This window comes from Lycium barbarum, chromosome 3 (genome assembly GCF_019175385.1).
Source record: "Lycium barbarum isolate Lr01 chromosome 3, ASM1917538v2, whole genome shotgun sequence".
NCBI lineage: Eukaryota > Viridiplantae > Streptophyta > Magnoliopsida > Solanales > Solanaceae > Lycium > Lycium barbarum.
Window position 1 is genome coordinate 131,162,238 of NC_083339.1, and position 72,089 is coordinate 131,234,326.

Consider the following 72,089-nt stretch of genomic DNA (forward strand, 5'->3'; position numbering starts at 1 on the left):
CTCGTTTAATGAACTCACTTAGGGATAAGATGAGTTCTACTTGGCATATTTAATCGATCTTACTTGCAACTTTTCTACATTTGGGAAAATCATGAAAAGAAATACTTTCTAACTATTGAAAAATATTAGGAAGTGCATTAGAGATTAAGTGCATACACAATCCCGACCCATTAAAAATATATCTTATTGATACTCATAGCATAACATCTAATCACAGCGGGGACACAACTTTGGTTCTTTCAATAAAAAAAAATTCCAAATACTTCAAAATAGTTAATACAAACCAAACCTTTTTTTTTTTACTATTCGGAATAAAAGTAAAGTTTTTAGAGATTAGTTACATATATAATTAGTATTTTTTTCTCTCCATATTCCCTGTGGGATTCGACCCCAACCTTGTTTGGGTTACTATATTTGCCAACATCCGCTTTACGCCAATAATAGGTGTAAATTGAGCGTATCAAATTTTAGCGCCGCTGCCGGGGAATACTATTTTGAAATTACTGATTGTTGTGTACTTTTCGTTAAAACTTTTTCTATTCCATCACACATTGTTTGCTGTTTTGGTGAACCAGGTGAACATGGCAGGAAGACATAATCGAAATCAAGGAAACTAAGGTGGGTTCCAAGTGAACCCACCTGCACCAGAAGAGGATGAAGATGAGAATATATTTGCGGAATTCATCAATGAAGCTGAATATGCTTCTGCTGTGGTCCCTCCTATGACTGGAAATGCTACTTTCAAAATTGATAGTTCTACCTATCAGCTGCTGAAACTTGAAGGTTATTTTCGAATTTCTTCCGAGTACTGTCCACTCCGACATTTGAAGAACTTCCTGCACGTGTGTGCTCAACAATCCCAAGGTGCTGTTTCTGCTGATGCACTTCGGTCACGGGTCTTTAAATATTCCTTGGCTGGCCAAGTAAGGGAATGGTATAAAAAGCTTTTTAGCAATTCTATTCACACCTGGAGCAAGTTAGCCAATACATTTTTGAAGAAGTGGTTTCCACCGAGCAAAAAGGCTAAACTTCGAGATAAGATCTTTTAGTTCAAATAGTTTCCAGGGGAACAATTATATTCGGCATGGGAGCGTTTCAAGTACTAGCTAGATCAATCTCCAACGCATGGATTTTCGGATGCTATTCTCACTGAGAAATTCTACAAAGGATTAGATACAATGAATCATATTGCTGTCAATACTACCGCTGGGGGATGCTTCGTGGACAAGTCATTTGTTAACATCACCCGGTTGCTCGATAAGCTCACCACCGACAATCAAGCTTGACACTCAAATGATAGTGAAGTCTTGTCATATGGCAGTCCCTCTGTTGCCGCCGTGGCCAAAGAAAATCATGAGCGAGATCATGTTTTTGCTCAATTGCAAACCACCGTGGATTTGCTGTCAAAAAGGCTTGCGGAGAAAGAAGCTAAGAGTGTGAATGTTGTTGAAGAAATGCCATCTCATGCTTCCGAAATGTATCAAGTCTCGGATGAAACTTATCTAGAGGGACAGCCACAACGTGAGGATGCTAATTATATCGATAACTCTCAAGGGGGTTATCAAAAGCAATGGAGACCACAACAACAAAGTAATCAATATGGCCGAAATGAATATGGTGGTTCGGACAGGAGGGATTACAACAACAACAATTATGGTAATCGGAATTCCAATGCCTATGTTCCACCAAAGGGCCGTTCTTCTAACTCTCAAAATTGGCGAGAAGGTCCGTCTAATGATCAAGGGACCTCTCGAATGGAATATATGCTTGAAAAGATCTTGGACAACCAAAATAAGAGTGACAAGAAGATGGAAAATTTGACTGAAGTGGTAGGCTCTCACACCTCTTCGATTCAAAAACTTGAGTCACAAATGCGATATATTTCTCATGAGCAACATCCACCACAAAGAGGGGGCCTTCCTAGCGACACAATTTCGAACCCAAGGGGTAGTGGAGGTGATAAAATTGCCTCATGCAAAGCTATTTCTACTATAAGTGGGAAGATCCTTAATGCGGTGAATGAGAGGGTGGTTGAACCTATTATTGTCGAGCCGATTATTGATGAGGTTATTGAGGAAGAAATTGAAGAAGAACTAGAGGCACCAATCAAAGTGACAATTATTGTTGAGAAAGAGACAGAGGCACACCCTAATGTTCTCGAGGGTGATGAGGTGCCAAGTGTTGAAAAAACTACCGGGGGTAGCGCTCAAAAGAGCAAGGTCACGGGGGCAATTAAACCCTTGACTCAAACATATAAATCTCCTCCCCCATTCCCACAAATATTGATGAAAAGAACGGAGGATGCCAAGTGCCAATGCTTCTGCGACTAATTGAAAGGGTTGTCAATGAATATCCCATTTCTTTATATGTTCCAAGAAATGCCGGGATTTGCTAAATACTTGAAGGACTTGTTGACGAAGAAAATACCAATCAAGCATGATACGGTGGGAGTCACCCACCGTGTGAGCGCTATTATTTCGTCATCAAAGGTTGAGAGGAAGGGAGATCCCGAGGCTTTCACTATCCCTTGCACCATTGGTCACCATAATTTTTCTCGTGCTTTATGTGATAATAGGGCTAGTATTAATTTGATGCCACTTGCCATCTATAAAAAATACGGTTTGGGAACAGCTAGATCAACGAGTATGTGTCTCCAAATGGCTGATAGAACCATCAAAAGACCGGTAGGGGTTGTTGATGACGTCCTTGTTAGAGTGGGGGGATTCTTGTTGCCTGTAAATTTTGTCATCCTTGATTGTACGATTGACAAAAAAGTATCGATTATCTTGGGAAGGCCATTTCTTGCCACTAGGAGAGCTCTAATGGACTCGAAAAAGAATGAAATAAAATTTCGGGTTAATGATGAAGAGGTAACTTTCCAAGCTAGCAAGGGGTTAAAATTTCCTAGTGCTTATGAGAGCATTTCGGTCATTGATTCTTTCGATGTGGTAGATGAAGCGGTGGAGCATAGGTTAGAGGAGGAGCACTTTGACGAAACACTTTCGACTATTTTGGTTAATTTTGAGGCGGATGACATGGAGGGGTTTATTAAAATGGTTAATTCTCTTATTGGCCGGGGTTTGTATTCTTATGAGCCAAAGAAATTATCTCTTGATCTTAATAAAAGAACCACTCCTCTGGATAAGCCTTCGATTATTGAGCCTCCAAAACTTGAGCTCAAGCTACTTCCCTCTCATTTGAAGTATGATTTTCTTGGCCTAGATAATACTTTACCGGTTATTCTCTCATCTTTGTTAAATGAGGAACAAACTCAAAAGGTGCTTGAAGTGTTGCGGGCTTATCGAAGATCTATTGGGTGGACAATTGCAGATATTAGGGGGATTTCCTCCGGTATTTGTGAATATAGAATCGAACTTGAGGAGGATAGTTCACCAAGTGTAGAGCATCAAAGAAGGCTAAATCCTTCTATGCAAGAAGTGGTCAAGAAGGAGATAATCAAATGGTTGGATGCGGGTGTTGTATACCCAATTGCAAATAGTCCATGGGTTAGTCAGGTGCAATGTGTGCCAAAGAATGGGGGCTTCACTGTTGTCCTTAATTCCAAAAATGAGTTGATTCCTACAAGGACAGTTACTGGATGGAGAGTGTGTATGGACTATCGAAAGCTCAACACCGCGACTTATAAAGACCACTTCCCTATGCCTTTTATTGATCAAATAGTTGATCGGCTAGCCGGAAGATCTTATTATTGCTTTTTGGATGGCTATTCGGGGTATAACCAAATTAACATTGCATTAGAGGACCAAGAGAAAACCACTTTCACTTGTCCTTATGACACTTTTGCTTTTAGCCGAATGCCTTTTGGCTTATGCAATGCCCCGACTACTTTCCAACGGTGTATGATATCTATTTTTTCGGATATGGTGAAAGATTTCTTGGAAGTCTTCATGGCTGACTTTTCGATTGTTGGTGACTCTTTTGACGAATGTCTTGCTAATTTCGATAAGGTATTGAAGTGGTGTGAAGAAACCAACCTTGTACTTAATTGGGAGAAATGTCATTTCGTGGTGAAGGAAGGGATTGTCCTTGGCCATAGGATTTTCGAGAAGGGTATTGAGGTAGACCAAACAAAAATTAATGTTATAGCCAAGCTTCCTCCACCTGTCTCTGTCAAAGGTGTTCGTAGCTTTTTGGGACATGCCGGCTTCTATCGGCGGTTCATCAAAGATTTCTCCAAGATCGCCAATCCGATGTGTAAGCTTCTTGAAAAAGAATCTAAGTTTGCATTTGATGAGAAGTGCCTTAAGACATTTAATGAGTTGAAGGAAATGCTCACCTCTACTCAAATTATTGTATCTCCGGATTGGTCATTGCCATTTGAGCTCATATGTGAAGTGAACGGATTTGCTATTGGTGCGGTGCTTGGGCAAAGGCACAACAAAATCATGCACCCAATTTATTATGCTAGCAAGACCCTCAATAGAGCTCAAATGAATTATACCGTTACTGAGAAAGAACTTCTAGCCATTGTCTATGCATTTGAGAAGTTTCGGGCCTATCTACTTGGATCCAAAGTGGTTGTTCACACGGATCATGCGGCCTTGAGATATTTGATGACAAAAAAAGATACAAAGCCGCAGTTGATTCGGTGGGTATTATTGTTGCAAGAGTTTGACTTTGAGGTCAAAGATCGAAAAGGTTGTGAAAACCAAGTTGCGGATCATCTATCTTGACTTGAGAAAGCTGGGAGACCGAGTGGAGATCTTTAATTGAATGATGTTTTCCACGATGAGAGACTCTTGGCTGTATCTTGTGAGGTTGCTCCTTCGTATGCGGATATCGCCAACTTCTTGGTGACGGGTCTTATTCCCGACGACATCAAGGCTTATCAAAAGAAGAAATTTTTGAGAGATAGTCGTCAATACTATTGGGATGAGCCCTATTTGTTCCGTACTTGTGCTGAGAACATCATTCGGCGATGTGTAGCCGAATCCGAGGCCATGGAAATCTTGAAAGCTTGCCATGACTCTCCCATGGGGGGTCATCACAGTGGGAACCGCACCGCGGCAAAAGTGCTTGAATGTGGCTATTATTGGCCCACCCTTTATCATGATGCAAATTTGATGGTGAAATCTTGTAACCAATGTCAACGCCAAGGGTCAATTGGCAGGAAGCACGAAATGCTAATGAATTTTGTCATGGAGGTTGAGTTATTTGATGTGTGGGGCATCGACTTTATGGGCCCATTTGTGAGTTCTCGTAGTATGAGATACATACTTGTTGCGGTTGACTATGTGTCCAAGTGGGTCGAAGCTGTAGCATTGCCCAACAATGACGGCAAGAGTGTCACAAATTTTCTCAGAAGGAACATATTCACAAGGTTTGGCACTCCTTGGGCTATCATTAGTGACGGTGGCACTCACTTTTACAACAAGCAATTTGCTAATCTCATGGATAAATATGGAGTGAAGCATAAGGTGGCAACTCCTTACCATCCCCAAACTAGTGGGCAAGTCGAAGTCTCCAATCGGGAGATAAATAGCATCTTAGCCAAGACGATTAATGCAAATAGAACTGATTGGTCATCTAAGCTTGATGATGCTCTTTGAGTTTATAGAATGGCATTTAAGATACCCATTAGTACTTCTCCTTATCGGTTGGTGTTCGGCAAAGCTTGACATCTACCTGTTGAACTTGAACACAAAGCTTTGTGGGCATTAAAAAAATTGAACATGGATTGGGATGAAGCAGCCAAGTTGCGGTTGTTTCAAATGAATGAAATAGATGAGTTTTGGTATCATGCCTATGAGGGTGCGACTTCGTATAAAGAAAAGATGAAGTACTATCATGATGTCAAACTTCTGAAGAGATATTTTCAACCGGGTAATTAGGTGTTGCTATTCAATTCAAGGTTGAAGCTCTTTCCTGGCAAGTTGAAATCCAAGTGGTCTGGCCCTTTTACTTTGGTGAGTGTGTCACCCAATGGGTCGATAGAGTTAAAGTCCGATGACGGGACTCGTACTTTCAGGGTGAATGGCCATCGGGTAAAGCACTATCATTGGATGGTTAATGGGGACAACATTGTTGATGCTCACCGGTTGAAACATGACACCGGACCTTAACACCAAAAGTGGTATTACGTCGTGCCGCGACGTTAAATTGTGCGCTTCTTGGGAGTCAACCTATGTTCATTTTCGCAGTATGTTTTTCATTTCATAATTTTTGTTGTTGTGTTATTTTGATGTGTGTTGATGTGTCGAGGAACCTAAGTGTTGAATCCAGAAATTTCCAGGAAAGCAGATGAACGGGGCGCATTCGACGGACCGTCGATGTGTTCGACGAGACGTCGAATGCACTGTCGAAGTAGACCACTGAAAGATTCATCATTAGAAATAATGGCAGTTCGATGACAGGTTTGACGCTCCGTCGAATTGATCGACGTTCAGTTCGACGGGGCGTTATTTTTTTTTTTTCATATAGTATGTAAAAAAAATGACGTTTTCACTCGACGGAACGTCGAACCAATCGACGCTTCGTCCCTTTTACGCGTCGGTTCGGGGGAGTAGTAATATAACCCCGCGTCGTCTCTCTCTCTCCCATAACCGTTACCCACTTCCCCCTCCCTTCCATACACTCCTGAACCACCATTCCCCTCCTTCACCATCATTCCCTCCTTAGTTTCCTCTCTCTCTCTCTCTCTCTCTGTGGTGTGTAACTTAGTAGTGGAATATTGTGTATTCGTCATTCCTTAGGGCCTACAATCAAGTATCCTTTCAATTTTCAGGTATGATAGATCATGTATTGCTTATTCACTTGTTCATACTAGTTGTTTGCTTTCCTTTCATGTTTTCTATTTATTTTGCTTGCCTTCCAATTACTCCATGTTTTGCTCTTACTGCTCCATGTTTTTGCTGGGGGTGGGTTGTTTTTGGATGTTGATTCATTGGTGTTTCACCGAGTCGGAGGACATTACGACAAACACACCTCATTCATGAGATTGTTGTTGTTTTGCCTGCCACTTGTTTGATGAAATACCAAAGTGTGGTGTTGTGTGTAACGATGGCTTGGAGGGCATTATGACCGCAAAGTTGTTTTGCCCGCCAATTGTTTCCCCTATTCTAACCCAAGCCAACGTGGGGTGGAGTCTGAGTAACCCCAAACTACGTGAAGATTTGGACCACGTCCCATGGATTGTATTGCATTTATTAGCAGCAGCCTTCAGAATCATTCGACGCTCAGTTCGACGGTCTGTCATTTCATTCGATGGACCGTTCTTCTCAACGTCGAATGAGTTCTCTCAGAAATCTGAACCAAAACAAACTCGACGGTAGACTCGATGGCCCGTCGAATCAATCGACGGGGCATCCTTCCCACCGTCTTTAAGTTGAAATTTCCAGTGGCTGGCAAGAGATCGACGATGATATCGACGACTCGTCGATTGGTTTGACGAACACTTCGACGCTTCGTCGATCTGTTCGACGACTCCTCTAGCAAATCGACGGACCTCTGGCAGCTTTATCATTGTCACATGTTTTGCACTTTTTTCTGGTTTTGTTATATTTCTATGGTTGTCTCAACAACGATGGGTGTTCTTTTTGTAGATATGCCTCCAAAGAATCAAGTCAAGCGGGGTGGTGGTCCTAGAAAAGGCCGAGGTCGGGGACAAACAACCCTTACTCTTAGGGATGAACCCTCCGACTCTAAACGTAAAGCAGTGGTCCCAACGACTAGATTGAGGGCGCAGGCTACCACTCCCCGAGCAGCATCACCCGCCCCATATTCCCCCAGTCTGAAGAAGGGGATTAATCCTCCACAGCCGCTAGTGCTAGCGAGGCAGCAACAGAGCAACCTGTCGTTCTTGAGCGAAATTCAGATGAGGAACAAGAGAAGCTGCGGCTACAAAAGATAGAGGTAGCTGCAATCCGATTCTCCTATGAGGGGTGCCGAAAGTACTATACAAAGGGGGCGAGTACAGTCAGCGGGGGTAATCTGAGGATTAATATTCAAGAAGAAGAAAAAATCAGTATGAGCGGCTTAGAGAGTTACCCTCGGATTACTGATCTCATCCAACACTATCATCTTGAGGCATTCACACAGCCTCCAGGGGATTATTGCCCGACCATGGTTCGGGAATTCTATGCTACCTACCGAGTGATGCTAGAGCAGCGGCACAAGAGTAAGAAAGCTTTGAAAGTCGCCCCTCCATTAGACACAGTGTATGTTCGGGGTGTACATGTTGATATCTCAGCCCACACAATCAACAGGTTTTATTTTGGTGATGACTTTGTGGCACCGACCACAGTGGAATATAATGATAAGTTTAACTGAAGAGCTGAGCAATCTATGAGGGAATGGTTTGCGAAGGTAATGGCTAGAGGGCCGGCAGATAAGGCCCCATGTGTGAAATACTTGGCTGCCAATACGTAAGGCGGATATCAGCTTGGACGCTAAATTTTGGTGGAATTTCGCCATATATCGGGTTCTGCCCACGGGAGCAGATAACATAGTCACACCGGACAGAGCCGGTGTTATGGCTGCCATGCTATCCAGGTACCTAATGAACTTGGGTGAATTGATCAGTAGAGCCATTCGGGCACGCGTACCACAGGAGGCAACAACCTTGATATTCCCGTGCCTTATCACACAGTTGTGTAGGTTGGCCTAAGTGAGGCACATTGATACATTCGCAGCCACTCTCCCCGCAACAAAGGTGTGTGACATCACACGAAGTAAGGATGAGACCCTTCGTACATCGCAGGCCACCAGTACATCATTGCTAGATCTCATGGATGAGCAGACTGAGCATGTTATGGATTCAGTGCCACAGGGCACGGTTGATATGTGCATGGAGGGATTGTCCACAACAGAGACCCACACTATCTGTAGCTGATACTACCCCTTCTTTAGAGGAACCACCTAGGCCTGATGTCCCATCTTTATCTTCTATTCCTCCTTCAGCTGCAGCATCGGCCTCCAAGGATCTCTTTATCCTCAACAGAGCCAACTTCAGAGAGTTTGCCATCAAGGCAGAGCGTGCTGATCAGCAGGTGACCCGGATATTACAGCAGTTGGGTAGGTTTGTCCGAAAAGAGATTACACCAGAGTTGGAGCCCCTTCAGGAGGCTATGGAGAGGCATCACGCTAGGGTAAATGCGCGACTTGACAGTTTACAGATGCGGATACTTACTATTGAGAAGAAGAGTGAGAGTGGTACTTCGGGAGATTTAAAGACCGAGCTTGACCGGCTCAGAGCTGAGATTAAGGCCCTTCGTGCAAGAGAGCAGGTTATTGTGGATGACCCGACACCACATGCACCAGTCGCCAGCATTTCAGATTTGATCAGAGTAGTTGACTTAGTGACTGAGGATAAGCCTAGGGAAAGTCGCAAGAGAAAGAGGCCTGACACATTGGCTGTTGATGAGGATGAGGGGGAGGATAATAAGGATAAGGACCCCGAGCTTCAGGAGGGTATTCGGTGGTCGCGCCTGGACACGAGGTTCACCGGAGCATCTTCCAGTACTAGTGCTATCCCAACACCAGTCAGGCAGATTATGACAGCTCCTCAGGACTTGCAGCCACAGGGCCAGTCAGCTCCACCTCTTAAGTCCACTGGGCCAGTAGTAGAGAGGGTTTCCATTCGCACTGATGCGGAGGAAACACCTCAGCAACAACAGCAGGATTAGAGCATCTCAGGTTGGGCCCTCTACCATGGGGTGATGGTATGACTTTTAATGCATTGGGGACCATGCATCCTTTTTTTTGCTGGGGGTGGGATAACCTGATGTATCTTATAGTATATATATATATATATATATATATGTGTGTGTGTGTGTGTGTGTGTGTGTGTGTGTGTGTGTGTGTGTGTATGTGTGTGTGTTAAATCTTGTTAAAGTAATTGTGACTTTCATGGTTGTTGCATTTTGAACTTATGGCATGAATTTTGAATGAAAAGGATATTTATGAACTTGAAAATGGATTGACCCCTCCGAAAGTTTATTGTGTATCATAAATTGTAATGAATTGACATGTATGATTCTTTTTGTGACATTATAGATATTAGAGTGTGTATGAGTTGAGTATTCAAATCCTTATGGCACTATGCGTGTGAGAACTTCTTGTGTTCATTGTTAGCATATGTGGATCTAGAACTTGCCTGGTTGGTTGTGCTATATTGCTTAGGATAGTTGGTTGTGAAGTGATCATAGGCTTTCCTTGTAAATAGTCATTTTAACCTTAAAAAGCCTGAAACCCGTTCTATATGAATATCATTAGTTCCTATTTGAAGCCTTTGACTTGTTTTCTTGATTAGCCGTAACAAACCTTTGTCCCGCTTCATGAATTCATTCCATCTTTGCACCCGTTCCCTCCTTGACACTACTAGAGAAAAGAGGCAAATCGCCTAAGCTGTGAGTGGTATATGTGTGAAGTAGAGGCCAAGAGCCTAAAGCTGGGGGTGTATGAGTTACATAGTCGAGAACTGGATGTGATAGCGAATCGAATTTGAGAAAAGTGAATATATATATATATATATATATATATATATATATATATATATATATATATATATACTGTCTTATAAAAAGATTGTAAAGTCTAGCAAGAATAAAATCACATCTTAGTCATGAGTTGAAGAATGAATAGAATGGGCGTGAGGTGAGAATATGTAGTCTCAAGGAGGATGAGTCACTAATTCCCAAATGAACATCCTACCCGTCCCCGAGCCTACATTACAACCCGAGAACAAGTCCTATAGTGATCACAACTGAACCATCCCAAAGTGTTAGGCATCGAAATTAAGGGCAAGCATATGGTATCTGCACTTGTAAATCATGAATTTCTTTGTGAGCACGAGTGCTTTCTTTTCTCATCTATCCTTGTCCCGGTTCTTATCTTAAAATTGTGTGTGGGATATTCTCTGATCTAAGTAAGGGCATAATGGTGAATAATCGCACGCATAGATGTTTCTGATAATGTGATGTCATTAATTGAAGCGTCATAGTCAATTCTAATAAGTTTTTATAAAAGAAACTTGTTGGGGAATGAGGAAAATGGAGTTGATTTGGAAATGTGCATGCCGATAGTGATGAGCAAACACCATTTTAGTCATTTTTACTTTATTTTTAGTATAGTTGTAGTTTTATTTTGTAGTTGTTTTGTTTGACTTGCTTGAGGACAAGCAAAGATCCTAAGTTGGGGGTGTTGATGTGCCGCAGATTTGTGGCACATTCGATGCCTTTTTACTATGAATTTTGGTTGTTTTCAAGTAAGTTTGGTTCTTGTTAATATGTTTTTGTTGTCTTTTAGGAAGATGATGGCCCAAAAGCAAAAACAAAGAATAAAGGAAAAATTGGCCAGAGATGAATAATCGACGTCTCGTCGATTAGTCGACGGACTGTCCTTCGAAGCGTCGATAAGCTCGATTTTCCAGTGATGGCCTTAGTTGAAGGCAACAAAGGACGGATCCATCGACGAAACATCTAACTAATCGACTTTTAATCGTTTGTGTCGTCAATCAAGATATGTCAACAAGAAAAAAGAAAGAAGGAATACTCGATGGAGCGTCAAAATAGTTCACGGCACCGTCGAATGGATTACATCGCTGAAGAAATAAAGGACGGAGGAATCGACGGTCCGCCGATCTTGCTATCAGGGGCAATTTTTTCAGTCGCTGCTGTGCGTCTTTGGAGCCTATTTAAAGAACATTTTAGGTTATTTTTGGCAGCCAGATTTTATTGTGCACGTGAACAAAGTTCTATTGGTGGGTGAGCATTGATTACTCCACTTTTGGAGCTTAGAGAAGAAATTAAGGTTTCATTTTCCATCATCTTTATCACACTTTGTAAGCTTTCTGTCTCAATTATTGCTTACTCCTTTTGAGACCATTATGTATGAGTAGTTTCTTCAATCAAAGTTGTGGACCCAAATGATGGGTTTTATGTAATGGGTGTCTAACATATATATATATATATATATATATATATATAATGGGTTGTGATGTGTTTTATTATTTCTCATATTCATTGTTAGTTAGTGGTTGCAAACACTTGCTTATGCACAAACCCTAGTTTGTTTGGTAAGATGAACTAGGGTGTGAGTTGAAATAATATAACAAGGACTCGGGGCGCTAACCCTCGTTTAATGAACTCACTTAGGGATAAGATGAGTTCTATTTGGCATATTTAATCGATCTTACTTGCAACTTTTCTACATTTGGGAAAATCATGAAAAGAAATATTTTCTAACTATTGGAAAATATTAGGAAGTGCATTAGAGATTAAGTGCATACACAACCTCGACCCATTAGAAATATATCATATTGATACCCATAGCATAACATCTAATTATAGCGGGGACACAATTTTGGTTTTTTCAATCCAAACAAATTCCAAATACTTCAAAATAGCTAATATAAACCAAGCCTCTCTTCTATGCTATTCGGAATAAAATTAAAGTTTCTAGAGATTAGTTACATATATAATTAGTATCTTTTTCTCTCCATATTCCCTGTGGGATTCTACCCCAACCTTGTTTGAGTTACTATATTTGACAACGTCCGCTTTACGCCAATAATAAGTGTAAATTGAGCGTATCATAGGTAAAGCCACCGCTTCTACCCATTTTGACACATAGTCCACAACAACCAAGATATATTTCATGCCACCGGAACTCACAAAGGGTCCTATAAAGTCAATCCTTAGACATCGAACACTTCTACCTCCATCACAAAATTCATAGGCATCTCTTACCTTCTGCCTATATTCCCTTGCCTCTAACATTGATCACAAGACCGCACCAATAGATTGGCATCATGAAAGATAGTTGGCCAGTAATAACTGCATTCAAGTACCTTAGCCGCAGTCCGGTTACCACTATGATGACCCCTAACAGGAAAGTCATGGCACGCCTTTAGAATCGCCATCACTTCACTTTCGGGAACACAACGCCGAATGCTGTTGTCAGCGCATGTTCATAACAAATAAGGCTAGTCCCAATAGTATTGGCGAGAATCCCGCAAGAACATCTCTTCTGGTAAGCTTTGATCTCTTCTGGAACTATGCCTGTTACCAAATAATTGGCAATGTCAGCATACCACGGTGCTACCTCCATTATCACAGCCAACACCCTCTCATATAGAAATGTATCATCTATATCTAGCTCATCAGAAGGTCTCCCAGCTTCTTCAAGCCGAGAGAGATGGTCAGCAACCTGATTCTCAGTGTCCTTGCGGTCCTTCACCTCAAAATCAAACTCTTGCAGCAATAGTACCCATCGGATAAGTTGCGGCTTTGCTTTCTTCTTTACCGTAAGGTATCTCAATGCTGCATGATCAGTGTATGCCACTACTTTGGACCCTAACAAATAGGCCTGAAACTTCTAAAATGCAAATACTATTGCAAACAGCTCTTGCTCCGTTACTGTGTAATTCATCTGGGCAGCATTCAGTGTTCTACTTGTATAATAGATCGGGTGTATAATTTTATTCTGCCTCTGGCCAAGCACAACACCTATTGTGAAACCACTAGCATCACACATCATTTCAAAGGGCAAAGACCAATCAGGAGCAATAATAATAGGAGCAGTAGTGAGACACTCCTTTAACTCATCAAATGCCTTCCGACACTTGTCATCAAACACAAACTTAGCCTCTTTTTCAAGAAGTTTGCACATCGGGTTAGCAATCTTAGAGAAATCTTTGATGAAGTGCTTGTAGAACCCAGCATGTCCCAAGAAACTTCGGACACCTTTGACTGAGATAGGTGGAGGAAGTTTTGCAATCACATCTATTTTTGCTTGATCGACCTCAATTCCCTTTTTAGAGATTTTTTGTGACCGAGGACGATCCCTTCCTTGACCATAAAGTGGCACTTCTCCCAATTTAGCACGAGATTCGTTTCCTCACATCTCTTCAGCACTTGACCCAGATGACCAAGACAATCATCAAATAAATCACCCACAACAGAGAAGTCATCCATGAACACCTCCAAATAGTCCTCTACCATGTCAGAAAAGATCGACATCATGCACCTCTGAAAAGTGGCTGGAGAATTACACAACCCAAAGGGCATCCGGCTGAACGCAAACGCCCCATAAGGACAAGTAAACATCGTCTTTTCTTGATATTCCAACGCAATGTTTGTTGACATCCAATTTTGTCCCACCTTTCCTTCAAAATATCTATTTTTGGCAACTTAAGAAATAACTATCTATATTTTACTATAATTATTAGATTTCACCGACGTTTCATTATTCCATTGTAGTCGTTAGCTATTATTATTATTATTATTATTATTATTATTATTATTATTACTATTGTTATTATTATTTTATTACTGGTATTATTATAATCCGCATGATAATCGCCTCAGCATTTTTTTTACCATCCTATGCACACACATCGCATTTATTTTCGTATAATTAAATAATAGCATTTATTTACTGTTGACTTTCAAATATTATTGCACGGCTATCACGACATCATTTTTATCCGAGCGCCAATAGTTACATATTTTTATATTAGGTAATATTTTAGCACACGTTAGAATATAGTTAATTAAACTAGGTCTTTTATTTTTAGAAGTCCAATTGGTTTCTTTCATTCAGCCCATATTTTAATTCATCAAATCCAAACCCAAGTCCAATCAACTTATAAGCATTTTTCGGACCAGCCCATATTTTTTTAAAATCAGCCAAACCGACCCAGCCCCTACTCTAAATTCCCTAGCCCACTATTTTAACCCAATACCCGATCCATTAACCCGACGACCCGGACCAACTCTCCTTCTAACAAAAATGAAACCTCTAGGGTTTCATTTCTTCAATCCGCCGCACCCCCCCCCCCCCCCCCCCTTCCTCTTTCCATTCTCTCTCTCTCTCTCTCTCTCTCTCTCTCTTTCTCGACGAAAATGGCAACTCGCAGAGGCATTTTCGCTCCCACAGACTATGCATGCTCGTTTTGGGAAGGGGAAATTAATGCTCGTCCCTCCCCGTCAGATTTTAAACGTCGTAAAGCGATTTTCCCTTTTCTTTTTTCTGCTTTTAATTTGAAAGCCTTAATGAGGTTTTGTCCATTTGCAAGCCCAAACCCTTGTTTTTATTAGTACAAAGCTTTAAGAGATTTGTCGATTTCTTCTTTTTGATCGGATGGTGGACAGACCTGCAAAAATCCGAACGTTTTGATTTTTGAAGGAGGCATCTTTGAACAAAATTCCAATCTCAATTCCTGCCCAATGAAACCCTAGTTATTCGTACCCCTATAAATACTAGCTTCAAGTTCGCTTTTTGGGGAGGGTTTTTTAGCCACCGGAAGTTCCCTATAATTAAGGTTCTTTTAGCTGCCGGAAACCCCCCTAAAATATAGTTTGCTTTAGCCGCAAAAAATCCCCTATAAAAGAAGAGATTCTGAATCTGTAATCGTAACCGTGTTGAATATCGAGTCAAGAATACCCAGTCATTTTTGTTTTAGTTTGTGTTGGTTGGGCCTTGAATTCGAGCATTGCAAGCTCGGATTTAACGAGTTTTGAGGTTGAATCGGAGACTCCGCACTCTGTTCGCTGCACCCGAAGCAGGTAAAATTCCTACCTTTGATTTATTTTAGTGTTTGTTTGAGTGCCCTGAACTGTCTATGTGATTTTCCTACTTAGTTGTGCTTTAGTTTGTCTGCAGTTATTTTAGTTGTATAAAGCATGTTTGGTCCTGTTTAGGTTAGTTCTGTGATCATGTTGGCTTCATATGAAAGTTTAGATTAATCTTGCGCTTTAAATTTACATTTGTTTGCTTGAATGTCATTGGATTAATCATATGTTAGTTTAGATTGGGTGGCCTGTTAATCGTGTATCATGCCCAGGTTGCTAGCACATTTGATATTAACCTGCCCTCCAACATGTTTAGCTCACCGCTTGACTTAATCATCAGGTTAGTATTGTGTTACTTTCCAATTTAACTTCGGCCTTGCTTTAAGATTTGCTGTCGTGTGTTTAAATAATTTCACACTCTTGGCATGGTTTGGTTCAATTTAAACTTGTCCATGACTGCTTAGGTTGCTTGTTTTCAAGTTTGTGTTTAGCTTGTTGAATATGGTTGGATATGACTTAACCAATGAAGTATGAATCAGTAGGATAACTATGTGTTTGAGGCATAGGATAACTTGCCCATTAATCATGTGTGTTGGTTAACTTCAGAACCTAAAAGAGATAGATCTGCTCCTGCTATATATTTGAAAAGACTCTAGTATTAAAGGCTGTTCATAATGATTGATGTGTTTTTCTTAAAATGAGTCTATGCAACCTCTTAGTAAATAGGGTATGTTAATCAATGGAAATAAGATCAGCAATAGGTTTGATAGGAATTGAAATGTTGATTGTGAACCCTGAACTGGCCTAAATTTGTTCATGTTCACCAAGTGCCTATTCTAAGTGATCTCAATTAAAGCATGATTTCAGCCTGGCCTTAAATGCTTTTTTTCTCTCTGAAACTATGTATTCATATGTGAAGGTTTAAGCAGTTTTCTGGCATCCCTTTATGTTATCGAATAAGTAAATGAGATTGATATGGTCTGCCAAAGGCAATATGTGTGTTTGGATGAGCATGCATGCCTATTTCGGAATTCTGTGTTGGCCGCATAATACTGAATATCCATTCATATGTTAATATTTCCTGTTGCTGTGCATATGCCTCTTCTGAGACACTTGTATGTTGCCTCAAATGCATTATATGAGCCTATAAAGGCCTTGTATTCTTTGAAGTTAAACTTAACAAGCATGACACTTAGTTTTCCTGTTTAGCTCCTTGTATGTGACACATGTCTGCTTCATCTTCTTCCATGACTATGCCAAGACTATTATTTAGAATAAGTTACCTAGCTCATGTGTCCGTCTACTAAGAGAACTTCAGAAACTGTCTTCTTTCGCTTGTATGCATTCAGTGTCTACATCAAATGCTTATGATCTCATGATGGCATATCTGTTATGATGTTACTTCTCTATTATAGCTCGATTACTGTACTAGAGTATGTCCACCCTTCTTTGAGTATGATGGTTATTTAACTTGATTAAGTATACGACCGTGTGGATATATATTTGGTTCAAGAATTGAGATGTTTAAGATAATTGGGATAAGAATATAAGCAGCATGTGGTATTATAAGCAGTAGGTTATTTTTATCTGGGAAATAGGTATATGAGTCTGTATACATGAAGTATACTTAAAATATATACAATCTGCTGATTTGTTTTGAGTTTATATTGCATATGCTCAACATTATTCATTGATCGTATACTAATCCTTATCTTTCTTTCCATGCATGACTATCGCGTACGAGTCCGCGAGACTCATCTTCTTCCACATTCGGTGTTGGGCTAACAGCCCAACGTAAACTCTTCTCTCTCGAGTCAGCCCATCCACAGCAATCCATATATAAAAATTATTGGGCCAAAGCCCAACAGCAGTCCTGAATGCAGCAGTTTTAAAAATGGGCTGAGCCCATTCCCAACAGCAGCCCGATCTCAGCAGTCCCAAAATGGACTGAGCCCATTTAATATTATTTGCTCCTTTGTTTTTCATTTTTGTGCATCTAATTTGTATTATGTCACTAACCCTTTATTTTGTTTTGTTTTTTTCTTGACTTAGATGAATTCTAGTAAATTAGCGGTTTAGTTTTAGTGATGGGTAGTTAATTTAAGGAAAACCAACAATTAATGCCATAAGTTTCATTCTCTTCTATTTATGTTAAAATTATTTATAATATCTAGAATATTTATCGTTCTTAGAATAATTGATTTTCGAAAATAGTATGACTACATATTTTGAGCTAAAGGAATCATAATTTCATTCTTACTATCTTAAAATTTCAAAACGTCATTAACACACAAATATAAACTAAACTAAAGTATATTCTATACACATTTTCTTAAGCTTCATCCAATTGTACGTATTTTTTTAGCCGAATATAGTTAAATAAAAGTAATAAAAAGAGAAAGAAGTTCATGCCCTTTTTCATCACATTTAAAAAAAAAAAAAAGTCTAGGCATTTCTACATCACCATATTGATATAATATAAATTTCATCTAAAGTTCACATTTGCTAAAAACTATTATTTATAGGCAAGTTATTATATTTTCTGCAAGTCTCAGTTTCAATAGCATTATTATATTTTCATTCAAGGCTTTAGCAACATTTTTTTAGGTTTTATTCAGCGTTTAAAATCTTCTCTTACGCAAATTATTTTCTACAAGTATTATGTTTAATAGCATTATTATACTTTCATTTTCTCAACAACATTTATAAATCTTATTTTAAATAGCATTTAAAATCTTCTTTTATGCAAATTATTATATTTTCTCTAAATCTTATTTTTAAGCAACATTCTTATATTTTCATTAAAAATCTTAGCAACATTTCTTAGCCCTTTTCTTAAAATTTAAAGCACCTTATTTAGCATTAATTAATTAATCTAAGTTTGGTCGGATAACCATAGTTAACGGATTCTAAAGGATGCCTAACCCCTTCCCTTTAGGATGATATAGAACTCATACCTAGAATCACACTGATTAAGCAGACCATTAACAGAGGTTTAGTTAGGCTTTACCTTAGTTAATAAATTAGGTGTCCTAATTCACCTTAAAATCAATTAGGTGGCGACTCCTTAAAACCAAGCAAAATAGGAATCTCCAATATGTTGTACTCAATTTGGACCCGATTTAAATGGGGTATAACAATGTTAATCTGATTATAGCCCGAATAACCATCAAGGAAGCAGTAATAAGAACGCCCTGTTAGGCTATCAAGCATTTGATCAATAAAAGGCATAGGGAAGTGATCCTTGCATGTGCAGTGTTGAGCTTGCGATAGTCCATGCAAACTCTCCATCCGGTTACAGTTCTCGTCGGAATCAGCTCATTCTTTGCATTGGGCCCAATTGTGATGCTGCCCTTCTTAGGAACACATTGGACTGGGCTCACCCATTTATTGTCAGCAATCGGGTAAAACACTCCAGCATCTAACTATTTGATGATCTATTTCTTGACTACCTCTAGCATATTCTCGTTCAACCTCCTTTGATGCTCTACACTCAATTTGCTATCCTCCTCCAACTGGATTTTATGTTCACAGATCCCAGATGGAATTTCCCGAATGTCTACTATGGTCCAATAACACGCCTATATTCACGCAATACCTTCAAAAGCTGTAGAATCTTTCCTCAGTCAGTAGGGCTGAAACAATCACTGGCAATGTATTGTTCGAACCAAGGAACTTATACTTCATATGTGATGGGAGCTGCTTAAGCTCCAACTTAGGTGGCTCAATGATCGAAGGATTTGCTAGAGGAGTTGTTCTATTTTTCAGATCAAGATTTAGCTTCTTTGGGTGGTAAGAATATGAACCCAGCCCAACAAGTGAATTAATTGTCTCCACATAACCTTCCATGTCTTCACCTTCAAAATTCACAAGAATACCAGCTAGAGCTTCACCCAAACTTTCTTATTCCATCTTGAACTCCACCGCTTCATCAACAACATCAAACGAATCAATTACCGAAATGCTCTCGTAAGCACTTGGTAACTTCATCCCCTTGCTAGCCTAAAAAGTAACTTCTTCATCGTTGACTCGGAACTTAATGTCATTTTTCTCTGAATCCATCAGAGCTCTCCCTGTAGCAAGGAAGGGTCTCCCCAAAATAATAGAAATGTCCCGATCAACAGCACAGTCAAGAATCACAAAATCAGTGAGCAACATAAATTTACCAACTTGCACAAGCACATCATCAACCACAACAACAAGCCTTTTGATAGACCTATCAGCCATCTGCAACCTCATAGTAGTTGGGCTTGGCATCCCCAAACCTGATTGTTTGTATATAGCAAGGGGCATCAAATTAATACTCGCCCCATTATCACACAAAGCACGAGCAAAATCATGATGCCCAACAGAACAAGGAATGGTGAACGCCCTAGGATCGCCCTTTTTCTGAACAGTAGTAGTTGAGATGATGGAACTCACAGTGTGAGTCAAACTCACGGTTTCATATTGCACCGTTTTCTTTTTGGTCAGAAGGTCCTTCAAATATTTAGCAAAATTGGGCTTCTCCTTGACAGCTTCCAAGAAGGGAAAATTCAGAGATAACTGCTTCAACTGATCACAAAACTTCTCGAACTTAGCATCTTCCTTCTTCTTTACCAACCTCTGAGGAAAGGGAGGTTTGGACTTGAAAAGCTGAGTTAAAGGGCGGACAACCCCTTTCACAGTCTGCTTGCTAGTGTCATCAGCCTCCTTCACAATTTTTGAAATATCAGCAACCTTCTTGTCAGTAGGATTCTTATCAACAATAACTGGTGCTTCAGACTGCACCTCTTTCTCTTTATCTATCGGCTCAAGATCAACAACCTTCTTATAAGCCCCTTGGAGTATTTTACCACTCCTATTAGTGATGGCAAACACACGGTCTACACCACCTCCCCCATTCTTCGGATTCGAAATAGTGTCACTCGAAAGTCCTCTCTTTTTAGGAGGGTGCTGCTCTCTAGAAATATCCCTCATCTGTGACTCAAGCTTCTGAATACCCGTTGTATGGGAACCACTGTCTCTATCAGGCCAAATAAAGTCCTCTCAGACTTAGACTGATTTGCCAGAATCTTCTCAAGCATTGCTTCAACCTTCGAAATACTTTGCTCTGTTGACTGCCCTTTCGGTGGTATATAAGGATTGAAACTTTTGTTCCCAAAATTGTTACTGTTGTTATATCTCTCTTGGTTCGCACCACCATAAATATTTTTGTAGTTACCTGAGTTGTTATATACACCTTGACCTTGCTGAGGTCTCCATTGATTCTGATTCTGGTAACCACCTTGATAGTTCTATCTTTGATAACCCCCTTGAGAGTTATTCACATAGTTAGCATCTTCCATTTGCATGTGAGGTCCATCATGAAACAGACCCTCTTGAGTCTGGTACATTCCTTTTGGCATACCTATATCATCTGTACAGACATTCACCTTCTTAATATGGGTCTCATCAAACTTCTTGTTAGCAAGGAAATATTTGTTGCCAGCTCAGCCAATGTTTGTTAGGTATCTAGATTCTCCTTTACCATATTCTGGATCATAGCACTACTGTAAGGCACAACATCAGCATTGTTTGAGTGCCAAGCCTGATTGTGAGTAGTCAGCCTGTCAGCATGTTGGTCACTCATCGGTAAGATTTATTCATGAAAAACACTCTTTAGCCCTGGAGGATTCTCCAAGATTTCTAGAGTTAAACCCCGCTTCCTAACGCTGGGCCTGAGCAACTACTAACTGTGTGAGCATTGCAATAACACTCCTAATATCCACATTAGTTGTTCCAATATGAGGAGCCGGAATCTCTGTCGGAGCTGGAGCAGTAGGAGTGGTCTCTGGTGTAAGCGTCTGATCAGAGTTGGCTCGGATAGCCTCACGACGAGCAGCATTAGAAGTTGCCCTTAAACTGTTGGCAGTTTTTCTCTTTGGAGTCATAATCGTCTGAAATTACGTAAATGCAAGAATTAGAAAGACATCCTGAAGTTATAGCTCTAATTGCACGATCTAGAATACAAAGAAGTGAGACTTCCTTAATATGTCCTTGTGATCAGCTGTTTATATACATGCGGCCATCATACATACAAAGGAGACCCCACTGGACACGGTTTCATAGACTCCCTACAATACTGAACCTAAACCTGGCTGCTCTGATAACAAGCTTTGTCATGCCCCGAACTATGGCCTGGGCGTGATACGGCACTCGATGCCTGACTGTCTATGACCGATCGAACCCATGACTGCTGGGTCTAACAGTTGTATCATGAAAGCATGCAAGATATAAAATGAACCAAGAGAATATTCTAAGTCAAATATAATAGAGGATGCGGAAATAAATGTTGTGAGGCAAAACCAACATAACTGACTAAATACTATGTCTATGGAACCTCTATGATCAAAATACTGTAAGAATAACTAGGTCAGGACAAGACGCTGACATGCCTCAAATACTAATGAACAAACTAATACTCGAAAGCTGGAAATAGTCGGGAAACCTTGAATGAGAGGGGCTTACCAACTAGTTGATGTACTCAGAGTGTTGGAAGCTAAGCGACTGTTGTATCCTCCTGAAAGTCTGCATCGTGAAGTGCAGGCCCATGCATAAGGACGTTAGTACATTTGAATTGTACAAGTATGATAAGCAACTAAGCAATGATAAGGGATACATGAACAATAAAGTATAATGAAACTGAATACTCATACCATGAGTTGATCTGTATAGAAACCACCTGTGTAAATATCATGTAACTATGGCCGCAGGCCCAATAAATAATGAGATCTCAAAGCTACGGCCTCAAGCCTAAAATAATTACATATGCATATGAATCATAACTATGGCCTTGGGCCCAATCAACATGAAGCAACAAGGGTAAAACTGACTACTGACTTTTTATCATGACTGATGACTTAGACTACATTCTGAGACACGTAGATTGAATTACAAGTCTTTTAGATTAAGATATGGTCCATAGCATGCATAAACAAGTATGAACATAATCAGAAAACTGAACTCTAACCCTAAGTTATAAAAATCAAGAACTGGGGCAAAATCATAAACTTGCTGGATTACTGGGAATTATGATTATTGAGATATGAGGATGGTTAAACAATATTCCTCATGTAGATAGTATGCTTAACATACCTGGAATTGCTCCCAAACTTGAATAATAATCTGGTCTTGGAAAAGAGTTCCAATGTTTTGCTCTTTATGCTCTTTAATTGAGTTTTCTTGAAAACCCTATGTTAAGAACATGTTTTCATAATTAGATTAAGAGCATATATGATAGAATTGATTTGGAAGAGCTTTGAATGACTTACCTTGCTGTTTTGGTTGGCTAGGAGAAGAACACTTCGTTTCTAGGGCTTGGAATTATGAAAAACGAAATAAAATAACTGAAGGCTGATATTTATAGGTTCTGGTGTGGGTTGGGAAATACGGACCAAAATACGGTCCGTATACCGAATTACGGTCCGTAAACCTGGACCGCAATTCAACATATTTCAAAACAAAATCACTGCTTATGTTTCCTTCTGATAAGAGAAAAATACATACATAAATTAGTTGTTATTTAATATTAATATTTCTTTGTTTTATTTGCAGGATATACCACAATTTTAATAAATAAATTAAAATAGCAAAATCAAGAAGAAGAATGAAAAAAGAAGAAGAGTGGAACGGAAAGGTGCAGCAAAGATGGAAAACAAATTGTGCAAATTGCCTTTAGTGTTGGACCCACGAGAAAAAAGAAAAGCAAATTCAAATGAAGAAAGAGGAGTATAGTACCTGCAAGTCTCCATTTTGGAAATGTACCGTGCTCACTAATTGAAAAAGCAATTGGAATGTAAGCTTGCCAAGTTGAAGAAGTTCATATTAAAATAATAGTACTAATAATAAAGAAGGGAGTAAATGAATGGAGAGAAAATAATTGTGGGGCCCTAAGTTTGGACTTTGCAGATATCATTTGCAATTTCTCAAATTGCCAAGATCAAGAGTAGGGGTACAAAGCAAACTGCACCAAACCGATAATTCAAATTAAATCGAGAAAAAAACTCAACTAGTGATTTGGTTTGACTTGGTTTGGTTTTAAAAAGAAAAATCCGAACACTATTGGTTTGGTTTTAACTAAAAAAAAATCAAACCGATTCAAACCAACCCGACATTACATTTATAAAATTTCAAACACATTTTATACATAGAAATATTTATTTATAATGTAATTTATAAATGTTTCTTTAACTTTTTCATAATTTTTTGTCTTTTAACATATTATTTCAAGCTTGGAATTAGACTTTTGAATGGTTTAATAAGTTTTATAGCCCAATGATATCAGTAACTTAAATAAAACTCAACAAAAATCAAATCAATACTAATGCTAACAAAAGAAATTTGTTACACCCCATTTTAACCGGGTTGATTTAGGAGTACAACATATTGGTGATTCCTATTTATTTCGTTTTAAGGAGTCGCCACCTAATTAATTTAACGGTGAATTAGGACACCTAGAGGTTAACTAAGGCAAAGTTAAAACTAAACCTCAATTAATAGTCTGCTTAACCAATGTGATTCTAGGTAAGGGCTCTATATTATCCTAAAGGGAAGGGGTTAGGCATCCTTTAGAATCCGTTAACTACGGTTGTCCGGCCAAACTTAGGTTAATTAATTAAGGTGAGAATTTGTATAAAAGAGGACGTTAAATGCCATTTTAAATAAAACTTATAAATATTGCTAAGGATTTAAATAAGATGCTACTTAGAAATAAAACTTGTAAAAGATATTTTGCATAAAGAGGATTTTAGATGCTATTTAAATAAAACTCAAAATGTTGCTGAGACTTTATATGAAATATAGTAAATGCTATTTAAGATAAGACTTGTAGGAAATATAACGATTTTGCCCGTAAATAATAGCTTTTGAGAAGAGATTTAGCAATTTTGAACTTTATGTGAATGTAGCAATGTAGAAAATCTAAGCTTATAAATAGGATTCAAAAGGAAGTGAGTTTTCTTATTAATTATGCCTAGTTAAAAATATGCATGATTGATTCAAACTTGAAGAGTTATCTATAAAATATACTTGAGTTTATACTTGCATATTAGTGACGTTTTTGAAACGTTTATAATGAAAACATGATTCCCTTTACTTAAAATATATAGTCATGCCATTTTGCAAATCAATTATCCCAAATAAAAATGAAACATGAAAAAGAATAGTATTAACTTATAGAATTAATTGTTAGTCTTCCTTAAACTAAACTACCCATTACCAAAACTAAACCTATTAATTCATTAGGATTTATCTAAATTAAGAAAACAAAACAAGCAAAAAGTTAGTTGCATAATACAAATTAATATGCACAAAATAAAATAAAAGAGTTAATAAATATCGAATGGGGGCCAGCCCATTTTTTGACTACTGAGAACTGTCCACGCTATTGGGCCTTGGCCCAGAACTTCCATTTTTTTTCTTTTGGGTTTTTGCTGCGGATTGGGCTGGGCGGAGATGGTTTTGTTGGGCTTTTAGCCCAACCCCGAATATGGAAGAAGAACGAGTCCCTCGGACTCGTGTGCAGTGGTCATACGAAAAATGAAAGGAAAGGAGTTAGTATCTAATCGAGGAATAAGGTCAAACATACAAAATGAAACTCAAAGTAGATCAGCAGGTGTGTGTATATGCCATGTATATCTAAAAATGAAATAGAGACAGGGAGAAAGAAAAGGCCTTAACAACTAAATAAATAAGAATACTAAGAGGGTAACTATAAAGAAAGACTCAAACATGTTCAAATGTATTTCTATACTTGCTGGACCGATCAGTTATGAAACAAAAGTGTGGCAAACCCAAATTCAACTTGGCCAGGATGAGTAAGAGGTGAAAGAAGAATGCCAAGCATAGATATATGACTAAACAGGGGAACCAAACTGTTCTAATTAAACTAGTATACTCATTTTCTCCACTATCCAAGCAAGGAGTGAACCAAACTGCCCTAGTTCTAACTCATTGTTTAGTTGGAATCTTTTTTAACAAAAGTTTGACCATAACATAAGGGAAACGACTAGAATATAGAAAGGAACTTGTACACGGTCCTTAGCTTAAAAATGGTAAAGATACAGAATCACAGTAGTTTAGGCACCACATCACACTACAACACCCTTTAGAATATTAAAACTCATTTTTTAGATTTATGAACTCCAACACACACAGTCCAAACCTCAACAATTCAAAACCACCTTTGTTTATGTCCTTGGATAGATGGTCAGAGACAAACGAACTAAATCAAGCCAACATTACCCTAGATAAAGGCTAGACAAGTTCCCTCATTTTTTAATCAATCAACAAAAGACATGGGACATAATAGTTTTAGTCTTAGCATGGACAAGAATCAATATGGTATTCATGAAATCCCCTATTAACATATTTGCGAGTGTAAAGGAAAGATTTCAACATTTTTATTCTCAACCTGTGTATTTCAAACAATAAGATAACAATAAAAAGAAATAAAGATACAAGGAAATCACATCAAGAGACAGTTTTGTCGTGCACATTTATCATACATGTTCAAGATGGGAACTTCACACAACTCAAACAATGGCAAACATTTACTCATTTTCAAGATGAATGCAACAGAACCTACTCAGCTTACTTAATGATCACATTCAAACTACCAGAATACAAGAAACAACTTATGATTGAAATCATGACTCAACTACTTGTATTTTAACCAGTCATCCATTATTCCCTACTGATTCAGACATTCTATTTCACCAATTTGTCTCCTATCTTTCAAATGATGGCCATACAGGTTAACCTTAACCTGCTCATTTCAGATTTTTATAACATACCAAGGAAAAGAGCACTTAACTGATTTCATACAAACACAGGAAGGCAACATCATGCATGAAAACCATGGCAAGTAAGTTTCATTCAAAGCAGGGGAGTGTCAAAATCATAGTAAGGAAACAACGACCTCAACCAAATTGAAACTTCCTTCTTCCAAATATAGAATCCAAAAAGGGACAGAATTGGTTTTAAAATATTTGTATTCCTTTAAAGACTATTTAGCCAATTTATATTAGATTGACTAGGTCTTATTTTATTAGGTTTAACTTGATTAAACTAACATGCACAACTATAAACAACAGAAAGATTATATGTGCCTAGACTGATCATTAACCAGATTAACTAGGAATGAGACTCCAAATAAATCCATACAATTTACCAGATTGAATTCTCAGCATGCAAACAAACTATGTTCAAATAAGCCGAACATCTTGAACTAAATGAACAGCAACATCCGACAATATCTAAACTAAACTAAAATGTAATAATGACTCATCTACTACTACAGCTAAGCTGAACATCGAACTAAACCATACAAACACATAAACATACAAAATTAAAAGGGAAGGAATGGGATTTACCTTCTTCGGGTGCAGCGAAGTGAGGCGAAGGTTTCGATATCCACTCGAACACTTTGAAATTCGAATTTGCGTATGGTTGGATTAAAAGCGACCCAGAGGCAAGCAGAAAAAAAATAGAAAATTGATTTAATGTTCTTGGTTCGACCTTTAGAATTTCTTACGACTACTGAAAACTTGATATATATATCTATATTCGAAGAATTTTGGGGTTTCAAGATCTTTAATTTTCAGGGGATTTCCGGCGGCTAAACGACTTTTATTCTTAGGGGGGGGGGGGGTTTCTTGAACCGAAAAAATCCTCCTATTTCTTGGGGTAATTTCATGAACCATAAAATCCTCCCTTCTGGGGAATTACATGAATAAAAAACCCCTCCCTTTCAACTGACTTGAAAAAAATATTTATAGGGCGAACTAGGGTTTGTTTGAGAGGAGCGGGGGGAGACAAGATTAAGTGGGGGTGACAGTGAGCGTGGGGGGAGACAAGATTAAGCGGGGGTGACAGACGCGTGGGGTGTCAGAGGTATGGGTGTGAGGAACAGGGGAAGCAGAGGGAGGCGACGGAGGGGATGGGGAAAGAAAGAAAAATGAAGGGAAACCCTAAGGGTTTCCCTTATCTTGAAAAGGGATAGGTCTGACCGGGTTATGGTGTGGGCTGGACCGGGTTATGGTGTGGGCTGGACAATTAAAATATGGATTGGGTATAAAAATGGGCTAGTGAATTAAAACATGGACGGGTCTAAAAATTGGGATCAAAATATGGACTGGTCCAAAAATATTTATGAGTTGATTGGACTTTGATTTGGGGTCCGATAAATCAAAAAATACGGACTGAATGCAAGGAACAGTTTGGCTTCTAATTTTAAATAAAAGACCTATTTTAATCAAACATATACTGAGTGTGACAAATATTACTTAATACAAAATATGTAATTATTAGGACTCGGGTAATAAAATTATATGATGTTGTAATAGCCGTGCAATAGTATTTTAAAAATAAACGTTGTCATTTAACTGTGCGAAATAAATGTGATGCGTGGGTGTAAGCTGGTAAAATGCCAAAATGATAAAAATTGTGAATTATAATAATATTAATAATAATAATAATAATAATAATAATAATAATAGTAACTGTAAAGAATAATAAAAAGTGGGTATTAATAATAGGCTAATAATAATAGTAAAATATAAATATATATTTTTTTTAGAAGCGTAAATAGGTATTTCGGAGGAGAGGCGAGACAAAATTGGGTGTCAACAAAATTCATATCTAACACTGGAATGAAAATAATTTTGATATATATTCTTTAGTTTTATATTAGTTTAGAAAGTGAAAATGCATAACTTAATTTTACCTTTTTCTTTAATAATTAGTCACGTAATTAATACTTAGTAGTCATACTTATTTTAGCATGACTTAGTATTTTTAGATTATGATCATTTTTTACATGCCTTATAAATTAGTTGTATTTATTGTAGCATGACTTAGTACTTTTAGATTATGATAATTTTATTTTATGCAATTTCATTATTTTTTTCGTTGAATATTTTAGTACAATGTCATCTCTCATCACGTTTTGTGTTATTTTCTTAATAAATATCTTAATTAGATCGTTGTATCTTACTAGGACTAAAGAAATATTTGAAGTATAAGTTATATGTTTTGTATGAAGACTTTACCGGAAAAAACCCGAAAAACCCGAGCAACCCGAAAAAACTGAAAAAACCCGAGGTTGAAAAACCCGACTTTTGTTGGTTTGGGTTGGTTTATAGATTTAAAAACCCAATGCAATTGGTTTGGTTTATTCTTTAAAAAATCCGAACCAACCCAATCCATGTACACCAGGCTGAAGCATGTTGCATAAACCAATCAAATTGATTGGCTGAAGAAGTTGGAAAACCTTACTATAAATAGAGGCTTCATTTTCTCGTATGGGGGAGAAGGGGAGGAGAACTGCAAAATATATTGTTCCATTCTTAAGTTCTTTTTCTACTATTTCTTCAATCGTTTAGTGTTAGGAAATTATTCTAGTTCCCATTTTTAATTAAATAGCGGAATTATTCTTTTTGAATATTTCTTCTATTTTCTTATTAATGGATAAGAATATTTCCATAGGTTGTATTAACTCCAATATGAAGTAACTTTCTTTTGTGTTGGGAGAATGACGGATCTTGATATTTCTATATAATAGTAGATATTATTCCTCAATTTCACATGTTTGAGCGGAAGCTTTCTATTTAACTTTTATATGCTTTACAGTTAGATGTTATTTTTTTTGTTAGCGTTTATCTAATTTATACTACCAATTAACTTGTTACTAATTCTGTAATCAAGAGAGGCATAAGAAATAACATAGTTAATTGTTGTATTGATAGATGTTAACATTTTTTTAGTGACATCTATCTCTTTTATGTCGTAATTAATTTTACAATTATTTGTAATCGAGAGAGGCAGATAGTGTATTGATTTAGTTATAGCAAGTAAGGTAACCGAAAGGGGCTTACTATGAAGAGCATGCTTCAGTTCAAGCATATATTTCTGATGCTTTAATATTACTATTTTGATAATTAATTTATATAACCGAGAGGAGTGCGATTAATTCTTCAACTTAGTAATAATATATAAATGTAATCGTGAGAGGCATTTATACATTTATGAGAAATAGAAATTGAAGATTAAAGATTTTACTTTATAATAGAAATATACAATGAAGTCAGGATCCCAACACCTTTTATTATATTTGTGAAAAAACAAAATATATCTCCATTGCTCTATTTGCGTATTTTTAGTTAATTAACTCACAACTCAACTCTTTTTTATTGTCTCAAATAGTAATTAAAACAAGAAATGTCTGTAGAATAGATAAACTAATCTCTGTGGGTTCGACATCTTTCTATACTATTATTTGACAGAGTATGAGTTAAAATATATATACGCCAGACACTCATCAAATTTTTAGCGTCCTTGCCTGGGATTGGTGCCTCTGAGGTGGTGGATGTGGCGCCTCTGCATTATTTGGTCCGACACATGGTCCTAGAGCACGAATAGTGCCCAGACCAATGTTCGAAGGCACAAAAGTTGTTATTTCATCATGCAGAGGATTTCCATAAATGGAGATCGGCTTGGTTATAGTGGAGCTATAATATAGATAACTAACAGATTTTTTTGTTCGACACTTCTTCATATTGGCGCAAATGATTCGTCCAACGTTAATTTGTTTTTCATTTAGCAGAGCGTACAGCCACGCGGCTCGCATAGGTCGGATGTCAGTCGAATTTCTATTTGGTACCAACCTAGAGTTGAGAATCAATGGCCATACCTTTGCAACCACACTCAGATTTCTTTGTTGAAATCAGGCCCTTCTGTCGTTCGTATCTACGTGCCATTCCACACCAAACGGACACAGTCCTTGGTATCGATTTATTTCATCCATGTCCGGATGGTTCAGAAACTCCTGGAACTCGGCATCGTCAGGGCTTGGCAATCCATATAACCTGTTAAGGACAGCAGGACCGAAGTGGATAGTACGGCCCAGAACAGTGAAAGTATTTCTGTCAATATCCATATTCTCGTAAAATTCGCGAACAAGGAATGAGACTACAGGTCCTGGATTTTGAGTGAACTCTGCCAAGTTCATTCTTTCAATCATTTCAAGAACGTGTCGAATTTCTTCACCGTCCCTTTCAGTGAATACAAGTCCTTTTTCTTCAATTACGGGACGGACTTGGGCTGTTTTCTCCCAAGCATCAGCTTCATAGGAGACAAACCTCTTAGTATCATACCTGATAGTAGTGCGCCTTGTTTCCATTTTCAGATTTTGAGAATTTTCGTTGAAGGAGAAAAAGAAACAAAAGATTTTAAGCAATAGAAGAGTACTTTTCCTTTTCCCTGTTCATTTGATTTACTTTTCTGATTGTGAAATCTGTTTATAGAGGTTTGCATTATGTTACAGCATTTGTATAGCAAAGTTATTTGCAGTCGATTGTTTTCTTGATCAGAGTGAGTTAAATTACCGTGTACACCTTTCGTATTTTGATGGCACCAACACAACCATTCCTTATATTCTCTGATAAGTAATACGTTAGTATAGGAATAGAAAATCTTCTGATTTTCTCACTTTAGTATTTAAGAAGTTTTACCCAACTTTTTCTATTCTTAACCAGTAAGTAACTAATATATATAAGGAAGCATAATATCACAAGTCAATTAACGAATGGCTGTTGTTTCCTGCAACAGATCAAATAGACACTGCTTATGTTTCCTTCTTAAATACGATCACAGTTTACAGGACGTATTTCAAAATACGATCCGTATTTAATAATATAAAATTCCACAAGCCAATTCTAGAATGCACGGTGATTTTGGGTGTCACTTTATGACTTGAAATACGGTTCGTACTCTGGAGCGTAAATCTCCATCTGACAGCTGAAGAGAAATTTCCAATTCCCACGTTCTTCATCTGGTTTTTCTAAGTCTGGAATCATGGTCAAAGCTTAAGTTAAAGGTCTGAGGTGTTACACTTCCACCCATTTGGAGACACAATCCACAGCAACAAGAATATATTTCAGGCCATATGAGCTCACAAATGGCACCATAAAATCAATGTCCCACACATCAAAGAGCTCTACATCAAGCACAAAACTCATCGGTGTTTTATGCTTCCGACCTATGGTGCCTTGGCGCTGGCATTTATCACAAGAACATGCTAGCATATTCGCATCACAATAGATGGCGGGCCAATAGTAGCCACATTCTAGCACCTTGGCTACAATTCTATTTTCACTGTGAGGCCTGCCAACCGGAGAATCCTAACAAGCCTTCAAGATTTCCATCACATCAGACTCAGTCACGCATCTTCTGATAATATTGTATACGCAAGTCCAGAATAAATAAGGCTTATCCCAATAATATTGTCGGCAATCTCTCAAGAATTTCTTCTTTTGATATGCCTTTAAATCTTCAGGAACAATGCCAGTTACCAAATAATTGGCAATATCGGCATACCATGGTGCCACATCACTAGAAACCGCTAATACTCTCATCCGGAAAAGTGTCATTAATATCTAGCACATAGTCGGTCTCCCTGCTTCTTCAAGTCTGGAAAGATGGTCAGCCACTTGATTCTCTGACCCTTTTCGGTATTTGACTTCAAAGTCAAATTCTTGTAGCAACAAAACTCATCCAATCAACAGTGGCTTAACATCATTTTTAGCCAATAAATACCACAAGGCAACATGGTTAGTGTGAACCACTACCTTGGCACCCAACAAATATGCCCGAAACATTTCGAAAGCATAGACAATAGCAAATAGCTCTTGCTCTGTCACTGTAAAATTCATTTGAGCTCCATTCAACGTTTTGTTTGCATAGTAAATTAGGTGTAAGATTTTGTTGATCCTCTGACCAAGCACAGCGCCAATAGCAAGGCCACTAGGATCACACATCAATTCGAAAGGTAGAGACCAATCCGGAGACACAACAATATGGCAGAAGTCAATTTCAACTTCAACTCTTCAAATGCCTTGATGCACTTTTCATCAAAATTGAATTTCAACTCCTTTTATAAAAGTTTGCACATTGGATTTGCAGTCTTTGAGAAGTCTTTGATGAACCTTTTATAAAATCCCGCGTGCCCCAAGAAACTCCTAACCCCCTTAACTGAGATGGGTGGAGAGAGTTTTGAAATCACATCGATCTTGGCTTGGTCAAATTCAATCCCTTTCTCAGAAATCTTATGGCCAAGGAAAATTCCCTTCTTTACCATAAAATGACATTTTTCCCAGTTAAGAACTGGGTTTGTCTCCTCACACCTTTGTAGCACCCGATTAAGATAGTCTAAACATTCATCGAATGAATCTCCCACAATAAATAAATCATCCATGAAGACTTCAAGAAAAAGTTTTCAACCATATCAGAGAATATGGACATCATATATCGCTGGAAAGTAGCTAGGGCATTGCAAAGACCAAATGGCATTCGGCTGAAAGCGAATGTCCCATAGGGACAAGTGAAAGTAGTCTTTTCTTGGTCTTCCAATGCAATGTTGATTTTATTGTACCCTGGGTATCCATCCAAGAAACAATAATAAGACCTTCCAGCTAGCCGATCAAGCATTTGATCAATAAAAGGCATAGGGAAATGGTCCTTGCAAGATGCAGTATTCAGCTTTCTGTAGTCCATGCAAACTCTCCAACTGGTGACAGATCTTGTAGGTATGAACTCATTTTTCGAATTAAGGACAACATGATGCCCTCCTTCTTTGGCACACATTGGACTGGACTCACCCATGGACTATTGGCAATTGGGTAAACCACCCCAGCATCTAGCCACTTAATAATCTTTTTCTTTAACACCTCTTGCATCGGTGGATTCAATCTTCTGTGATGCTCAACACTTGGTGAACTTTCCTCTTCCAAATGAATTCGGTGCTTACAAATTTCAGATGGAATCCCCCGGATTCCTGCAATAGTCTAACCCAAGGCCCTCAAATGTTTCCTCAACACTGCAAGGAGTCTTTGAGTCTGGCCCTCATTCAGAAGTGATGACACAATAATTTGGAGAGTACTATTTGCTCCAAGAAACTCATACATAAGATGGGATGGAAGTTGCTTGAGTTCCAACTTTGGCGACTCAATAATTGAAGTTTTTACCAGAGGAGTTGTTCGCTTCTCTATATCAAGAGACAATTTCTTGAGCTCATAAGAGTAAGAACCCAAACCGGTGAGTGAGTTTACCGTCTCAATATATCCCTTCATCTCTTCTGCATTAAAATTTACCAAGATGGCCGATAATGCTTTACCCTAGCATTCTTCTTTCATCTTGAAATCTACCGCTTCATCCACCATATCAGAAGAATTAATAACCGAAATACTTTGATAGAGATTGGGTAATTTCATACCCTTAATGGCGTGAAAAGTCACCTCCTCATCATTAACCCGGAACTTGATTTCATTCTTTTCTGAATCCATAAGAGCCCTCCTTGTAGCAAGGAAAGGTCTCCCTAGAATAACAGAAATTTCGTGATCAACAGCACAGTCAAGAATCACGAAATCTGTCAGAAGAAGGAATTCCCAAACTAGCCTTTTGATCGATTTGTCAGCCATTTGCAACCTTATGGTAGTGAGCCTTGGCCTCCCTAAACCTGATCTTTTGAAAATCTCAAGGGGCATAAGAATTATGCTAGCCCGGTTATCATATAACGCCTTGGCAAAATCCTGCTGCCCTATAGTGTAAGGAATAGTGAATGCTCTAGGATCATCCCTTTTCTGCACCGTGGTCTTGGAAATAATAGCACTGACACGATGAGTGATACCCACAGTGTTGTGTTTCAATGGCTTCTTCTTCTTTGTTAAGAGATCCTTCAAATATTTAGCAAATCCAGGCATCTCTTGGACAGCATCCATGAAAAGAATGTTCATCGTCAATTGCTTGAGTTGATCATAAAATCACAAACACTTGTCATCCTCTGTTTTTCTCACTAACCTTTGAGGAAAAAGCGGTGAAGATTTAAACAATTAAGTCAAAGGGCGAAGAGCGCCAGAAAGTTTTGCCTTCCCCTTTTCATTTTTTCCTCTTTGTGCCTTAGAATTCTCAAGATTCTACTCCTCTTCAGCTATAATAGGGATTTCCTCCTCGATTTCTTCCTCCACAATAACATCAGACATATTATGTTGTGTCTCTTCTTCAACAATCGGCTCAAGATTAATCACCTTTTTATTAGCATCTTGAAGTATTTTTTCATTTTGGGTGCTAATAGCAGCTACATGCTCCACAGAGTTCACCCCACTACCTTTCGGATTTAGAATTGTATCACTTGGTAGGTGTCCACATTGAGGAGTATGCACTTCTCTCGAAAGGTCTCTGAATTGGGATTCAAGCTTTTGAATGGCAGCTGAATGAGATAGTTGAACCTGAGACATTCCCTTTATTGTTCTTCAGTTCTATCCTGGTTCATTAGCATTTTCTGCATCATGCTCTTCAGCTCAACAGAATCATTAGCGGCATTGCTGGCAGAGTTACTAGCTGAATTGTCTCTCCACTGCTGAGAATTTGATGATTGCCCCTTTGGTGGAATATAGGGGTTAGAGCTCTTGTTTCCATAATTGTTGTTATTGTAATTCCCTTGATTGTAATTTCCCTAATCATTTCTGTTCTAAGTGTTCCCTTGAAAATGGTGTTCAGGATTCTGCCACGGGTGATGTCCAGGACCTTGATAATTTTGCCTCTAATAACCCCCTTGGGAGTTGTTGACATAATTAGCATCTTTATAATGTTGTTGCCTTTCTTATTACATCACCTTAAGGACTTCATACATCCCTGGTAGAGGAGGTGGCAACTCCTTAACAACATTTACCCACTGTGCATCCTTATCTGCCAATTCCTTTGATATACATCCATCGTAGTTAGCAATTGAGCAAAGCCATGATCCCTCTTATGGTTCTCCTACGCAATAACGGCTAGTGATGGACTACCATAAGATCAGCTCTCGTTATCATTTGAATGCCAAGCTTGATTATAGGTGGTGAGCTTATCGAGCAAACATGTGATGTTGACAAATGACTTGTCCATTAAGCATCCACCAATGGCAGTATTGACAGCAATCTGATTCATTGTATCTAACCCCTTGTAGAATTTCTCGGTGAGAATAGCATCCAAAAACTCGTGAGTTGGATATTGAGCTAGATAGTACTTGAACCTCTCCCATGCATAATATAATTGTTCCCCCAGGAGTTGTTTGAACTCAAAGATCTCATCTCGAAGTTTATCCTTTTTGCTCGGTGGAAACCACTTCTTCAAAAATGTATTGGCTAGCTTGCTCCAAGTGTGAATAGAATTGTTAGGTAGCTTTTCATACCATTCCCTTTCTTGTCCAGCCAAGAAATATTTGATGACCCGCAACCGAAGTGCATCAGCAGAAACAACACCTTGGGATTGTTGAGCACATACGTGCAGGAAGTTCTTCAAATGTCGGAGTGGATAATCCTCCGAAGAATTTCGGAGATAACCTTCAAGTTTCAGCAGTTGGTAGATAGAGCTATAGATTTTGAAAGTAGCATTTTCGGTCCTAGAAGGGACCACAGCAGAAGCATAATCAACTTCATTCACGAATTCGGCAAATATATTCTTATCCTCCTCCTTTTTTGGTGCAGGTGGGTTTACCTGGACCCCACCTTGGTTTCTTTGATTTTGATTGTGTCTTCCTGCGTTTTTCACCTAGTTCACCAAAAATAAACAAGGTGTGATGGAATATAAATTTTTTTAAAGAAAAGTACACAACAATCAGTAATTGCAAAACCGTATTCCCCGCCAACGGCGCCAAAATTTGATACTCTCAAATTACACTTATTAGTGGCGTAAAGCAGACATTGTCAAATATTGTAACCCAAACAAGATTGGGGTCGAATCCCACAAGGAATATGGATAGAAAAGGGTACTAATTATATGCGATACTGGTCTTTAAAGGCTTTAATTCTATTCCGAATAGTTGGCAATAATGGTTTTGTAATATAAACTAATACTTTGATTTGAATTGTAATTAATGCGAGAGAGACTAAGGTTGTGTTCCCCGTTTTGATTAGATATTATGCTTCAGGTTTTAATGTGATATACTTCTAATAGTTGTTCTAAGGATTTGTACTTGATCTCTTAAAGACTTCCTAATGTTTCCCAACAATTAGGTCGTATTTCCTCTTTATGATTTTTCCAAATACAAAAGAGTTGATATCGACGAACGATCAATAATGCCAATTAGACTTGTTCTTATTCCTAAGTTAGTTTATTAAACGAGGGTTAACGCCCCGAGTCATTGTTATTCAATCTTACCAATGCTAATTCACTTTCCCAAGAAAAGTTATAATAATGGCTTAGGCTAATGCTTGCAATCATTCTAGCATATCTCGGCCTCAAGTCATGCATTACGCCCCACGTTAAGGCCCGTAACCTGTATTACGGACCGTCCTTCTGGATCGTAACGTTGATAATTCTTTAGCATATTCTTTACCGTTACGGCCCGTAACGCAGGTTACGGGCTGTCCTTCTGAGACATAACGTCGATAATCTATCAGTATCTTACTGGAATTTCCTCTCAGGTTATGGATCACGTTACGGTCCGTAACACAAGTTACGGACCGTCCTTTAGCGCCAAGTTGTCGATTTTTCAGAGATTTTCTTCCTTTTATTTCCTTAGTCACCCAACCCCACAAAACATCAAAATAACATAAGAAACGATATAAAAACACTTAAAAACAAGTAAAACTCCTAGTAAAAATACATCAAATGTGATGAAATTCATGGCACATCACTTGTCCTGACACTACGAGAGTTGGAGATGCCATTCCTTGCTACCTTTGTGCCCTTACAATCTGTTCCTAATAAAATGATTGAAGGGTTGAAATTAGAATTGGCTGGAGTGACAACCATCAAAAGGGAATCAACTGTGGTCGATATTGGTAGTGGTGGTTTTGTTGCTGGTGGTCAACCTGCTGTTGATGATGTTGCGGTAGAAATTGCCGGAGAAAAAATAATAGATGATGATGTTGACGTTGGTAGACAAACACCAATTGTTGGTGATATTGGTGGACAAACTCCAATTGGTGGTGATGTTGGTGGACAAACTCCAATATTTGGAGATGTTAGCTGTGGTGGATTTGGTGGTTTTACTTGTTTTTATGCAAGTTAGAGTCTATTTAATGTGTGTTTAGTTTTTTTTCAGGTAGCGAAACAGATTTGGAAAGAAAACAGTTAAAAGTGTAGAAGTGGTCGTAAACTCAGTTTACGGACCGTATTCTCAAATATGGGCCCTATTCCATGGGCGTATTTAAGGATAAAAAGAACCAGAAAGGCAGGCTAAAGAGATGGTGATTTACGAACAGCTTTTACGGACCGTATTCCACTTTATGGTCCATATTTCAAAGCGTATTTAACCATTCAAGCATCTGGCAGAAAGTCGAAGTTTTGGAAGTTGAAAGACGACTATGCAGAAGATGGACCGTAATTTATGGTCCGTATTTCAAAATATTGCAGTTGCTCAAGTCTTGAAGTAAGACCTGGTCGTAAACTGGTTTGCGGTCCATATTTCAATTTACGGAGCGTATTTTGTATCGACGGGGACAAAAGTGCAAATTTGTAACTTTGACGTTTTCAGAACCTATAAATAGTCATTGTAGGGTTTTAATTGTGATCAGTTATTATATTTTTGTCGTTTGACTTAGAATATCAAATACTCTCTAGTTTTTGAAGATTCAAACATCAATTCAAGTATTATCAATTCCTCTTTTTTTCCAAAGTAAGCAATTATGAATTCTTCAATTTCTTATTTCTTGTTCTTTGTCATGAGTAGTTAAATTCCCTTATTAGGGTTGTGAACCCAATGATGTGTGTTTTATAATTGGGTTTGTGATTGATATACACATAATGAATTATTAGGGTTTATTTATTCTTCATTCTTCATTCATAATTAATGGCTGCAAACATTGATTAAAGCCATAAACCTTGATTTATTTGGGAAAATAATTAGGGTCGGTAAGAATAAATAACAAGGACTCAAAGCTTTAAACTTTGTTTAATAAATTCACTTAGGAATAAGAAGAATTTACGTGGCATAATTAATCGTTCTTTATAGTTACTTTTTTATATTTAGAAAAATCATAGAAAGAGATAATCTTTATTTATTGGGAAATAGTAGAGATTCATATAGAGGTTACGTGCATTCATATAATGATCCATTAGAAGTATATCAAAATCAATACCCATAATCATACACTCTATCTAAGGGGGACACAACCTTGGTTTCTTTTACCATAAATTACAACCCAAAGCAATTAGTTAGCAATTAGTCATAAAAAATCAACTTTTACCAAAATCATCGCATTAAGACATTAGTCCTAAATTAAGCATCCTACGACTTTAGTAACCTTTTCACACCATATTCCCTGTGGGATTCGACCCCAATCTTGTTGGGTTACTATATTTGACAACGTCCGTAATTTGAACGTATCAAATTTTGGCGCCGTTGTCGGGGAAGACGGTTTTGAAATTACTAAATAGTATTTGCTTTTATTGAAGTCTTTTGCGCATTCCATCACACCTTTTTTGCTATTCCTTGTAAACCAGGTGATCATGAATCAGAATCAGCAAAATGAACATATCGGTAACCAGGGGAATTGATTGAATAATTAGGCGAATGAATCAGATGAAGAAAATGTCTTCGCTGATCTTATTCTGGAGGAGGACTATGCATCTATTATTGTTCATCCTCGATGTGGAGCTACAAACGTAAAAATCGACTCCTCTCTATACCAGTTGTTGAAGCTTGAGGGCTACTTTTGGAACTCTACCGAGAATGACCCTCAACGTCATTTGTAGAATTCCATGGATGTATGTGCTAATCACATCCAAAACAACGTTCCACAAGATGCTATTCGGCTGAAGTTATTCAAATATTCCTTAGCTAGAGATGCAAGAGCATGGTTTGAGAAACTGCCCCGGAATTCTATTACTACATGGGCAGAGATGGTAGTAGCCTTTCTCAAGAAATGGTACCCTCCTAGCAAGAAGGCCGAGATTCGTGTCAAGATCTATGAATTTAAGCAACAACCGAGGGAACAGTTATATAAAGCTTGGGAGAGATTCAAAGAGTACTTGCAAAAGATTTCGAATCATGGCTTTCCGGAGAACATATTAATGGAGAAGTTCTACCGAGGTCAGGTTATCATCAAGTGAGAGTTAGAGAATAAGATATTCTTAAAACAGCCTTCAGAACGAGATATGGCCACTATGAATTTTAGGTAAGGTCATTTGGGTTGACTAATGCTCCGGCGGTGTTTATGAATTTGATGAATAATGTATTCAGGCCTCTATTAGATCTGTTCGTGATCGTGTTCATTGATGATATTCTTGTATACTCTCGGACAAAATCCGAGCATGCAGACCATTTGCATATTATCCTTGGGATTCTTCGGACTCGTGAATTGTATGCTAAGTTTTCAAAATGTGAATTTTGGCTAAATTCTATAACTTTTCTAGACCACATTATTTCAGCTGATGGCATTCGAGTTGATACTCAGAAAATAGAAGCTGTGAAGACTTGGCCAGGACCTACAACACCTACAGAAGTTCGCAGTTTTCTGGGATTGGCAGGTTACTATAGAAGATTTGTGGAAGGGTTTTCCTCTGTTTCAGCACCATTGACAAAGCTAACTCAGAAGTCAGCAAGATTCCAATGGACCAATCCTTGTGAAAGTAGTTTCCAAGAATTGAAGGATAGATTAACTTCAGCCCCAGTCCTGACACTCCCAGAAGGGCTAGATGGTTATGTTGTATATTGTGATGCCTCTGGTGTTGGGTTAGGATGTGTGTTGATGCAGCACAGTAAAGTCATTGCCCATGCTTCAAGGCAGTTGTGGAAACATGAGAAGAATTATCCGACCCATGACCTTGAGTTAGCTGCGGTTACCATGCACTAAAGATGTGGCGACACTACTTGTATGGTGTACATGTTGATATTTATACAGATCACAAGAGTCTCCAGTATATTTTCAAAAAGAAGGAGTTAAATCTTCGACAGAGACGGTGGTTGGAATTATTGAAAGATTATGATGTGAGTATTTTATACCATCCTGAGAAGGCGAATGTAGTGGCTGATGCACTTAGCCACAAATAAATGGATAGCTTATGTGAGGTTCCTCCGGAGAAGAAAGAATTAATCCGTGAGCTCCACCAGCTAGCCAGCCTCGGACTTCGTCTAACTGATTCAGGCAATGCAAGAATCGGTATTCGCAACCCAGCTGTTTCCTCTTTATATATGGAACTGAAGGAGCGTCAATATGAAGATCCTCAGTTGAGTCACTATAGAGATACACTTCATGAGAAAGAGAAGTCACCATTTGAAGTTTCTACAGATAGAGTTCTTAGGTACAGAGACAGGCTATGCGTTCCGAATGTGGCGGGACTACGTCGTCGGATTCTAGAAGAAGCTTATATCTCTCAGTATTCTATTCACCCAGGAGTTACAAAGATGTACCACGACCTCAAGTTAATGTATTGGTGGGATGGAATGAAGAAGGACATAGCAGAATTTGTAGCTCAATGTCCAACTTGCCAACAAGTGAAAATCGAGCATCAAAAACCCGGAGGATTATAGCAAGCTATGGAGATTCCAACCTGGAAATGGTAAGTGATCAACATGGATTTCATTGTAGGGCTACCTCATTTCCGAAGCAAGTATGACTCTGTATGGGTGATCATGGACAGACTCATGAAATCAGCTCATTTTCTTCCAATCAGAACCACATATTCGGTAGAAGATTATGCAAGGTTGTACCTTAAGGATATTGTGCGACTTCATGGTGTCCCGGTGTCCATTATCACAGATCGAGGGGCACAATTTACAGCTAAATTTTGGAAGTCTTTCCAAGAAGGTTTGGGTACTCAAGTGAGGCTTAGCACAGCGTTTCACCCGCAGACCGATGGGCAAGCCGAACGCACTATTCAGACCTTGAAGGATATGTTACGGGCATGTGTGCTAGATTTTGGTAGTAGTTGGGATGACCACTTACCTCTTCTTGAGTTTGCATACAACAATAGCTATCATTCCATTATTCAGATGGCCCCGTATGAAGCTCTATCTGGAAGAAAGTGTAGATCCCCAATTGGGTGGTTCGAAGTAGGAAAGGTACAGCTAATAGGCCTTGAGTTGATTCAACAAGCGGTGGAAAAGGTCAAGGCTATCCGAGATATTTAATGGCAGCCCAAAGTCGTCAAAAATCTTATGCGGACAACCGTCGGCAAGACTTAGAATTTCAAGTTGATGATTGGGTATTCTTAAAGGTATCACCGATGAAAGGTGTGATGAGATTTGGCAAAAAGGGAAAATTGAGTCCTCGATACATTATACCTTATAAGATTGTCCGCAGAATAGGCCAAGTAGCATATGAACTGGATCTACCCCCAGAACTTGAGTCAGTCCATCCAGTTTTTCACGTATCAATGCTCCGTAAATGTGTCGAAGATCCTACTAGAATCGTGCCGGTAGATGATGTTCAAGTTACAGAAACGTTGGCTTATGAGAAGGTACTCATTGCCATACTAGACAGGCAAGTACGAAAACTTAGAAACAAAGAAGTATCTTCAGTCAAAGTCTTGTGGAGAAATAATAATCGAGAAGAAATGACTTGGGAAGTGGAAGAAAATATGAGGTCCAAATACCCACACTTGTTTCTACCCCCGGAAGAGATTCAAGATGAGACATTAACATTATGAGGTATGTATGCTTTCTTTTCATGCTTTTGGTCATGTGTGGCCATAATTTATTGCTATTGTGTTGTAGCCCTATGTGGCATGGTTATTGTGGGCTATTGTGACAGGATGATATAGCCATATTATTGGGAAAACTCTGGCAAAATTTTCGTAGAATTCCCGAGAACTTAACATTCGAGGACGAATGTTTTTAAAGGGGGAAGAATGTTACACCTCGAAAAATTCCCTGTCACTGCATAGTAAATAGAATAATGTAGGGTAAGAATTATATGATGTTTCTATAAGTAAGAAGCAGTACATGTTTTATGATAAGTTTATAACGAGTATATGATGATACGATTCCATCGTGCCTAGATGGCCGGACATGTCACCGCGAAGGCGGGCTGCATATGATTCCATCATGCCTAGATGGCTGGACATGTCACCGCTAATACGGGCTGCTTATGCTTACACCGTGCCTAGAGGGCCGGACATGACACTACTAGTGGGCGGCCTATGATGGTAACCCGGATGCGGGTTAACGATGATGGTATATGTGATATGTTGGTATATGTAATATGTATAACATGTGTTCTCTCTTAAAGGTTAAGCAGGTTGTATCTCCACCTCATGTTCCATTATTTCTCCATTATGTTAGTATTATTCATGCCTTACATACTCAGTGCAATACTCGTACTGACGTCCTTTCTTTTTGGACACTGTGTTCATGCCCATAGGTAGACAGGGAGGTGGCCCAAATTCGTAGGTGTTAATCAGCAGACTCACAGGAGCACTCCATTGTTCCGGAGGTGCTATTTTGATATATTATTTTGTGTATATATTTGGGCACGATAGGGTCCTGTCCCGTCCTTATGTCTAGTACTCTAGTAGAGGCTCATAGATACGTACGTGTGGGTAAATTACGTCCCATGAAAATGTCAGTGTACATTTTTGTATATCATTTTTGTATCCGTACGGGCTTATGTATATCTATGTATAGCTTTGGGGTTTATATATGTTCAGGTTGAGTATGATGAATAGTCTAATGAGTGGTGCTCGGTAGTCAGCTCCAAGTACCCATCATGGCCCCCTTGCCGGGTCGTGACACTGCTTATGCTTTTTTAACATGGTTTTGGGCTGCAAATCTACAAGCAGCTTATCCCCTTTGTAGCTTTTTCCAACTAACTCCACCAAATCAGTCTCACTCTTACCTTTTCCACCCTTTCCTACTTTCTTAGCTTCTTCAGTTGTCTTGCTAGTCTGGGCTGGCTTATTCAATACAACAGTAGAAGCTCACAAGGATGACATCTAAGGCCAGTAACTATGGCAAACTCTTTCAAGTCAAAGCAAACCGGCATGCCACAGTAATTAATCCAAAGCTCATCCTTTGCATCCAAAATAATACTACGCTTCATAAGCCCATATACCATTGTCATTTGAAACCGTACACTGATCTCTTTAGGCAGATCCAAATACACCCCAAAATAGCTTTTCCTAAAGAAATCCTCCAACCCCTGCTTTTAAAGAATTACCTAAACTTATCAAAGTTCTTACCTATGCCTGATTTGACCACAAGATCAACGGTCAAATCATTATTTTCATTCAACGACATCCTCACGGTGTACTTGTCAATACTGAAAACCTTGACGACCTCTGTTATGATCTATGTCCAATCTACCAGAAGATTCTGCAATTAAATTAGCATTCACACTATTTCTCTTCTTTGTTCTTAATTCAGCTATGATCGTCCACAAATGAACTGTATTTTCTGAATCATTATCCTTTTCAGTTTCTTCATCATTTTCATCTACTCCATCTCCTTCATTTCCATCATCAGTTTCTTCAGCTTCTAGTTCTTCTTCATTTTGTTCATTTGTATCTACTGCTTCTTGATTCTGTACTTCCTCTCTTTCTGAGGATTGATTTTCAGTTTGGCTGTCAATTTGACTGTCTCTTTCCTCTACATTTGTTGATTCAACAATAGATTTTGCTAAATCAGCAAGATTCTCTAATGATGACTGCACTCTACCTTTTTTATTATCTCTATGACCCTCAGTTGATTTCTCAACTTTTCTTTTGGCTGGAGACATTTTATCTACACAAAGGAGAAAAAAAAAAGTTTCAGCTCATTAGTGCATCATTCAAAGTAAACAGGCAATAAGAAGTGTAGCATTTGATCAAATAAAATACAACAATTAACAGAATTCCCCAACAACTGAAGAATTTATTGCAACAAATGACGTAACTATTGCAACAGGTGAATAGGCTGTTGCAACAGACTCTTCAGTTGTTGAATCAGTGATTAAGTTCTTGGATATCTTCTACAAACACAACCAAATAACTGAAGCAATGTCCAACAGACTTGTAGTTGTTGCAACAGATTGCCTACTTGTTGCAACAAGTGTATAACTTGTTGCAACAACTACAAATTTGTTGGATATCTTATACAAACAGAACCAAATAACTGAAGCTATGTCCAACAGATTTGTAGTTATTGTAATAGATTGTCTACTTGTTGAAACAAGTGTATAACTTGTTGCAACAACTACAAATCTGTTGGATATCTTCTACAAACAGAACCAAATAACTGAAGTTATGTCCAACAGATTTGTAGTTGTTGCAACAGATTATCTACTTGTTGCAACAAGTGTATAACTTGTTGCAACAACTACAAATCTATTGGATATCTTCTACAAACAAAACCAAATAATTGAAACTATGTCCAACAGATTTGTAGTTGTTGCAACATATTGTCTATTTGTTGCAACAAGTGTGTAGACAATCTGTTGGACATCTTCTACAAATAGAACCAAATAACTGAAGCTATGTCCAATAGATTTGCAGTTGTTGCAATATATTGTCTACTTGTTGCCACAAGTGTAGAAATTGTTGCAATAACTAAAAATCTATTGGACATAGCTTCTATAAACAGAACTAGATAAATACTAGGACAAGAACAAAAAACCATCTGTTGGATATCTATTTCTAAACCCTGAACCATACCAGGACAACAACAGAAAAAATCATCTATTTCACTACAAACACACAACAACAACAACAACAACAACAACAACAACAACAACAAAAACCTGGATTTTATCCAAACTTTTCCTAAACCCAGAACCAAACCAAAACAACAAGCATCTATTTTCAAGACAACAGCAAAACCATCTACTACAAACACACAACAACAATAACTACCTGGATTTTATCCAAGCTTTTCCTAAACCCTGAACCAAACCAAAACAACAAGCATCTATTTCCAAGACAACAGCAAACACACAACCATACAAGTTAAACAAAATACATCAAATGTATGTGCAATAATTGTTTATCCTTTCTTTTCCTAAACCATACCATAACAGGACAACACCAACAACAGTATTTTACTACAAAATACACCAAATAGAGGTTTTTAAAGCAAGCAACCTCAGCCGATGTTTGCAACTGTCAAACAAGTGTTGAAGTTGCTGCAGCAACTTACTCATCTGTTGGAAAAAGTCAACACTTGCAAGCCACTTTTTTGAAATCCTAAGGAGAACAAGAACAAAAACAACATAAAAACCCATAATTTGACAACAACATACACTATTTACAAATGTCCAAACCCCAACAAGTGAAACAAATACCCCAAATAAGGGTTTCTTAAATATGGAACAACAAAATAAACAACATTGAAGACAAACCCATGTTCTTATTCTTCTTTTTCTATAACCAAAATCACCAATTTCTACCAAATAACTTTTGGAACAAGTCAAAGAAAAACTTTACCTTGATGTTGAAGAAGAAGCAGCAGCAACGACACCAACAGTTGAAACAAAAGACGAGAGAGGCACTTCGATGAGAAGAAAAGAGAAGAGATGAGAGACGTGAAAAAGATGATGAATAGTTTGGTTGGGAGTTTTGATTTTGAAATATGGAAGAAGTGCGAGGGAGTTGTAGGGAGGGAAAGGTTTGGATGTTTTGAATAATGGGTGGGTGTTTTAATATAATGGGTGGGTGTTTTGGGGGTTTTTTTGTATTTTCTAAAAGATTAAGAAGTTTGAAAAAATACATTTTGGACCCCAATCTTCTTAATCCCAAATTTAATTGGGTTTTGGTTTGGGGTGGCCCCTACACGTCACCTTTGGTAATTTGAAGACCTTTTCGTCACCTTCAGTTAATTCTTTGTAGTAAGTAGGAATGATACTATAGAAATTGTGAATAAGAGTGTTTTAACTCTGGAAAATATGTAGTATAAAACTTGTTTCTTCTTTGGATAAAGAAAAGAGATTGAATCTCGTATTGAACTTAGGAGGAGTGAAAAACTTACTGAGAATAAGAATTTAAATTTTGATTTTTTATTTTTTTTCTCAAGAAAATTGTGTTTTATGTTAAAGGAAGTACAGATTAAGTATTAAATAAAATGCTATTGTCTTGAATCTGGATGGAGATCAAAAGACCCGAATCAATGGCTTCAGGTTGTGCTTCCTGAAAATGAGAAGAAAGTAATTATAAAGTCGTTGTATGGATTAAACAAGCTCTAGAAAGTATGAAATTTGATAAGGTAATATTATCAAATGGTTTTAAACATAACAGAGCGGATAAATGTTTTTTAGTTTCACAACGGATTACAGAGTGCTATTATATTTTTATGTTAGTGACATTCTATAAGAACTGATATACAAGGCATGAATGAAACTAGAAGTTTTGAACTCTCAAGTTAAGATGAAAGATTTGAGAGAAGTTGCACTATCTCTTAGGTATCAAAATTAAAAATGTAGTGGGGGTTTCATTTTATGTGAATGTTATTACATTGAAAAGGTTCTTTCCAAGGTGTTTAATCAATTGGGTATTAGAAAATTTATACTCAATTTGATGGTTTTATAAATTGATTCAGAACTCGGAAAGATTTATTAGTCAATAAGACTATGCTAGTGCAATGGTAATTTAATTACACTAGGTTTTGCCTTTGCTATATCGAAATATGCTCATAATCCTAGATGAAAGAGAAGTATCATACGGATACTTGGTTATCTTAAAAGGACAAAATCTTCGGTTTATTTTAAAATATATGTCTTCAATATTGAAGGATTTTGTGAATGCTAGTTGGATAACCAGTATAAATGATAAAAAGTTAGCGTCTGACTGGATCCTATTTCGGATAGAAAATAAGTTTCATGAGCTTCTAAGAAATAGATGTGGATTACTCATTTCTTTTGAATTTATAGATGCAGAAAGAGAGACAAAATGGCGGGAAAAGTTACTATAAAATTGTGGCCACAACGGAATCCCATTGTTCTCTTTGCACTATGATAGTGATGCAATTATGTCTAAGGCATTTAAAAAAAATGAAAAATCTAGAAATATTGCTTGAATCATGTATTAGACAACTGAATGTTGGTGGATATATCACCAGTTGTTTATGTCATGCCTAACAATTATGCCGACCCATTGACGTCTAAAATGCTCTCGAGAGGTATAATTATAGAACTATGAGTGTCGTAGGTCTAAGGCAAAATTAAATTATCACGGGTAATGGGAACCTTACCTGTACTATTGCTCTACAACAATACTAAAGGTTCAAAAGGTAACAACAAGTTATTCTGTGACGGTTAGCAAGTACTGGAATTTAGTATTTAGAAAAAGAAGGGTGAGTAAAAAAGTACTCTTAACGAAGAAAGTATCTTAACGAAGAAACTAGAATTCAGACTAGGAACTAAGTAAAGTGCAAGAGAAGGACTTGATAAATCCAAAATAAGGACTTGGTCTGAAACTTCACCTATATAAACACTTGAAGTGGTGCCACATCGTCCAAAGTTGGGAGACAAACTTTGTAAAGTGTTTGTGAATTCAGGAAGTAGCACAAGGCCATAATCAGGTGCTAAAACTAAAGGTGAACAAGTTGTGAAGTTGGTATGATTTATGTTTATAAAGTTTTCCCGTCTTTGTCATTAAGGAATTGTAGTTCAATAGAAATTAATCTAACTATCAATTTCAATAAGGATTTGAATCGTTTATACAAGTAGAAGCTTCAACTCGAAAGAGACCTACTATAAGCATAAATCTCATAAACAGCATCAATCACCAAGTAAATGGGGGATTGTAATATTAGTTAGTGTTGATGAGTTAGCTCAGATGCAAAAAAGTTACATTTTCCAGAAAATAAAGTCACTTTTTTATAGAAAAGAAAGTCATATTTTTCAAAGAAAAAAGTCACTCTTTTCGGAAAAGAAAAATTACTCTAAAAGATGTGTTTGCTACGAAAAGTCTCTTCGAACAGATGTGTCTGTTGCGAACAGATTCCGAAGGTATTCGAATTAATTGCTGATATTCGAATTTCGTTGGCTTTGTAAAATCCTGGAGAAATTCTGCCACCATCCCTGCAATAACGATGTGGAATGCTTAAATTCCTTAAGGACAAAGATTACTCTATCAAAGCTGGATTACTTCTTCCCACTTCTCAAACTTTAAGGAATTTAACCATCACAAAGATGCACAGAGAAGAGAACTACATCCATTTTTTACTCAATCTAATAAGTCATCGAAGGCTTTGTCATTGAACACGTGGAAAGCAGAAATTTACTTGCACATTGAGCACCAGATTCAATGAACAATGAGTGGCCTTAAACAAAAATCTATGTACAGAGCAAAATATTGAAATGTATCATCTCTAAATTAAAAAAGACACTAGATACTGCTGGCATTGAGATCCATCAGCAAAAACTAGTTTATGAAACCACACCCTGTAACATAAGAATCAGAGGCTTCTGAATAGCAGCAAATTATTCTTCTGCCGAGACAAGTGACTCAGTAAAGTCTTATCCTGGTTTGAATGCTGTCCCGACAGATGGGGCACAACTGCAGATCTTGCCCACATTCACAACATGTCTGCAAATAAACGCGATTCTGTCAATATATGGTAGATTTGCTAGTGCTACTACCTGAGAAGGAAATTGAAAATCTGTACAACTATACCTGATGTCCGCAACCAAATGCCATGTCCTTTGGATTGGTTATGCAGATGGGACAAAGCTGTCAAGCCATGAAATGTGAAACTAATAGTTAAAATAAAGATTCTGGAATTACATCAAGATATGGAACCAAACCTCAAAAAAGGAAAAAGATAATGGAGATGAATAGTCCAAAACACCTGATCATTGTTGAATGTAAACTGATATTTGACAAAATCGGTTCAGAATGAGCCCTTTATGGTTTATGAGTGATTATCAAGAGTCAAATAAGTAAGCAGCCAACTTCAATCAAACAAAAATTCTGCTTACTTGATTATCTGCAGAACTTGCTGGATGACTTGATCCAATAGCTGAATTGTGTCCGCTTCCAACAGCTGAATTGTATCCGCTAGAAGAAGGTGCACTAGGATGGTAACTACTTTTTTGTGATGGTTTTGATGTTGTGCCAAAAGAAGCTGCACCATAGCGAGGAGGGTGGAGAGGAATCCTGTCAATTTCATTACCTCTACGAGCACTGCTCAAAAAGTGAAAACCAGTTAAGAAATAAAATGAACACTGACTGAAGAGTGAAGTAGAAAATAAACTGAAATTAAATTTCAGTATCAACTAGTAACAGATTAACAATACGAGTTAAATTTGTACCCCAGAATGTTCAGCTCCAGAGTTGCTTTGTACTGAGAAGGTATTTCCATCAATGCTGATAAGGCAAACTCTGCTTCTTTCCTAGACCGATCCACATTTTTTGACATGATATCTGTAAAATTAACAAACTAAAGAAAACAAAACAAAGTTTTTGACACATATGGAAATCAGAACTTTGAGGCAATAAGAGATAACAAATCAATACCATCAAGAAAAGGAGAAGAAGCAGCAGTAGTTACTTGCCTGGAAATTGTCAAAGGCTCGAGCAGGGATATTGTCATCAAATTCCCTCATCATGTCCCATGGCCCATCTCCAACCCCAACCAAAATAATTGACAAGGGGTATTGACTGCAAATAAAGATCAAGAGATTTCAAGAAAAAATTGGAAATAGCATCATAAAAGAAAATTTTCTTGCAGTAAAAATGTTACCTAGCTTTAACAATTGCTTCAACTGTTCTCTTCTCTTGAGGGCTTAATTGACCATTCGCAGTATCTACACTTCTTGTAACCTGTAACCATCTCTTTCATTTTAGATAAGCTATCAATAAACTAGTCTAGCTGGAACTTGTTAATTGCAGCATTTGCATGTAAAGCGGGTTGGTCATATTTTGTGTTGCTTATAATCATGAGTACACAGATTCATCTTTATTTCCAACATTGGTACATTCTTTAGTCTCATGACAGGTTATATTATCTGCAAAAGCCAGATAATGTTCTTACACCAAAATTCTGTGAAAGAATTCACTCAAGGATCTATGGCATTATTTTCCCTTTTCATAGGACAGTGTAAGCTGAAATGGTCGTAGTATATGTCACTACAAATCTTTCTCTTGTCCTTCTATCAAAAACAAGATGCACGTCCAAACCTATGGATTAGGCACAAAAGCTCATCTGAAAGTATCGCAATGTCAATTTCTTTGAAGAACCATGCATTGCTTCTTCTTTTTTGATCAAGTAACCATGTATTGCTTCTTAAGGTGAACATTTTGGCAGAAAAACCTATTTTCGAGATCTCCAAAAGTCTGTGAGAATCTAAAAGGGTGCAATTACAACTTGCAAGAGAACCTGAATATATTCTTAATACAGGAAATTTTACAGCATGAGGAACCTGAAGATGGCCACGACTACCAACAGCTTTACCCTTACTAACTTTCATCTAGGCAATCAAATTACTATTTCTGTTTGGCTAGCCTCCAACCAACCCAACCATTCCTTGGGAGTGACAAGCACAATGTTGAGGGTGGATACTTTTGATCTCTACTTCCAGGCACTGCTTGCCCACTATACCAGTGGCATGTACACACATATTTGGCACAAATCTGAAGACTTCTTTTTTTACTAAAGTTTCTACACCCAACACCAGGTATTTCAGCCTAGGGCAGTATCAAATCTTTCAGCTTTCTTATGATATCTAAGATCGAAATCTTAAGTCATTTTTAAAATCTACTTCATCTGTTTCCTATGTAGATTACAACTACCCGTCAACCGATTTGTACAGAAGAGTGAACATAGAACATTCCCAAAATCAGTATTAACACACCAGGAATTGTCTTAAAAAAGGTTTAATGCATTTGCGGCCCCCTAAACTTGTCCCTTTTTCCATTTTGGCACCTCAACTTAGTTTTGTTCCTATTGAACCCCTGAACTCGTCCTCAAGTGTGTCTATCAAACACAATCTAACTTACATAGTATTCCATCTTCAATGTAGCAACATGCTAATATATATTCTAATTTAATTATGTCATCTTTTAGCTAAGATTAGCAGCAATTGAGAGGGGAAAAAAGAGTAGCTCTTAATTAAGCTAGCAGTGAAAGAGCAGAACCAGCAGAAACCGACACATCCATGACCTAAAGAATAGCTTACCACATGTCTAAAATATTCCTCCACCTTCATTTCCCCAATTTTTTTTATTTTTTTTTGATTAAGCACCGGGTGTCCGAGGCTCTTTGAGCTCCGACTAATCCCGGGGGTGCACAGGCCCTCGGCAAGGAGTTTCCCGCAAGTGCACCACCGGCAATTCAGGGTTTTACCCAGTCCGATGGCCCTCAGGAATTGTTTGCACCCAGTGGGTTTCGAATTTGAGACCTTGAAAGGGAGCACCCCAAGGCTCAAGCCAATTGCCACCAATTTAATTTCTGCTTCTAATAAAAATCCAATTTAGGGGGTTTGATAGACACTTGAGGACGAGTTCAGGGGTTCAATAGGAACAACACTTAGTTGAGGTGCCAAAATGGAAAAAAGAGGCAAGTTTAGGGGGCTGCATATGCATTAAGCCTTTAAAAAAAACATAGAATGCATCTAGTGAACAATATTGTTGTGCTATAGAATATCTACCTGTCCATCCGCTATTATCAATAGAACATGGTATTGACCACCACTCTGCTCAACAATAGTTATTGCCATTTCAATAATAGGAGCAAATGATGTTGGTCCTGTAAAGATAAAAGAGTCATGAAACAGAAGAAGAGATACAGAACTATACCCACTGCAGACCATCAGAAATAGGGAAATACGAGAGAGGAGACTCAAGCTGGACCTGCAAGCCGTAATTGGGGAACTAATTCTCTATATCTACCCAGTACTTCCTCGAATCCATTGCAAAATTTCTCATCGGGATAGAAGCTGAAGACTTCTTGATCATGTGTTGAGGCTGCAAATACACAATCAAATAAGACCTCCGTGATTAAAAAAGATTCAATCAGAAATTAGGTGTTAAGAGAAGTACCATCTCCAAATCCGAAACAAGGAATTAGGTTGTCCTCATCAAATTTTGACAGTGTTCTTCCAATGATCGATATTGCTTGCTCATATGGATTTTGCCCATCCCCAATGTGATGCAAACTTTTCCGGTGGAATGACCTTGCACCTAGTTCAAGAGCAGATTAGATGCCCAGTGTTTTTTTTTTTAGGTAAAGGCAACTAGATTAGATGCACAGTGTTGTAACTCAAATATAGGTATTTCACCACTAATTTAAGTATTACCAGTCCACTCATTGCTCTTGGTAAAATCAATGCCAACAATTAAGTTCGAAGACTCTAACCCAGCACGTGCAAGGGCATCAGTGACCTAAAAAGAAAGTCAGTTATATTATTAACAAAAAAAAAAAAGCTTTATAAGTTCAAAAGCATCATGGTGGAACTGCATCAACTAGTACTCTCAGGTTTAATGACAAAGTTTCCCTTTTTTCTATGGCGCAGTTTCTTTGATGGCATCAAGCAGATGCAACGAGTACAAAAGGTAATAAGAACAAAATAGAGTATGTTAGCTCTAATACATGACAAGCTATGCTAAGATCAGGGAGCTAACAAAGTCCAAAAAATCATCAGGAAAATTTAGAGAGGACAGATTGTACCAACTAAATAGACAAAAGAGCCATAACTGTTCACAAAAAAAAAAAAAAAAAAAAAAAAAGACAAAATAGACATCTAGCCTTGACTCTTGAGGGAGTGGTTTCTCCTTGCCAATAAACTTATGGCTCCACATAACATGTTGGATTCACAAATTATTCACCAACTCTCTCCTAAAATTTGGTGCTTTAGCAGCAGCTTATAGTTTACAACAGGCAACTGGCATGCTAAAAAAGATAACCTTTTAGGTGCAAAACTAATATATATATATATATATATATATATATATATGCGCGAAATAAGACAAAACCAGTTGCTTCACCAAAGAAAGAAAAGTAGTATGCAGGGGAACATTTAGACTCTTTTGCCAAAAGAATAACCACACACGATTCAACTAGTCATATCTGACCATTCCAAACCAGTACAACCAAAATAATGTATCAACTTATCTCTAAAACTGCACATTCTAATCTTACAAAGCAGGTAGTTGTAACAGCATTTAGATGTGGCAATTGGCCGGAAACACATACAAGTATAGCATTTCAAACAACTGCATATTTCAGCATGAATTAAGATATTGCTGATGCCATATTCAATTTTCATTCTTGCATTTGTAACTCACAGATTACAACATGAATATCTTGATAGCATGAAGAACAGATGATTGCTTTCAGCATGTCCAAAAGAATCATGGACAATTCTTAACCAACAAAACAGGTTGAAGAGATTATGTTCAACATCCCGGAGTATCATAAAGTGGCTGAAGTTTTATCCTTTTACCCATTCAGAGATTGAAATTGTTTCACTTTACCTGCTCTAAGCTGTTGTAGTCATCATCTATCTTTGAGTATTTCCTCTCAAGCCTTTTCCTTGCTTCAGGAGGTGGACCACCATATGTTTGATAAGAAGGTGGCGGTGGATAATTGTAGCTTGGTTGAGTATATGGTGGCGGTGCATATGGATAACCTGATTGTGAACTGGAGCCGAATGACGCATATCGACCAGTTGTTGACCTCTTTGAACTCTTGCCACCCATGAAATCTACAGACCAAATCAATTCTTTTAATGACAAACTTTTATTACATTTGTCATCAACAAGAAATTAAACATGGAAGGTTTTCTTAATATAATTTAGCATAGGCACCCAAGGGTGTGGCCTAGTGGTCAATGAAGTAGGTTGAGAACCATGAAGTCTCAGTAGGTATCCCGTAGAATTAGTCGAGGTGCACCCAAGCTGGCCGGACATCTCGGTTATCCAAAAAAAAAGAAATTAAACATGAAAACTGCCCAACTTATAGGCTAAAAGTCTAAAACAGACAGCATGGGACTTCCACAATAGAGGTCTTAGGTTCGAAACCCCCTGCCTACAACAACAGGGGATTTGCCTTCTGCGTCGAGCTCGTCGCACGGGGCTTGCCTAGTGTGGGTTATCTCTCCTGTGTGGTTTGCGAGCTATTGCACAGGAGCAGGGATTACCCTGTGCGCACCCGAAGGGTGGCGGCTGCGAGTTCCCTTGTCATTAAAAAAAAAAAACACACACAGTTCCGCACCAACATATAGGGTCCTTTTACTCAAACACACTCCTAATACGCTATACTTTACATAAACCATTTAAAAAGTTTGATGAGACTGGTAAAATATTATTTTGATGAGACTGGTAAAATATTATCCAACACTTGTAGGTTAAAAAGATCAGCCACGCCTTATGTGGGTTCAACCTCCATGATGAGAAGTAACAACTACTAAAATGGTCAACAAAAGAATGTACTGTAGTTTGCAAGCGAAGAAGTAGGAGGAGGTTTAGCTGATACTAATGAAAGCTGAAAAACAAGACTGTTATAAGCATCAAAGCTCTTCTCCTCTCCGACTCATTATTATGTGATTGCATCAGTATATGTTTCTAGCTTGGCCACGCCACGCATGTTCACCAACCAATCATTAAAATTGACGGATCAACGTCATAAAGCTGATTTTACAGTAACTATAACAGGACTAGTAATGTATGAATATAAGTTTAATAAAACATATATCTTTCAAAAGTTGATCACTAAGTCCTATTTGACATCAAATTTCTTTTACTGAATTTTCGATTACCTTATTTGGGCAGTCAAAGCTTGAACAATCAAATGTGTGTAAATTATACCAAGTTTCTTTGTATATTACCCACCCTACAAACTCACCAGGCCAAAAAAAAAAAAAAAAAACATATACTGAAGAGAAAATAGAAAAGCCCACGAAAAATTACAATAACGCCAAAAATGGTTAATTGCAGATTATAAGATCAAACAACGTTCAAGAATTTAAGAAAATAAATTTTACCAAATCATAAAATATGAATCCAAGAGTATCAAAATTAAGCCAAAGAAACACTTGAATTTCAAGTCAACAACATGCCTGTGGTTTGTAATTATCTGTCAAAGGACTTCAATTTGAATCCAACGTAATCAACACCTTTTTAAGAAGTCAAAAAAAACAAAGAAACATTGTAGCTAATCAGAACAACTACTCAAACCCAATAACATATTATTCAAGCCTATATACTCTTCCCCCACAATTAAAAACCCAAATGTACATTTAAACTTGAAACACTCAAATCTAAAAACAAAAGAAAATAATTAAAGAGAGTATTATGTGGCACCTATTCAAGTGCCGCCCAGTTTTTGCTGCATTACTTGAGATTCTCTCAGTCAAGAATTTTTGTGTGCGGGTTGTGTGTGTTTGGGGAGGGGGGGGCGGGGGCGGGGGGGGGGGGGGGGGGCGGTTCGTGGAGTGGAAAAGTAGATTGGGACAATGAAGCTTTTTCGTTGTTAATGGTTTTAGAAGTGGACCAACCGATTGTTTTTGTTTTGTTATGTAGCGTACGTCTCTCCTTTGTTATTTCTGTGAAGCTTCTCTAGTCTAGTACTCTAGTTTATATATATATATATATATATATACTGAACCGAAATAGGATAACTCCGAATTCAAACAGATCATGGGATTTTGGTCTATCTATATTGTGTCGTAGTCATATTTAAATTGAGTATATTATTAATACAAAAAATTAAAGAATTTCACACTGAGATGTGGAATGTAACTCAATCATACCACATATGAAATAACGCTACAGATATCTCAATTTCATGTATGTTAAACATGGCCATTTTGACTTTTTCAGCTGTCAAACCTTCCTAGATCTCTTCGCCTTTGAAAAGAATAATTACATACTACTATACAGTTTTTTCTCCCAACTTCACGTCATTCCATGTTGAAAACAAATTGTAACAACAAAGTTATACAATAAGAAGATCCTAAATTTGAAAAGAAGGAAGCAAAGTTCTTTGCAGAAACTGTTTGGAGGGGGAGCTCGTTGTTTACTTTAAGTTAAAAAATTCTAGAAAGTATGATTAGGGAAGTGTTGTTTTTTTCCTTTGGAAAACTTCCTAGACTAAACATTAAAACAACGGAACATTAGGCTAAGACCAATAAAATTTGGATTGAAATATATATCGTTTGAAAGACCAAAACAAATAATTACCATACATAGAAAAAATAGAAAAAGAAATAATACCTTTGAAGACGTTTGCTAAATTTTGTTATCTTCGTTTTGTAGTTGCAGGAAAGTTTAAAACTCTAACCTTAAAAAGTTTATGATGAAGAAATAGAATAATGACTTCTTTTATAGAAAATGTTTGGCTCCTCGTTTTTCTAAATGATAAATTCGCGCTGTAATAAGTTAATATGAGATTACATAGTAAATATTGGTCAATTTTTTTATATAAAAAAAAATGGAGATCAAGTTTTATATTTTTTTATACGTTTGATGGGGAGCTAGGATATTATAATTTTTGAATGAATATTACTATTCTACCAAATATAACTTGGTACGATCATTGGCCATTGCCATGAGTTGTTGCTCTCCAAAAAGAATATCCAATATTTTATGTTTTAAAATTCATGCTTTTATACATAAATAATAATGAGAAAATTATTTCGAGTTTTAAATAAACTTATAGAAAACATTTACAAGTTCCTGAAATCATGCCTTAATTTCCCGGTTCCAATAGATAATCAACATCTTCATTACATTTTATTCATAGGAGTGTTGCTGAATAAATCCAGCCAATAGTGCAAATTTAAGTGAAAGTGCTCCTCGAACCAACAATTACTTGCGACGATTTCTTAATTATGGAATCGATAATCCATCAATTCTACTGAATAATGCATGTATAGGAATTCAAAAGGTTATTTTCAAAAATTGTAAAAGTTTTTTTTTTTTTTGGCACAAGTAAAAGTTAGAGATACATGAATAATAAGCTCTTTGAAAGTTCCCATGTAAACATTAAAATCCCAAAAGCATTTGTCATTATAACTTTTTTGTACAGCTAATGTTAAAGTGGCTATCTAGTACAACTTTACTTATAAATAGTAGTCGTGTCCAAGTGAAAGATAAGATGATTATTTAATTTTTTTCATTATTTAATTTTTTTCATAAATATTTTAGTAATTAAACATTTTTTTAAATTGTTTTTATTATATAGGGGGTAGGGGAAGGAGAAACGGAAAGGGAATTACAATATAGAGATTCGAACCCTCACTGATAACATGAAAGTTCATGTAGCCAACCTTATGCTTTTCAATTTAAAATAAAAGTGGTAGACATTCTCTGTTTAATTTTTTAATGATTAAAATTAAATTACTTAATTAGTATAAATATTGTTGTATGTCAGTGTTCTATCATAGTGACAGTGCCTAGTAGGGTAGCTCTTTTTGGATTTTTTCCTTGTTCCGAAAGCTCGTCGTAGCTTGAGTAATTAATTTTTACAATAAAAAGAATTGCAGAATGATACTTTTTCTCCTTTAACCAAAAAAGGGGTGGGGCAAGCCCTTTCTCCTTTTATGAATATGGCCATTGGTGGCGCACATTAGAAAACATTATCCCAGCATAAGAGTTTGGGCTACTAATGCAATATTGGTTCCACAAATTGAATTTCGTATTATACTAAGACAGTATTTCGATACTATTTGTATCTCTCGCATAAATAATATTTATATACTTATTTAAAAAATGTATGTACTATTACTATATTATGTGTAATGCAATTTAGAATAAGAATACATGTAATCATAATTACTGAATAAAGTATCTAATAACAAAAAAATAGCACGTTGTTTTCATGTTTGGTAGTTGTAGCCAAATCTCTAGTTTACTTGTGGATAGGCTATTTCAAAGTTTTAATTTGCAGTCCTACTAGGTAATTGACTAGTGGAAACAGGATAACTTCGATTTCCAACAGATTTATTGATTTGGTCTATTTATACTGTGTCAACTTTTCCTGCTTTCCATATTATTTAGGGGACAAATTGTATGAAAATCAAATTTCAATCATATAAACACCACGAAATTCGCCAAATGTATTATAGTAGTATACTTGATAATGACTTTGAACATATTGTATAAGAATAAGAAATTGACTTCTGCTTCAACACGCCAAAAAACTCCCTATCATAATTTTTTCGGAAATAGCACAGCAGCTGACATGAGTTTAGGGGTCATTTTCATTTTGGATTTTTTTTTTCTGAGTTGGCAAATTACTATGGGCTTTAAGTTTTAAAGGTGTCACTTAAGTTTAGTCAAATTATTGACTTTTCGATCAATTGACAGATATCGAGCCATACCAGAATATGCACTTGTCACTTTGATATTCACTTTGCTTTATTGCATCTCAAGAGTGATTTCAATATGATTTTATTCTCTTTTAACTATAATAATAATATCAGGGAATTTGCGCTTTATATCATTGAAATTGAAATATCTTTATAAATGTGATTTTTGTCCTAGTAATATTTGATTAAGTACGTCGAATTCAGCTAATTGAAGTGTGCATTTTTTATACTTAAGAATGTAAACTTTTACAAATTCTTAAATGTTAACTATTTAGTTATCTATATATTATGTTGAATTTATCTTGTTAATTCATTTGAATGATTAAGAATCTATATAATATAAAGTTAAGCATATACAAGGTGATGTGGCACCTTTTTATGGCCAAGAGGCCTATTTATCTTTTTTTTTTCACCTTTTTTTTGCTTTTTTTATTCATTCGTTGATTTATTATTTTATTAAAGAAAGGCAATGACACAATTGTAAAGGAAATGAATGGTTACATTGGTTTGTAAACGAAAATTCCTTATCATGGCATTTATTTGTCTGCTCCATAATTTTATTCTTAATGATATTCATAACTCCTAATTCCTTTCATGTCTATAACCTTCAAAAAAAATTAATGTATGAATTTATGAGTGTATATAGTATGCTAATATATGAGTTCATATGAATTGGGACTTGTAGTGGTGGGTTGTTGATTTTGATAGAAAAATTCATCCTCAGAAATGTCTTAATTTGAGTGTCTATAAATCATTTATTCTTGAGTAAGACACCTTTCTCTCATGAACTTCGGTTCGACAAATCTTGGATCTCGTGCGAGGTAACTGATTTAATTTACTCTTCATTTTTTTATGTGATTTCAGGTTATATTGTGAAAAAGTATGAGGTAAATATTGCAAAATCACATTTGATGAAAGATAAAAGGCTGTCAAAGATGCTTAAAACTTTAGTCAACTCGCTTAAATCAAGATGGTTCGACTTGAAGATTCAGGTTCCCCGTTCATGCATCTATTTAATTTCTTAAATATCGAAAGCTACGGAGATGTTATAGTATAAATAGTTAGATACACACTGAACAAAGCTTAAATTACGTCTCCCAGTAGTTTGGAGTACTTGATGCCAAAACAGAATATTTTTCTATTGTTTATAAACAAATTTCATCATTAAGAATTAGTTTCTGGTAATATGTGAAAGAAAGATACTTTTGTGAAATAATGACAAAAATGCTTCCAAGAACTTATAATTTATAAGTTAATTAAAATTATTAATTCATTAGTCAATCATGTTCTAATCATTTATTCAAACAACAAGAATTAGTTTAGTTAATCGAAAACCAGACATAATGATAAATAATCAAATTTGAAGTAGTCAAAGCTGAAACATCTTTTGAAAACTCATCATGAAGATAAGGTGTGTATATATATAGATTAAACTTTAAAAAAATTCCCATTTGAATATTAAGACATAAGTTGTTTCGTTACTTTTATATTACCTTTTTTTTGTGAAACCGGTTTGTTGTTCCCCTTCGTCGCGGAAAAGTAACATCTCTAACATTTTTGTTATATATTGCACTTAGAAAAACAATACGTAGTAGTTATTAAGCCATTATAAGAGAATAAAAAAAAGTTTGATGCCATAAAAGATCAGACTTTTAGTATCTAATAAATAATGAATATAGTGAAAGAGGAAAAACTGAATAGTTATATTTTACAGACTTTCGATTTTATTTTTTTAAAATAGGGTAAATGCAGAAAATATGTTCATAAATAGTAGGAGTATTCATTATAGGAAATGATATCTATAATTATAAATGATAAATAATACTCCTATAAAATAAATAACTATTTCACTTTAGGAAAACTTAAGTAGGTGTATTTAGAATAACTATTACGGTGGAGGAGGAATAGTTAAGAAGATATATTCAGTGACTTAGGGCTATTAAAAATAAGGTAGTACAAAATAATATTACTTTCAGCAAATAATGTTGTTAATCAGTGACGGTGTATCTCAAGACTCTTGAAATTTATAATATAAGCTAAACATAAATTGATGAAATAATAAATTAAACTACCAAAAGTGTGAGGCTTTATTTTGATATATTTTTCTGTTTTATCTTTTTATAAGTACTTTTTCTTATATATTTATTTCATGAATTTTTTAATTTTTAATGCGCGAAGTGCGGATTAGTTGAAAAGTGGGCCATGTGGTGACAACTTCCTTAGCAAGACAAAAAGGCAAGGGATTCTTCCTGTAAAATAACGTTTTGTGACCCGTTCAATTATTGAATATTTGAACTTTGAAGACGTTATTTAATAATTACTTAGTTTGCTTAGTCCGATCACAACTACATACTAGTATTACTTTTATCTTTTTTCTTACTTTACTCAATAATCATAAACCTTCCACTGACTTTTGACCCATATGAGTTTTGTCCCTATCACTGTTGAAAGAAATTATTTGGTAACTTCACATGAATGTTATGAGAATCCTCTTTTTTGCTTGTTGATCGGTTTAGAGGATATGGGTCCCTTACTTCTTCCAAATTTATAGTTTTAAAGTCAAATTTATGTAAGGTCATATTTTGTAGTAGTATATCTGTATAGTCAATGCAACTATCTAAATCCCAAGGTTTAATTGCAGTCGGCTATGTTATAACGTGATAACAAGTTCTTAAATATGACCTGTTATTTTATTGAACAAAATCGAAATGTGAGCTTATTTCGCTCCTCTTATTTTTACTACCATCTTTTACTTTTTAAGGAGGTGAAATTCATCAACAAAAAAAGACAGTGAAAGGCCTAAAGCTAGATCGTCATCGTAAAATGTAAAACGGTAGGTAGCCATTTGTGATGACACCGTTGAAAATATAGTAGTAGTAAATTTTCTAAAACTATTTCAAGTTTAGCCACTTTGTTATAAGTAAATAAATTTACTAAAATACTTATAATGAACTTAACACGAACTTCAGACACTGAAGTTCACTTACAACGGTTTACTAACTTGATACCGGCTAACTACATTTAACATTTTTCTGAACCTGATATTAAGGTGGAGATACTTTTAAATGCTACTTCTTTTTAATAAAATGTTAATTCTTTCGCAGAAGTCTTATGTACAAAAAAAGGACTTGTTCTAAAATGTCGAGTTAGAACCTAGTAAGAGTTGTGGTAGCTAAAATATCAAGCATTTAGCTTAGAATTGATTGACTTTTTGTAGCTTTGAATGAACATCCCTGCTCGAGGTTGCATCATACGATCCATTTCCAGCATGATATCCTCAAGCAAACAACCTTCTTCTTGACCTTATAGTGAGAGAAAATTATTGCCATGCAACAAATCATAAGAGCACATATTCATTTGTAGTAGTGCAGACTTTAGACTCACCAGTCTGAAGTTCACTTTAGTAGCTAGTTTAGGGATTTTATTTACCTATTACAAAGTAGTTAAATAGTTAGGTTTTAAACAGGGCAGTGCCCTTACATTTTTTTTTTTTTTTGCGTGGATTGTCCTTCAAAGGCGCTGGTCTTTAATTTTTGCCCCTCAAATTGCTGGTCTTTAATTTCTTCCCTTTACTTAAAAAAGTGGCCGAACATACCCCAAGGTTCTGGGTTTGAACCCTGCTCAATCACAAAAAAAAAAAAAAAAAAAAAAAAAAAAAATTGCAAAGCAAGACTTTCATGAAACCTCTGCCTTAAGGCCTAACTTTTGCCCAAAATTAAGCTTATTCGGGCAAAGTTAGGCTTTAAGGCGGAACTCTGCCTAAGGCCTAATTTTGGGCAAAAGTTAGGCCTTAAGGCAGAGGTTTGCCTAAAGGCCTAATTTGGGGCAAAAGTTTGTCCAAACTTTTGCCCAAATAGGCTTAGTATTGCTATGAAACTCTATCTTGCGATTTTTTTTTTTTTTTTTGACTGAGCCGAAATTTGAACCTAGAATCTCGGGATATTAGGTGAAGGACAAAAATTAAAGATCAGCAATTTGAGGGACAAAAATTAAAAACCATCCCCGAATAACAACAATCGTGCAAATTGCCCGTGCACTGAAAAGCGAATATTTGTGCTCTTACCCGTCCACATGTGTCCGAGCACAGGAAACTCTCTTTTCTTAAAGCCCAATTTATAATAAAACGGGCTTAGATAAAGGGCCACTTAGTTTCAACTTCAAGCCCATTATTCGTCTGCCTCTGGCAAAAAAGAAAGTAAAATTTTCACAAACAGCTACCTTTTAACTTCTTCTAACAACCTATAACTACATGTTCTACATTTACAATTCGTAGCTGGAGGACCCTATGTTTAGCTAGTAGACGCGTCGACTTAAATATAGGATAAATATAACGGAAATACACACACTGAGAAAACTGAAAGTGTTATATTTATGGAAACAAAATCTATTCCAATTTAAATTAAAATCAGTTTTTAATGTTCCCTGATTCATGCAAATATCCTCCCATTCCATATCCGATCTCATATCTCATTCAAACAGCTAACAAAATGTTATGTTATATTGGTGGTTTAATAAGATTTGAAAAGTCTACTTTATATAAACTGATTTAACCTTTTGTTTTGGATTTATGTTTTAATAGTTGTATTTCGTATATATTTTGGCTATATTTTAGTTGCATTTTGACTGATCTGTTAGATACTACTTATTCTGATTTACTGTTAACTATATTTCATATATATTTTACATATATTGGGAGTGTATTTAGATGAAATTTTAACTTCTGTAACACACTGTACATTAAAAGTGGACTTATGGAATATATCTAAGTTATATTTGTTGTATATTTCGACTGTATTTAAATGGTTAAATATACTACAAAAAATTACAGTTATGGTGAAGAACAATAAACACGAATTAACTGAAGAAACATGTGAAAAAAATAAACAACACAAAATCTACTTAAAATGCACATAAAATATAAATCTGGTTAAGTCACGGATCTGTAATAACTGAAAAAAATACAAACGAACTAAATATACTGAAAATACAACAAAAATATATAGGTTAAATACACGGTGAAATGTAAAAATCAGTATAGAATCTTACATTTTTTGGGAATTAGATTTGAATTATGAGTGAAATTAATGAGTAGTTAATTAGAGATAAACAAGGAAGATGAACTATTGTAAAACTGATTTGATATTGGAGGAAATTAAGAGATATTGGGCATAATGACGTGTATTTAGGGGATAGGAGAGAGGGAACTTTTTTTTGCTTAAATTTAGGGTGTGAGAAGTTATCAGATGAGTGGTAAAAAAGTGCTAGCTATAGGAAGTAAATATGTTATATTTTAGCTACTAAATATAATTATTGTAAAGTTTAGTTATGTTCCATAAATAAGTAATAATGTAAGCTATGCCAAGTAAATTTTAGAAAAAGAAATGCCAATAAAGGAATTTGACTGATTAACCCGTTTCTGTTTCTCAAGCTTTCCGAAATTGCTCATTTTGAAAATTACTTTTCTGAAAATAGTTTTTTAAATAAATGTTGTTGTAATGTAGTAGTTTGTGTTTGATCAATTCATTTGAGGGGTTTCTTTTTCCAGTATTTGATAAACAGACTTTGTTTGACCAATGATATTGAAAAAAATGTTTTTGAGTGTCACAGTGAAAGCTAAGGATAAGACTACAAAATGTTTCGGGAAGAAAATAACCAAATATACACTCTAAACTAGACGAAAATGAATGATTCATGCCCTCTGTTAATAGTTCGTTTCAAAACTATGCTGGCCGTCAGAAAATTGGCATATATACTCATGAAAAACGATCATTAATTGGACTGGTTAATCTCTAAACTAGTAGTATTTGCGTACAAGTGCTTGCCTCCATTTTTTTTTCTCTTTCTTCGTACATCCTATATTTTCCATCTGCTTTTGATACTGACTCAAATGGTTGGCACCAGATTAAAGTTAAAATGGAAAAAACATTGGAGTAGCTATTACTGTAGGGAGTAAACTTACCAAATAGGAATATATATTACTCCTAATCAACTGCATATACTTATGCTGTATAATAAAGACTAACACCCCCTTTTACCACATGCCAATATACTCATTACATCACATTCATGTTTCTACTCATCTCCCTTTGTTCCCCTTTTTCTTAAGTACATTCTTTGATCATACTAAAAGGTGTATCAAACTCCGACACCAAAGTAAGTATGGGACACCAAGTGAGAAACAAAGGAAAAGAAGACCTAGGAGGTGTATGGAGTTGCAACAGCAAACAGAGGAACTTTCCTGTGAATGGTTAAACCAGTGCATTCTGTCATATCCAAATCATCCCCCTTTGTTCCATTTGGCAATTCCCAATCAAAATCCCTCACAACATTTGCCAGTACAAGCTCATTAGCAGCCATCGCAAATGAAATTCCAGGACATCCCCTTCTTCCTGCACCAAAAGGTATTAATCCAAAATCATTCCCTTTAAAATCGATAGAAGAATTCAAGAATCTCTCTGGCTTAAACTCCTCTGCATCATCCCAAATAGCAGGGTCCCTTCCAATTGCACAACCATTTGTTATTACCATAGTTCCAGCTGCAACATCGTATCCCATTACCTTAACATCTTGTCTGGCTCGTCGGGGAAGTAACAGAGGAATGGGAGGATGTAGGCGCAAAGTTTCCTTAATTACTGCTTTTAAGTAATGCATTTTGTCTAAGTGATTCTCAGATACTATTTCATTTCTCCCTTTAGCTATTTCCCTCGCTTCATTCTGAAGTTTGTTCATGGCTCCAGGATGCCTTAGAAGCTCTGTCATGGCCCATTCCAATACAGTGTAAGTTGTATCGGTTCCAGCCGCGAAGATATCCTATCATAAAAATCAGTCATTTACTGCACTAATGTCACGAAATAGTTTTATTTTGTAACGAAAAATCATTCAACTTTACATAAATATATGAAAGTCACTAAACTATTTTTTATAACAAAAAAGTTCTGAACTTTGATTAAGTATCACAAAAAGTTATTAAGAGGAAATTAAAGAGACATTTTAGATGATAATCATGCAAAATGAAACAGGCTTTTTGGTTAAAAAGAATTGCTAAGTGACTATTCGCGAAATATATAAGCAATGTGATTTACCACCAAATTAAGTAAATAATCACATATCTTTGTAAAGCATTAATCCGTCTTTCACTTTGTCTAGTATGTTGATCACATAATTTAAGTAAATAAAAGTGTAACTTTTTAATAGTTACGTCCCATATCAACTTTCATGTGTTCGGCTCATGGAAAAGAGTCATACACAAACGTGAGGATGCGTTTTGATTAAAAAATTTAAGTAAATAAAAGTGTGTTCTCTGATGAGATGATTACACAATTCAATATTATCAAAATCAAATGTGCTAGAGCGCGCACTAAGAAAGAGAGAACTCACCAAAATGAGAGCTTTGATGCCATCTCTGTCAATGGAAAAGCCATCCATGTTTTGCTTGTAAATCTCAAGCAAAACATCAACAAAGTCCTCTCTTTTTTCATTTTCCACTCTTTCCCCCAACAAGTCCCTCACTCTTGAATGACTATCTAAATGTTCTTCGACTACTCCTTCAAGAAACTCATCCATCTCCTTGGCAACTCTCTCCACTTTTGCTTCTAAACCACTCAGTCTATCAATCCATGCAAGTGAAGGCAAAAGAGTTCCAAAATCAAATCCACCTAATAATCCCGCAACTTCCTTCATCAACTTCCTAAACTTCTCTCCACTCTCCCCTCCACTATATTTCCTCCCAAAAGCTGCTCTGCTCACAATATCATTTGTAAGTGTCATAAACAACTCACTTAAATTCACTGCCTCTGGAGAAAACTCCCTGATTTTCTTGAGTAAAAGGGCAGTCTCTTCTTCCCTCACAACGCGAAAAGATTGAACCCTTTTGTTGCTAAGCAATTGAAGGACACAAATGCTTCGCAATTGTCTCCAGTACTCTCCATAAGGCGCGGCAGCGACATCCTTAAAGTCGTATAGAAGTTTCTTGTTGACGTTGGACTTAGGCCTGTCACTGAAAATAAGGTCATGTGTTTTCATGATTTCGGAAGCTGCCTCAGCTGAGGATACAACAAGAATGTTCACGGTTCCGAGTTTAAGGAACATCAAGGGTCCATATTGTTGAGCTAATTTGTAGAGGGAGATCCATGCAATGGCATTTCATCAACAGATACCACTTCTTCTTCCCTGTTTGGGCATTTGGAACTGTTTGTGGGGTCCAGTCCCCTATCCCATATTTTAAGGAAGGAAGATTTTTCTTCCTTTGACAAAATCACATTTGTAGCAATTGTGGAATTGGCCAACAAGCCAATTCTTTTGTTCACATTTTCGTGATGTAAGCGCTTACCTTATCATAGTCGTGACGTAAGCGCTTACCTCATCATAGTCGTGACGTAAGCGCTTACCTCATCATACTCGTGACGTAAGCGCTTACCTCATCATAGGAAATTTATTCCTATAAATAGGTAGCTTATGGTTCATTTGTAACACACCAAAATCATTTGCTATACACACCAAAAATCTCAGACAATACATCTGAGTGAGAGCAAAAGTGAGGTATTCCATAGACTGTAAGAAAATAGTCTGTGAAGAAAAATAGAGTGTGAGTGATATTGTAGTGAGGTGGGAAAATCAAAAGAGTGTTATTTCTTTTGAGGGTGTAGTGGTCTTAGGAGTATTTGTACTCGTTACTACACAGTGTAAAATTCCTCTATAGTGATATCAGCTGCTCCTCTTGGCCGTGGTTTTTCCCTTATTTAGAAGGGTTTCCACGTAAAATCTTGGTGTCATTATTGCTGCATTTTATTCTTGCTGATTTAACCATAAGTTAGTGTTTCGCGTTTATCACTAATACCGTGAATATTATTTTTTCGGGTCTATTCTATTCCCATCAAGTGGTATCAGAGCCAAGGTTCTGTCTGAGTATGCTCTGTGGTTGCAGCACAGTCTGAACTTCCACATCAGAAAAGAGTTACTTTGGTCATCGAATAAAATAGTATTTGTATTTGTGATAAACGATGGAAGCCAACACTAGTAGAATGGTTACTTTGAGTGGCGTAAATTATGCCATTTGGAAGGGCAAAATGGAAGATTTGTTCTATGTCAAGAATTTTCATCAACCTGTCTTTGGAAATAAAAAACCTGATAATAAATCAGATGAAGAGTGGAATTTGTTGCATCGGCAGGTTTGCGGCTTTATTAGACAGTGGGTTGACGATAATGTGTTGAACCATATTTCTGGAGAGACACATGCTCGGACCCTATGAGAGCATCTTGAAAGTTTGTATGCTCGAAAAACTGGTAACAACAAGATGTTTCTGATAAAGCAAATGTTGGGTTTAAAATACCACGATGGTTCCGCAATGACAGATCATCTGAATATTTTTCAGGGGATCATGAACCAGTTATCTGCTATGGGCATTAATTTTGATGAAGAAATTCAAGGCTTGTTTCTACTTGGTTCCCTACCAGATTCTTGGGAAATTATTAGAACTTCATTATCAAATTCTGCTCCGGATGGTGTGATCTCTATGAATCTTGCCAAGAGCAGTCTTTTAAATGAAGAGATGAGAAGAAAATCTCAAGGTTCCTCCTCATCAGATGTCTTGGTGACTGACACTAGGGGGAGAGGCAAGAATCGTGGTTCTCAAAATAGAGAACATCATAGAAGCAAATCCAGAAGCAGACTTAAGATATTGAGTGCTATCATTGCGGGAAGAAAGGGCACACAAAGAAGTCCTGCCGGATTTTGAAAAAAGAGAATAGAGAAAAGGAGGAAAAGAAAGAAGATGGCAATCGTGTTGCCGCTGTCACTACAGAAGATCTTGTTACTGTCCTTGATGCGGATCTGATAAATATTGCTTGTGATGAGTCAAGCTGGGTTGTGGACAGTGGTGCCGCATCTCATGTGACATCAAGGAAGGAGTTTTTCTCATCCTATACTCCGGGTGACTTTGGAACTTTGAGTATGGGTAATGAGACTGTATCTAGGGTGGCTGGTGTTGGAACGATTTGTTTGAAAACTAGTATTGGAACCAAACTAGTTTTAAACAATGTAAAGCATGCACCTGATGTTCGTTTGCACTTGATCTCTGTTGGTGTTTTGGATGATGAGGGATATGTCAGTACCAATGGTGCTGGAAAGTGGAAGCTTACTAAAGGTTCCATGATTGTGGCTCGTGGCGAAAAGCGTCGTGATCTATACTGGACTACGACCTCTACCTGTGTTGATATGGTGAATGCAGTTGAGAGCAATAGCTCTTCAACGTTATGGCATAAGAGGCTTAGCCACATTAGCGAGAAAGGACTAAATGTTCTGGCCAAAGAGAAATTATTGTCAAATTTCGAAAGTGCTAAATTAGAAAAGTGTGAGCACTGCTTGGCTGGAAAACAAAATAGAGTTTCTTTCAAGTCTCATCCTCCTTCAAGAAAGACAGAGTTGCTTGAGTTGGTGCATTCAGATTTATGTGGTCCAATGAAGACAAGGACCTTGGGTGGTGCTATTTATTTTGCTACCTTTATTGATGATTGCTCAAGGAAACTTTGGGTCTACGTTTTAAAGACTAAAGACCAAGTGTTGGGTGTCTTTAAGCAGTTTCAGGCCTCAGTTGAAAGGGAAACTAGAAAGAAGCTGAAGTGTATTCGTACTGATAACGGTGGTGAATATTGTGAACCGTTTGACAAATACTGCAAGCAACAGGGTATCAGACACCAGAAGACTCTTCCTAAGACTCCTCAGCTTAATGGTTTAGCAGAGAGGATGAATAGGACCTTGATGGAAAGAGTCAGATGTTTGCTTTCTGAAGCAAAGTTGCCGAATTCCTTTTGGGGTGAGGCTTTATTGACCGCCGCACATGTTATTAATCTATCCCCTGCGGTTGCTTTGCAAAGTGATATTCCAAACAGAGTTTGGTATGGCAAGGATATTTCCTATGACCACTTGAAAGTGTTTGGTTGCAAAGCTTTTGTACATGTGCCTAAAGATGAGAGGTCAAAATTAACTGCCAAGACAAGGCAATACATCTTCATTGGTTATGGCCTTGATGAGTTTGGTTACAGGCTATATGATCCAATTGAGAAGAAGGTCGTGAGAAGCCGTGATGTTATCTTCGTGGAGGATCAAACCATTGAAGATATTAACAAAGCAGAGAAGATAAAATCTTCAAGTTCTGAAGGTTTAGTTAATCTTGATCAAGTCCCTCATACAAATGTTGATGAAGTTGGTGGGCTCGATGACGATAGTGATGCCCAGAATCATGTTCCAGATCAGCATGTTGATGATGATAATGATGCTTCTATTGATGAGGTAGATGCTCCTACTCATGAAGTCGTGGATGAGTCAGATATTCCACTTAGAAGGTCTACTAGACAGCATGTTCCTTCTTCCCGTTATTCACCTAATGAGTATGTATTACTCACTGATGGGGGAGAACCTGAATGTTATAAGGAGGCCATGGAAGATGAGCACAAGGATCAATGGATTGAAGCCATGCAAGATGAGATGAAATCTCTGCGTGAGAACCATACTTATGAGTTGGTGAAATTGCCTAAGGGCATGAGAGCTTTGAAGAACAAGTGGGTGTTCAAAGTTAAAGCCGAAGAACACAGCTTGAAGCCCAGATACAAAGCTAGATTGGTTGTTAAGGGATTTGGTCAAAGGAAAGGTATTGACTTTGACGAAATATTTTCTCCTGTCGTGAAAATGTCCTCCATTCGGACAGTTCTTAGTTTGACTACTAGTCTTGATTTGGAGATTGAGCAGATGGATGTGAAGACTGCTTTTCTTCACGGTGACTTAGAAGAGGAGATTTATATGGAACAACCTGAGGGCTTCAAGGCAAAAGGTAAAGAAAATCTTGTATGCAAACTCAAGAAGAGTCTATATGGATTGAAGCAAGCTCCCAGACAGTGGTACAAGAAGTTTGAGTCTGTTATGGGGGAGCAAGGCTACAAGAAGACTTCTTCAGATCACTGTGTGTTTGTACAAAGATTTTCTGATGATGACTTTATCATCCTTCTGCTATATGTGGATGATATGTTGATTGTAGGCAAAAATGCTTCCAGGATTGACGAGTTGAAGAAACAGTTGAGTAAGTCTTTTGCAATGAAAGACTTGGGTCATGCTAAGCAGATTTTGGGCATGAGAATTACTCGTTCGAGAGATGAAAAGAAGCTTTATTTGTCGCAGAAAAAGTACATAGAACGTGTACTAGAGCGCTTCAATATGAAGAGTGCTAAGTGGGTTAGCACACCTCTTCCTGGTCATCTGAAATTGAGCAAAAAGATGTGTCCTACAACAACAGAGGAAAAAGAGAGAATGGCCAAGATTCCTTATTCCTCTTCCGTCGGATGTTTAATGTATGCAATGGTATGCACTCGACCAGATATTGCTCATGCAGTCGGTGTTGTTAGCAGATTTCTCGAAAATCCAGGGAAAGAGCATTGGGAAGCTGTGAAGTGGATACTCAGGTATCTAAGAGGAAGCTCAGATGAATGCTTGTGTTTTGGAGGATCAAATCCAATTTTGAAGGGCTATACAGATTCTGATATGGCAGGTGACCTTGATAACAGAAAATCCACTACTGGATATTTGTTTACTTTTTCAGGGGGAGCTATATCATGGCAGTCGAAGTTGCAGAAGTGTGTCGCACTGTCTACAACGGAAGCAGAGTATATTGCGGCTACTGAAGCTGGCAAAGAGATGATATGGCTCAAGAGATTCCTTCAAGAACTTGGATTGCAGCAAATGGAGTATGTTGTCTATTGTGACAGTCAGAGTGCAATAGACTTGAGCAAGAACTCCATGTACCATGCGAGAACAAAACACATCGATGTCAGATATCATTGGATTCGTGAGCAATTGGAAAGCGAATTGTTCCAAGTCAAGAAGATTCACACGAATGAAAATCCTGCAGATATGCTGACCAAGGCGGTACCGAGAGACAAGTTCGAATTGTGCAAAGAACTTGTCGGCATGCACTCAAATTAGAAGCCACTGTACCCTCCTTCAGGTGAATGGGACTGGAGGGGGAGATTTGTGGGGTCCAGTCCCCTATCCCATATTTTAAGGAAGGAAGATTTTTCTTCCTTTGACAAAATCACATTTGTAGCAATTGTGGAATTGGCCAACAAGCCAATTCTTTTGTTCACATTTTCGTGATGTAAGCGCTTACCTTATCATAGTCGTGACGTAAGCGCTTACCTCATCATAGTCGTGACGTAAGCGCTTACCTCATCATACTCGTGACGTAAGCGCTTACCTCATCATAGGAAATTTATTCCTATAAATAGGCAGCTTATGATTCATTTGTAACACACCAAAATCATTTGCTATACACACCAAAAATCTCAGACAATA

The 72,089-nt window shown here is 37.1% G+C and overlaps 2 protein-coding genes and 2 non-coding genes across 5 annotated transcripts; 1 reads left to right on the top strand and 3 right to left on the bottom strand.

The window, feature by feature from the left end:
- Positions 1–1,025: 1,025 nt before the first annotated feature.
- Positions 1,026–1,132, bottom strand: LOC132634447 (small nucleolar RNA R71). Its single transcript, XR_009580170.1, has one exon. It is a non-coding gene; the product is annotated as a small nucleolar RNA R71 (small nucleolar RNA).
- Positions 1,133–35,580: 34,448 nt separating this feature from the next.
- On the top strand, positions 35,581–35,686 carry LOC132634412 (small nucleolar RNA R71). Its single transcript, XR_009580139.1, has one exon. It is a non-coding gene; the product is annotated as a small nucleolar RNA R71 (small nucleolar RNA).
- A 12,952-nt stretch (positions 35,687–48,638) lies between these two features.
- LOC132632564 (E3 ubiquitin-protein ligase RGLG2-like) lies at positions 48,639–55,962 on the bottom strand. 2 transcript variants are annotated; one of them, XM_060348549.1, is made up of 13 exons: positions 55,743–55,962; positions 55,499–55,555; positions 53,916–54,145; positions 52,739–52,823; positions 52,482–52,622; positions 52,293–52,406; positions 52,091–52,188; positions 50,185–50,264; positions 49,997–50,102; positions 49,754–49,881; positions 49,421–49,625; positions 49,116–49,172; positions 48,639–49,028 (listed from the first exon to the last, which is right to left on the bottom strand). In XM_060348549.1, exons 3-13 carry the CDS (start codon positions 54,138–54,140, stop codon positions 48,948–48,950), a joined length of 1,320 nt encoding a protein of 439 aa, XP_060204532.1. In that variant the 5' UTR covers positions 54,141–54,145; positions 55,499–55,555; positions 55,743–55,962; the 3' UTR covers positions 48,639–48,947. The 2 variants fall into 2 exon arrangements, with proteins under 2 accessions (XP_060204532.1, XP_060204533.1); XM_060348550.1 differs by lacking the exon at positions 55,499–55,555.
- An 8,983-nt stretch (positions 55,963–64,945) lies between these two features.
- Positions 64,946–66,772, bottom strand: LOC132631361 (cytochrome P450 736A117-like). Its single transcript, XM_060346942.1, has 2 exons — positions 66,128–66,772; positions 64,946–65,560 (listed from the first exon to the last, which is right to left on the bottom strand). The coding sequence occupies exons 1-2, from the start codon at positions 66,770–66,772 to the stop codon at positions 64,946–64,948; spliced, it is 1,260 nt and encodes a 419-aa protein (XP_060202925.1).
- Positions 66,773–72,089: the final 5,317 nt, after the last annotated feature.

Bases quoted from the DNA above. Each gene is read 5' to 3' on its own strand.
- LOC132632564 (XM_060348550.1), bottom strand. From the start codon at position 54,140: ATGGGTGGCAAGAGTTCAAAGAGGTCAACAACTGGTCGATATGCGTCA. The intron at 52,189-52,292 runs GTCCAGCTTGAG...TTATCTTTACAG, and splicing joins TCCCCAATTACGGCTTGCAG to GACCAACATCATTTGCTCCT. The intron at 49,029-49,115 runs GTATAGTTGTAC...GTTTATTTGCAG, and splicing joins CATTTGGTTGCGGACATCAG to ACATGTTGTGAATGTGGGCA.
- LOC132631361 (XM_060346942.1), bottom strand. From the start codon at position 66,772: ATGAAAACACATGACCTTATTTTCAGTGACAGGCCTAAGTCCAACGTC. The intron at 65,561-66,127 runs GTGAGTTCTCTC...TTTTTATGATAG, and splicing joins GCATCAAAGCTCTCATTTTG to GATATCTTCGCGGCTGGAAC.